Source organism: Eptesicus fuscus, chromosome 19 (genome assembly GCF_027574615.1).
Source record: "Eptesicus fuscus isolate TK198812 chromosome 19, DD_ASM_mEF_20220401, whole genome shotgun sequence".
Lineage (NCBI taxonomy): Eukaryota > Metazoa > Chordata > Mammalia > Chiroptera > Vespertilionidae > Eptesicus > Eptesicus fuscus.
In genome coordinates this window covers 27874467-27946555 of record NC_072491.1, presented here as the reverse complement: position 1 = coordinate 27946555, position 72089 = coordinate 27874467, and the positions used below count along the sequence as shown (strand labels likewise).

The following is a 72089-nucleotide window of genomic DNA, read 5'->3' as shown; positions in this document are numbered from 1 at the left end:
CAGGTATAAAAATCACTGTTCTGGTATATTTTGATAGTTGTCTCCATTTCACTCATGTCATCTTGCTAAGACACATGGAAAATGGGTAGCTTCCTGAGTGCCTTGAGATAGGGAGAAAGCAGCCAGGACATATCTGGCCTCTGATAGGCACTTGGCTTTGGGGAGCAGATGAAAGAATGAAGAGATTGTAACTTCAGAACAGTGTAAGCAAGAGAAAATAGAGGAGAGTTTCCATTTCTTGGGGAAGGGTAGAGGACTTCATCATCAACTTTGTTAACCAGTTATGAGTATGGTACAGGTTTCTGGAACTTTGGGCAATAAAAGTCCTATATAACTTATTGAAAACAGAGCTGAAGAAATTAATCACCTCTCTCAGATCTACTTGGAAGGTAAAGAAAAAAATCTAGAAGGAATCATATGACAAATATCTTTGGAGTGCTGCAGATCTGGGATGATGGTTATCTTATAGTAAGAACAAATACATTACAATATGAGAAATAAACTTTACATAAGTGGGGAAAAGTTCATTTTGAGACAATAAAAACCATTAGAAAACTATTATGTTACATCTGATAGAAAATGAACCAGCCTATGATTGATGTGATTATGACTGACATTGAGTAAGCCTATTATAAGATATTTCTCTTGGACCTCTTTTGTATGGGTGGTGTCAAAGCTTCCAGGAGGAAATTTGTGCTGGCCACATATCAAGTCATCATAGGAGCCATGGACATGAACTCTAGGCCTCTGGCTGTTAGGCAAATGCCTTCTATGTCTGGCTGCTCTTCTAATCTCAGCCATGTTTGTCTTGAATATAAAGCTTAGTGAGATGCTCTAGCCAAAATGTAATAAAACTATAGTCATTCCAGAATTTTTACAAAAATAGATGTTTTTCTCATTCCAATATTAAATTTCTTTCTGGGTTCCCACTTTCATAATTATCCATCAGATAAGTATCTCAATAAGGTTTGTTGTTAACTTGAGAAACTTAATTACAAAAATCAAAATGGAACATTAGTTCTGATTGATTTAATGTTTCAAAGCAAGAGAGCTATTGCATAGGTTCAAGGTTGTTTGGGAAGGAAGTATTTGCCAATAATAACTATCAGTGATAGACAGTAACATTGCCTCTGGTGACAAGCTTTTCAAGGTGTACCTAAATTGGAAATAATTTGCATTAATATTTTTCCTCTCTCCTATAATGGTCTGTGGTGTAAGAATATTAATGTGAAATGTTCTTGCTCAAACTGATTATTGTTAATACATTATTAGTAAGTTGGATTTTCAATTTAATCTTCAAAGAAACAAGACCAAGTTAGAATTACAGATTGTCAATCAGTATGAAACCTAATAACTTGGAAAATATGTTAATTTTTATGAGTGATAATTTCATTAACTTCTTTAAATTTATTTTGTCCCCTGAGTTTTTCTTTTTAGAATATTGACTCTTATAGTTGATATCAAAGCCATTTATTTATTTTTAAATAAAATATATATGGCTAGTCTCAGATAGTCACATCCCCCAAACTTTTTTTTTCTTTTATTTTTTAAACCTTTCCCTCCTCAGTTTTAATATATATTATTTTAAATTTTACTTTCTTATTCTCATTTCATCTTCCTTCCCTTTCCCCCTGTAATCTATGATGAAGTCAATTAAACACACACACACAACTTATTGAAGATCTTAAGGAAAAAAGCTGAGGTTCCCCCAAGGAAGAAGGAATGTTGATGCAGACTGCCTTTGGACTTGAGCTCCAACACCAACTCTTCCTTGGGTCTCCAGTTGCTGGTATCCTCTGCAGAATTTGGATTTGCCAGCCCCCACAAACACATGATTCAATTTTTTAAAATAAACCTCTGTCTCTGTAAAAAACACAACAACAACATATAAATCAAATCTTCTTCTTAGACATCTCTTTTAACAATCTGAATTCTCAAGTTAATATCTGGAATAAATCTATACAATTAGGTAACTTTATACAACCAGAGAGGGTATTGTTAATAGCCACCAATTAAAAAAAATTACGGAATTTTTATGAAATTATGTATTCAATACTGTCAACAGAGAGAAGGGTCATTGACCCTAAAGAGAAATATAATCTTAGTGTATTAGTCAAATTTTAAAAAGAGAAAAAAATTAGGCTGAAAGTCTGATGGAGTTCTTATATTTTTGAACTTCTATTGTAGTCTCTCTTTGTTAGATTTCATGCTTTACACACTGAAAGAGATTTTGAAGACCTGTTTGAGCACTAATTAAATTTTTGGGATCTATCAGTGATTCCTAAACAATATTACTAGTATTTTGGAATTTTGTAGGAAAAAAAGACACTAATTATTTTATGATACTTCACCATTAGAATGAATTGCCAAAACATTTATAAAAATTTAGAGGTTGTTTTTCTGTTTGCTGTGGCCCTATGTGTAAATTTGGTTATGCTGACCTCTGTCAACTTTATTTCTTCTAATCAAATATGACAAATATGACTTGCCTAATAAGAGAAATATTTCAAAAGTTGTAATGATATTTGAACCGTTATTTAAATCTAAAAGTGAGAATGCAGGTACCGAGTTTAATGTTCAAAACATTGTTTGGTGTCACTTAGGTAATGATCAGTATTATGTACAGATATCACAATATACCCCCACACAGAAGAATCCTTGACTTTTTAAGAACAAAGATAAGTACAAATTCAAAGGTGAAGATTCTTAAGAATCTCATTAAAATTATGACCCAGAAGAATAGATCACAAAGTTTAAAGAAGTGCTCAAGACTTATTGGTTTGAATATTTTAGTTTATGTTTGATCCTGGATTTGGACCCCTGGCACTGCATGGTTGTAGGCATGTATAACAGTTCCTTTAACTGTTCAACTCACTCAATTGTGAAACAGTCATTATGTTGTGCTGGAAAAACTGCAGGTCACAGAGACTAAAAATACCAATCCCAAGATATGCATGTCTGAATTTGTGGTGATTATGATGAATAAGTCATTTAGTTGTTTCCAGTGTTACTACTCATTGTTCCACTGGAACATACACATAATGTCTGTTAATAATGGCACATGTGACTATTGTAAATCCACATTTATTCTGATTCTGAAATTCAAAGGAAAGAATATGGCAACATTCCACCCCCCTCCAATTCTCATGGGCCAGCTGAACGTGAAGAGGAAATGAAGTCTTTCTGCAGCATGGAAAGAGAAGGAATTCTAATTCCTGTATTTTTTTTAACAGTTTTTGAATATACATTGGTATAGACATGAGCTGCCCTATGGGCTTATGTTTCTGTCAGTTCCTTTCCCATTTGAAACTCAGGCCTGACTTGAGACTTCTCTAGTAAATGATAGGAACACACGTTAAACCCAGTATTCCTACCGACTTTCAGTCAGATTTGCTGTCTGGTAACAGAATTATTTTCTTATTCCAACAGCTCATTTTCTGCACAGCAACAGAGTGATTTTTAAAAACATAAATCTGGTTACAAAATGCTCCTGGTTAAAGCCCCTAAATGTTTCCAATTAGAATTAAAAAGAAATTCTTACTCTTTTTATAAAGCCCCATGTGATCTCTCCAACATCATTTGATATTAATCTTCCCTGGATTACTCCATTCCAACCAGTTCCTTAAATACCAGAGGTTTCTTCCTGATGCAGAAACTTTACATAAGCTGGTTTTCTGCTTGAACACTGCCCCATGTCTTCATCTCAGCCTTGATCTTTGCATGAAGGTCGTCTTTGCATCCTTTAAGGTCTTAACTTGCATCATTCTCTATAATATGCCCTCTATTCTTTGTAGTATATATTGTAATTCTATATTATATATTTTCCTGTTTTAATTTTGTTTTGCCTGTGTCCAAGGCTAGATTTTAAAAATATTTCTTTCCCTCATGGATTTTATATCTGGAACATATTCAACAAGAAATGACAATAATTAAATGAATGCTTGACCAAACCACTGTAGCACAGGAGTACAGTTAAATAGCATAGGCTTGCCCGGCTGGCATGACTCAATGGTTGTACATCAACCTATGAAGCAGGAGGTCACAGTTTGAGTCCGGGTCAGGTCACATGCTCAGGTTGTGGGCTTGATCCTCAGTGTGGGGTGTGCAGGAGGCAGCCAATCGATGAATCTCTCTCATCATTGATGTTTCTATCTCTCTCTCTCCCTGTCCCTTCCTCTCTGACATCAATATATATATATGTATATATATATATATATATATATATATATATGTATATATATATATATGTATGTATATATATGTGTGTGTATATATATATACATATATATATATGTGTGTGTGTGTGTATATATATATATATATATATATATATATATATATATTTCAAAAAGCATAGGCTTCTACAAAGTGTCAAGAAGCTAGAGATTCTTCCCAAGAACTTTTTCAACCCAACCATGAGACATTTGAGAGGCAAATTATGAGTAAATGGATGTAATCATTGCTGCACAATTTTAGATATACCTATTTAATTTTAAAGATTTTCCTTTGTGATAATGTTTGTAAGTCTTAGAATTCTTCTTCTTAGTTTCTCCTTTAACTTAACCTCCGTGGGATGAGGTGTAGAGTTCACATGTCTCTCTAATGTAGGCAAGATGTGCTGCTTCAGTGTCTGTTCTACACTGTTTCATATTTACAGGGAATATGTTTAGACGATCTTTGTTACAACACATCACATTAAACCAGAGTCTAGCAACTGCTGACAACAAACTGAGCCCTGGTGTGAATTAGAAGAATTGAAACACACACACACACACACACACACACACACACACACACACACACACCCCAATACGCTGCTCTCTGTCCAGATGCAGTCCAGGTCCAGAGCAGGGGGCGGGCTGCATTTCAGCAGGTGGAGAGTGCACAGACTGCACCAACCCTCAGGGCTGTCCTGCCAGGGGTTTCTGTTTAAAGTTGGTTCACCTGCTGAGTATTACTCACAAGCTTCCCAGGTTTAGTATGTAAGTTCCAGGTTCACTGGGCCAGTGTTGACCTCAATGGATCCAATGGCTGAGGTCCCAGTTCTTTCTAATACGTCACGGTAAGCACATAGACATAAAGCAGGGAAACAGTGCTGCTTAGGTTGTTTCATTTTGAGGTGTATTTGATTTATCAGAAACTGTGGTACAGTCCCTAGGAGTCATTCAGAATGATAAGGTACTAAATTTGTACTAAGTGAAAGCAGACCTAGCAAACTGGATTGTTCAGAGCCTTCTCTGGGGCAGAGAGGAGGCATTCTATGTCTTTTTATACCCAGAGACTAGTCTGGTGCCTAGGACATAGCAGATGTTTGATGAATATTTACTAAGTGAATATAGTTGCATCCCCCAAACCTGATTTACCGCCATAACTCATTACAAATGAGTAGCGTGTAAATCCTAGTGAGCCCTCTTACTTGTCATGGGTTCCACACTTGCCACTTCAGTGAGTACTTTCTGAAATCCTCTCCACGAGGCATTGGCTACATTGGTTCTGCTACCATGGCTCATCCAAGTTGTAGCTTTCCTGAGGCTTCACACTTAGGAGTGAAAGATGGGGAACCTGCCCCCAAGTCCAATTTATTTTGTTGGGTCATTTTTCTACCTTCTGGAAGAGAGGTTCTATAAATGGTTCTATAAATACTTAATGCAAAACCTTCTCTCTTCAGCAGGTGGCGCTTCACGACTTCCAGACAACCATTTTCTTCCCTTCACCCATTTACTTCTGAATCTTCATTTTTCAAACTCCTCCTCTTCCCTCCTTCATCCCCTTCTAACTTTTCACGTTTATTTCTTGCTTCATTGACTTCATTGACATGCTGCCCATTCCCTACAACTGTAAAGGTTTCACCAGATTTCAAAGACCCATGAGTTGCCTGTCAGGTTTCCTGGCTATTTAAGACAAGCTTCCTAGGATGTATTTCCCCTGACCAACCTTTAGGGTGAAGGGGATACCTACCTGGCCTTTCACTACAGATTTCTCAAGCTTAGGTCTTTTATGCGCATGGAAGATTGGCATTCCCAGCATACAAATCATAACAGTCTTATTTTGTTCCTTCTCTAAGACCCAGGCATCATTCCATGTGTGCATCAGGCTGAGAGATTGATTAAGCCTGTGTCCCAGATCAGCCTGTCAACCTCTTGCCTAAGAGCACTTTGTGCTACCTGATACATTTATTTGTTGATGGCACCTCACTGATATTATGTAAACTTCTTGAAGACACAGAACTTGCCTTGTCTTGTTTACCCCTCTAGCATTAACTCCTAGAATAGAGTTTGGCATATAGTACATTCCCGGTAATACGTTAAATGAATTATTGTTCAGGTTCATTCAATATTCAGTCAGAAAATAGAAATGACTTTGGGTATTGTAAGTAGGAAGAAATTTAATATAGGTAATCAAATGTTTATAAAATAATTGAAAGGGTCACAGAAACAGGTTGTAGGCTTCCAGAACCACACAGAGCTGATCTTAGAGTCTTGATACCCAAAGTTGGTTGAACAAATAAGACAAACATACAAATAAAAACTCATAGACACAGCAATGTGGTGGTTACCGGAAGAAAAGGGGCTTTGCAGGGGAGTTAGAAGAGGGTACAGGGGGTCAGGTATCTAGTGATGGAAGGAGACAACTTTGGGTGGTGAGCACACAATGCAATAGACAAATGATTTATTACAGAATTGTACACTTGAAACCTATATAATTTTATTAAAGTCACCCCAAAATTAAAAAAAAAGAATAATAATAAAAGTAATGAAATACTTTGGTCTGAGGACCGGCAACATTGAATCACCTGGGAACTTGTTTGTCTCAGGTCCCAGCTCAGACTAAACTGTAATCTGATGTTAATGAACTTTCCCAGTGACTTGTGTGCTTCACATTAAAGTATGAGAACCACTGCTCCAGAGGAGCATTTCTGAGACTGCAACTAATGCCCAGTAGCCACAACTTCCCTTCACTGGGGGACCTGGAGAATGGGCACTCAAAAGTGCCATCCAGGAATAGGAAATCAGCACCAATAGACTCTAATACTGTCGCTGATGGTTGTTGTTGTTTATTGTGGTAGGAAACACATAACATAAAACTGATGATCTTGACCATTTGACCATTTCTTCCTTCCTTCCTTCCTCTCCTCTCCTCTCCTCTCCTCTCCTCTCCTCTCCTCTCCTCTCCTCTCCTCTCCTCTCCTCTCCTCTCCTCTCCTCTCCTCTCCTCTCCTCCCCTCCCCTCCCCTCCCCTCCCCTCCCCTCCCCGCCCCTCCCCTCCCCTCCCCTCCCCCCCCCTCCCCTCCCCTCCTCTCTCTCTCTCTCTCTCTCTCTCTCTCTCTCTCTCTCTCTCTCTCTCTTTCTTTCTCTCTCTCTCTTTCTCTCTCTTTCTTCTCTCTCTCTCTCTTCTTTCTCTCTCTCTCTCTCTCTCTCTCTCTCTCTCTCCTTCCTTCCTTCCTTCCTTCCTTCCTTCCTTCCTTCCTTCCTTCCTTCCTTCCTTCCTTCCTTCCTTCCTTCCTTTTCTTGGTTCAGAAAAGGACTATTTATTCCAATACTGCCAACAGTATGGGAGAGCAGCAGGTCATCCACAAAAATCTGCTCTCTTGACCATTTCTAAGTATACAATGCAGTAAGCTTAACTATATATACATTGTTGTTCAACAGAGCTTTAGAAATTTTTCATCTTGCAAAACTGAAATTTTATATCCATTGAACAACTAACTCCCTTTCATCCTTTCCTCTAGCTCCTGGAAACTACCATTCTACATTATGGTTCTAAGAATTTGACAACTTTACATACTTGATGTTAGTGAAATCATTCAGTATTTGTCTTTTTTGTGATTGGTTTATTTCAATTAGTGTAATGTAATCAAGATTTATTAATGTTGTAGCATATGACAGGATTTCCTTTTTCTTTAAGGCTGCATAATATTCCAGGATATGTATGTACCACATTTATTTTAGACATTGATCCCCTGATAGACATTTAGGTTGTTTATTTTGAAGATCCCATTTTAAATTATTTTAGTATATATCTAGAAGTAGGACTGCTAGATCATATGGTAATTCTATTTTTAACATTTTGAAAAATTCCGTACTATTTTCCATAGTAGCTACACCATTTTACATTTGTACCAACACTATACAAGGGTTCTGATTTCCTTACATTCTCTCCAACAGTTGTTATTTTCTGTTCTTTTGATAATGAACATTATATTAGATGATATCTCATTGTGATTTTTATGTAATGTATACTTCCTAGGTGATTAGTGATGTTAAGCCTCTTTTTATATTTGTGTTTTGTATATCTTCTTTGGCCTATTAAAGTCCTTTGCTGATATTTAAAACAGATTATTATTTGTTTTGTTGTTATTTCACTGTAGAGTCCTTTAATATTCTGGATATTAACCCCTTATCAGATATATGGTTTACAAATATTTTCTCCCATTCCATAAGTTGTCTTTTCACTTTGTTGCTTGTTTCCTTTGTTGTATAGAAGTTAAGTTTGATGTTAGTCCCATTTATCTATTTTTACTTTTGCTGTTATAGCCAAGAAACCATTGCTAAATGAAGCTTTTCCCCTATGTTTTCTTCTAGGGATTTTACAATTTTTGGTCTTACCTTTAGGTCTTTAATCCATGTTGAGTTAATTTTTGAATAAAGTGTGAAGTAAGGGTCCAATCTCATTCTTTTGCATGTGGATATTTAGTTTCCCCATACTGCTGCAACCTTTGTGGTAGGGGTTCAGGATCTGAAGGAGGGGCCGACGTACAAATGAAAATACTATACAAGAAATATGAATTTAGAAGGCACGGGGGTGGGGGGGGGGCAGGTGGAGACCTCTCTCTTGGAGAGGCACACTGAAACCTGTCCTTATCTGCTTTTTATTCAGTTTTAGATATACATCTTGCCCTCAGTAAAGCACGGCAAACCAGACCATCTCTAAGGTCAATAAAGATCAGTAAACATTTACTTTGAGGCTCTTAGGTCAGGAAATTGCTTCGAGCCATCACTATCTCAACACAGCCCTGCTAACGCACCAAGGTCCATCAGCCTTCCGCGTTCTTGGTGCACTATTATGACAGTATTGGGATAGCGGTGGCTTCCCGCACCATACCATTTGTTAGAGACCATCCTTTCTACATTGTGTATTCTTGGCACCCTTGTCAACAATTATTTGACCATGAATGTGAAGGTTTACTTCTGGGCTCTCTATTCTGCTCCATGGATCTATACGTAGTTCAATCTTTCTGCCAGTATCATAGTATTTTGATTAATGTATCTTTGCAATGTTGTGAAATCAGGGATTATGAAGCCTCCAGCTTTGTTTTTCTTTCTCAAGATCATTTTGAATATCCAAGGTCCTTTGAGATGGCCCATGAATTTTAGGATTTTTTCCCAATTTCTGCAAAAATTTTTTTTATAGGGATAACAATGAATCTACAAATTTCTTTAGGTAGTGTGGATATTTTAATAACATTAAGTCTTCCAACCTATGAAATAAAAATGTTTTGTGTCTCCTTTAATTTTTTTTTTTAATCAATGATTTATAGTTTTCAGTGTACAAGTCTTCTACCTCCTTCGTTAACTTTATTCCTGTTGTTAAAGTTTTGATTCTCTGCCACTGCTTTCTGACCTGTACAAAGCTGGACAATATATTTCACAATGGTGCTCAGGGAATACTAATAGATTTATGATCCTCCTAGATAGCAATGACAGCCAAAAGCTGCAGGAAGATTTCCCACTTCATTTCCACTTTCTAAATCTCATAGAACCTATTTCTAATACAGAACCTTAGCTGCAAGGAAATCTAGGAAATACATTTTTGGCTTTCTACCTTCTCTGGTAGAATGAGGGTAGAAGAACCAGTATAAAGTAGCTAGCTTAGAGTAAGCAATATTGGTGTTCCTTCTACATCCCTCTTGATCCCTTATATTGGTTCTCTGCATCCATCATCATCCCACTTCTGTGTGCTACTGCTAATGTAGAACCTTCAACTTTCTTTAGAGGATTATGCTTGAGTTTTTGGAGCCAACCATTTCCCCATTTCCAACTGTAAATTTATCTCCTGTCTGCCTGCCCATCATCAGTGGTTTATACCAATAACTGACTGGTGTGGGGCTAAAAATGCTCAGCTGAGGCTCGGACTTAGCCTGAAATCCCATCTTTTTTTTTGGACATGATAAAGGTGTTTGCTAACTATGATGGTAATCATATTAATATACAAATATTACCAAATCAACACATTGTATATCTTAAATGTATATAGTACTATATATATCAATTATATCTCAATAATAAACAGCTCAATCAGAGCAGACCATTAGAATTATGCATATACACCTACCTTCACATACATTATTTTTTCAACTAAGAGATTTGTTACATGGAATTGCCCTTACATAATGATACAATTGGAAGAGCTGGTTAAACAGTCTATGAAAGACCATTCATTGTCTTTACTTCTGATGCTGGAGCTTGGAGTCAGCAGGGCAGGAAGTCGGGAAGGGAAGGAAAATGGAAAGTGGGAGAGCAGGGATAAGCCAGAACCCATGAGGATAGACTGGAACCCAAGTCAGTCTCATACTGTCTCCAGTTTTGATATGAATGTCCTGCAGGAGGTGGCTCTGCTTTCATCCACCAGGCTCCATTGCTCCACTGGAATGCAAGCCCTACTAGAGCACGGAGCAGACACTCAGGACAGCCCATTGTCCCAGGACCATTTACTATGTTAGCTTTCCTTTTCCCAGTGAATTAAATTGCCATGTTCTCATATATACAAACACCTAGGTTTGGATTCCTGTTTTATTCCACTTACCAATTTTTCCCCTTTACTTATTTATTTGATTAAATAGCCTTATAATATGTTTTGATATTTGGTAAGCAAATTTCTCTCACTATTTTTTTTCTTAAAATATTTTTCCTTGACTATTCTTTGAGATATTCATTAGAATTATTTTAACTTTCCCCTTCCCTATCCTGCTTTCTTTTCTCCTTTACCAGTCTCCCAGGGAGTACTTCTTTAATAAATACTTGGCACATGTGCCTTGTCCTTAGGCTCTGCTTCCAAGAAATTGATCTAAGATAGTGTAGGCAAGTAGCTTAGGGTAACTAAGAATGATTTATATGTAGATTTTAAGTGCTTCCTCACCAACTGCTTTATTAAAATTGCTAATATACAATCCATACATATAGCCTCTTCCTTCAGGCATAAATTCAGTATTTCAGTTAGAAGAATGGATTGTTTTATTTGGTCAGTATATTTTGTCAATTCATGCTACCTGATTATAAGCTAGTTACTCTCTTAATACTTTAATAAAAAGATGTTTCTTCAAATTTGTTCCATTATTTCAGTTTTCTTCCTTTAAAAGAACACCCGTTTCCTTTCTCTCTCTCTCTCTCTCTCTCTCTCTCTCTTGCTCTCTCGCTCTCTCTTCCTTTCTTTCTGCCAACATTTTTCTTCTCTTGAACTTTTAAATAAGTTTTAATCAATATTGTCCCAAGTAGATCCCAGGAAAGGATCTGGGGTGTTTATCTAAGGCAGGCGTCCTCAAACTACAGCCCACGGGCCACATGCGGGTGTTTTTGCCATTTTTGTTTTTTTACTTCAAAATAAGATATGTGCAGTGTGCATAGGAATTTGTTCATAGTTTTTTTTAAACTATAGTCCGGCCCTCCAACAGTCTGAGGGACAGTGAACTGGCCCCCTGTTTAAAAAGTTTGAGGACCCCTGATCTAAGGCATCCCTTGAGATAAACTTTAACCATGCAGGTGTGGGACATTCAAGTAGTTGCTAGTGAAGAGGCTACTCTATGCAAGCAGGACCAAGGGCAGGCGTAGGGCCAAAAAGATCAGAAGCTTTACTTTAAATTTTAAGCGTATGCAAAGTAATCCAATTAACTGCCAAAAGAATTACACCACATGAAACATATGAAGTTGCAAATCACACAGCACTTTATTACTCACACAATTCCTGGTGCTGCGGGTATAGGCTTATTGGGGATCCCAGTGGTGCTGTCCTCTGGGGTCCGGCCGCTAGGCTGGTCTGGTCTGGATGCAGGGGGCCAGCATTCCTCACACAAGAGCTGGGTCGTGTCTCAATCGGAAGTTACTAGCCTTTCTTCTGTCCTCTGGCAGGAAGAGCATGAAGCGGCGTTGCTTGCTGGACTGACAAAAGGACTTGCCTTCGTGGCTGACTTGACAGGCAAGCACTGGGCTGGTCAGGATCCCCATTTTTAAAGCCTGCACCCTATTTGCAGCAGTCCAGGTGGCTATTAACGAATTACATCAATGCACACATGCTTATCTCAAACAGGACAAGGGGCTACATGTGGTTATCTAGGGAGAGTACAACACTCATTCAAGTGGTTATCTTGACAATCACTCTGAGTTGTTTACTGAAGTTCAAATTCTTATGAGGTACACAGGGCAGTGGGGAATCACACTTTAAGTTTCAAGGAAAGTTAATTTAAACATTTTAAAACCGTCTTAATATATATATTTTTAGGCATTTTTGAAGCATTTAAAAACATTTCTATATATATTACTATGACACCTGTCTGGCACCAGTGCTGCCAACTCCCTCAGGGGGTTGCGTATGGTTCATGGTTTATGGCCTCTGTAAAATGGGAGTATTCTGGGAAACAGGTTCTGCAAGGCAGGACAGGCATCACAGATAAGAATGGAGTTTATCGGCAAGAATGCAAGTTATTGGCACATATGCAGATAGCTAGCCCCCCAAATGTCTTCTTTTCCCCTGCAGGTGAAGTAGGGTAATAATGTTTTCAGGTCTTGAGGACAGCTCTCAGGTCACGTCTGGTGTCCCTCTGTCTGATTTCATGGAAAAGCAGTCAGAGGTTCCTTCCCTCTTAGGGCTCAGGAGTTGAAATATAAGTTAGGTCTTTAGCCTACCAGAGGTCCATTGTGACCATTAGTCAAGTCCCGGTCATTGTCTTCTGCTGCCTCAGGGATTAATGATTAGTAAGGGAAGGGCTAAGGTTTTGGGGGTATGAAGACCAAAGAAACAAAAGATTTCTAGAGCTAGAACTCGAAGTTAAGTTTAATCAAAGTCATAAGGAACCTTGCTTTCATTTCCATATGATGTATTGGCAGAACTGTTGCTGTTTGTAAATTAGCCATTAAAGACTGAATAAAAGTTGAAGTAACCATGACTTGTGAGAAAAACAAAACAAAACATAGAAGACATAATATTATTTGGCTCACCTTAAATCAGAAATAGTAGTATTTATGAAATTTGATGCTAAATGATAAATTGTTTTGGGGTGAGAATAATGGAATGTCTTGAAATGCTGATTTGAGGAAACTAATGCCAGCACCTAATTTCCACATTGCTTTCATTTACATGGTTTAATTTAATTTTTGAAGCCACCCCTGTTATGAGCACGCCTTTGGTTGTGTGCGGGAGCAAAATTTGCCACCCCAAAATATATCTCTTTGGAATAAGGATTCTTTTAGGCTGGTTATTTTTAAGAAACAGCAGCTACAGGAGAAGCCCTGAAAACCAAGAAGTTAACCTTTGTAGGAGCATTTGAGATCTTGCTTCTCAGCATATGCCACCAGTTTGGCTCAAATAAACTCTTGTAAACATTCTTTAAGAAAATGGTTACCTTTTAGAAAGGACATTTACATATGTAAGGGAAATCTTCATTTGTAAAAGTGTCTCCCTCTCTGAACTAAGAAGATGGGTGATCTTATCTCTAGAAACTCTTTATCAGTGGAGAAGGCAAGGATTTATGTCTGTGTTAACAACCTTGTTTACTGTTCTTTTCCTGGTAACCTCCCTTAATGGACACTCCCCACCCCAAACATCTTCTTTTGTCTTCAGTTAATAATGGTATTTACTACTAAGGTGGTGGCTTCAGTCATTTTGGCCAGTTACTCAGTTTTTCCTGGGTTCCTCCAGAGTGTTTAGGAGGTATACATGGTATTAAACTTTCCTTTGTTTCCTCCTGTTAATCCATCATTTATTCCAGGGATGTCTCAGCCAAGCCCAGAAGGGTAGAGGAGAAATGCCAATACAGTTGCAAATGACAGCAAACTCATAATGGATTAGCTTGGAAGATTTGAAAATATGTTGGCTCATTTAAACTAACAGAGTCTGGGATAATCTGAGTATGCCTGGGTCCAGATACTCAAGCAGTAGAATCTGGGCAGTTTTGCTCTTCTTAGATCTCTGTTGCCAGCATTCCCAGGCACCTTTCATCACATAGTGGCAAAGATGCCTGCATATAATTCCATTTCTTCTGCATTCTGTTAACTCCGCAACCCTCAGAAAAGAAAGCACTTTACTTATAGCTTCTGGGTGCAATTTCCTAGCTTCATCTTGTGACACCTTTGGAATCAGGGCATGGAATCAAATTTATCTGAATCTATTAGGGCAATAGTGGGGAAGGAATGGACTCAAAATATTCAACATCCACAGACACTCAATGTGTGTGTGTGTGTGTGCGCGTGTGTGTGCGCGCGCGTGTATTATAGTCAGGTTTTACTGTTACAGAGATTCGGAACAATCAAACAATGCATGAGAGGTTGGAAAGATTCACTTTAATCACCGCGGTGGGCTTAGAGAAAATGAATTCAAATTCTAAGCCCCGTTACAAGTAGAACTTCCCTTTTTATTAAAAGCCAGCCCTATGTGCACTTAGTGGTTATCTCGCAGCTGGCCTTGAAAACAACACAGTTCTATCCAATTAAAAAATGCACCTGGCATGGCATAGAGATTATGGGCATATCTAGTGTCTGGCCTACAAGGTCAGGCAGCTAAGTTTATCTTCAAAGAATTCCAAACAGTAGTTTTACAAAATAGGAGTTTTCCTTCTCATTACTATTATTTTTATTTTATAAAAGAAGATGCTTTGACATTGTTATCTGCCTAAGTTGACATTGGTAGTAAGAGGTATGGACAAAAAAAGGGGTTTCTATGGAATGTAAGCTCACTATCCTGTAATCCAATTGACGCATCCATCTTATATAAAAACTGCTGTTTGAAATTTTAACCCTGCTATTTGGCTTCTGTAAATGCTTGCTTGCTTAAATAATAAGGAAAATAAGACTACTCCCACTTCAGAGAGGCCATTACACCTTCCCTGGACAAAATTATCAGTGCTGGCACCAGGCCAGGCCTTTGGTTGAGGTCTCAAGACCCCAGCACATAGGGGCTCTTTAAGAACTTGCAAAAGGGGCCGGAAACACGCCATATTTGGGAGACAAGGTAAAAACATATAAATAGGGAAAGTTCCTCCATGTTGGGGCCCAGAATTTGAGAGACATTATCCTCTGGACCTGCGCGTAATAAAATGTAACTCCAAACTCTCTGAGCATGACTTGATTTACTCTGGTTCTCTGTAACACAATCCCTGTCTTGTTTTTTTCCCACTTCCAGGTAATCTTCCTTATTTCTCTCCTTAATTTCAAATGCTCATAAATTCCTAACTGGCAGGTCATAGTGGGTAGTTATGCCCCAGGCATGTACCTTTTCAGTAAAAGGTTTATTTTTGCCTTATGCAAGTCCTGTCCATTGTTGTTTCTGTGCATCTAGGTTAACCCACCTTAACTACCCTCAAGAGAGCTCATAACCCTGTTAACTATCCTGTAATCCAATCCCTGTCTTGTTTTCTCCCACTTCCAGGTAATCTTCCTTCTCTCCTTAATTTCAAATGCACAAAAGAAGCTGAAAAACTGTTGTTCTTGGGAGCATTTGAGATCTTGCTCTCTGGCATATGTCATCAGTTTGGCTCAAATAAAGTCTTATAAAAATTCTCTAAAGTTTGGAAGTTTCTTACATTGACAGAAGACTTTAAGAAAAACAGATGTTATTCCAGTGTTAATGAATTATAGATTTAGAGCTGAAAGTGACCTAAAACTATAATGTAAAATTTTTTCCCATGGTTCTCAAACTCTTATTTGTTGAGCTTAGGAGTTGTGCAGGTGTTCCAAAGAGGTGGGAAATCCCTCATGTTCAAGCATAGCAGATTTGTGTTTATTTGTCTTACGTTTTGGACTACACGAGAATCTGTAAGAGAAAACATTCCCTGTGTTAGAAAAGTTTCCAAACAATTGCTCTGACTCACTCTTTTATTATAAAGAAGTTTCCCAGTGTTACGATCAGCCCAAAGATGCCCGGCAATCATGGTAACTCATGTCTGCCAATGTAAACCAATAGCACAAACTGAAATGTATTCAATAGTCTTTGAGGTAAATATTCTGATCAAAGAACAGATGTGAAAGTTTGCTCATTTCTCAGTCTATGGGGGTATCTAAAGATGTTTTCAGTCTTTTCCCACCAACCTGAAGGATATCACCCACTTTATGGAAGTAATTCCAACATAGGAGCGAGTTAATATAGTAAGGATAATGATGGGGAGAAAAATCTCTTACGTTGTAAAATTTCCTCAAGTTACTCTAAAATTCTAATGATTTCTCCCCCCCCCCCCACGGTATAATTTAATGCAAAATCCTTACATTTTTGGCATCAGAGGTATAAACTCAAATTATTCAGGGGTGTGGCGTATCATGCACATGTGTTCAGCTGGCTATGCATAATTCTGAACTGGACAGTGCACACTCTATCTGCCGGGGCAGCCTCTATTCAGCTCAGCTGACTGTTGCCTTACAGCCATCATCATTTGAGAGATTTTAATTTTGAGCCTGAATTTTTAAGTATTAGAAACTCAGATTAAAAATAAATATATAATGTGTCCTTTAAAAAACATGTCCATAGTTTTAAAAAGGCCATGAGTTACCCATTTGTGATTTGTTTTACCTAATAATTGCACTACGTGCATGGGGAATAATTGTACTATTATCAACTTTCTTGAAGAAGACTGTTTTTCTTAAACATTTTGTTCAAACCCATAGAACATACAAAAACAATCACATAGGTTCTACGAAACAGATACTTCAAAAGAAAAAAAATATTCAGAGGACATAATAGCCTGAAATAGGGAGCAATATTTTTTAATTCAATTTTTATTAAAAATCTCTATTGAATGTTGTATTTGGCAAAAGCTATATACTCTTTGGTGCCTAATGCATCTTTATTTGGGTGTGTTGACCCCACCTGTTTATCAAATCATTCTCTATGGAAGAAGGAGCTTATTTCTGGAAAAAATGCGTTAGGAACAGAGAAGACATTTACTGCATTTTGTATACTCCACCCTCAACACAAAAAATAGTTCTTTCAAAATGTATTGCAGGTTTGACTAATCCACTAGTTTATATCTTTGATTCTTGTCTTGGCTAGGTCTTGTCTAAGTACTTAATGAATCATTGTTCCTTTTTATTTTCTATCACTGTCCCTTTACTACCCAAAGAGAGACTTGAACTTGTGTGTGGGAGAAAAAAAATGATTTTCCTTCTTCTAAATTCTCTGGCTGGACTAATAATCAGATTAACATAAAACAGATTAATAGGAATAAATGACTAAATTTATTATGTATGTACATAATAGAGGTTCCATAGAAGTATGAGACCCAAGCCAAGGACACATTGGTCAGTTCAGGCTTATATGCCATCTTGAGCTAAGGAAAAGGGGCTGGGAGGTTGTGGTTCAGGACATCAGAGGGCAAGAGGACAATTCACATGGAGATGGAAAGCAAATGTTTGGTAAATAAATGTTTCCCGGGACATCTTTAATAATGGGACACAGAAAAGACTTTGATCCAGTGGGCCTTGTGAGGTTCCTTCCTGTGTATCACACTTAGTTCAGATTAAACTATAGTTATCTATGATGCTATTTCCCTTCTTGCAATAAATCCTCTATCTAAATTCTTTTAGGCAGTTAGGGGAAAACTCAAAGGTTTCTCCTGACTTTTCCTTTCCTTCCCCCACCACTCCCTAGATTTCTGAACTCTCTTGGAAAATTGGAAGGACTCATGTTTCCACATAGCAACAGAGTGTGGGCTCAGGCCACCATGTCCCATTCGACTTATTCATTTCCATCCCTCTATGATCCAAGTTGGCAACCTGTAAGATCATGGTGAAGAGCAAAGTACTTTAGAGTCAGGCTGCTGGGCTTTGAGACCTGGGGTGGCCACCTGCTAATATATGACTTTGGGGAAGTTGTTCCCCTTCTCTGAGCCTCAGGTCCCTCCATCCAGCCCTGGTTACTGAGGGCTTCGTGGTCCAGGCTCCATGCTTCACCTGTCATCATTCCCATTTTTCAGATGAGAAAGCAGACACTCAAGGAGGTGAGGGACTTACTTAGCCTTGCCTCTCATAGCTACTAGGTGGCAGAGCCAGGACTTGAAACCAGGTCCAAACTCAGAGCCCATTCTCTTAACCATTGGACGTAGGCTTCTTCTGAGACAGAACCAATAGGAATACATACATATTTAAGGTATTGGCTCAAAGTTTTTCTTTTCTCAAAAATAATGAGAATCCATATCCTCAAAGGAATGTTTTAAGGTAGACAACTGCTTCTGCTCAACTCCAACAAGGCAGCAAAAGGCATGTTTGGAAAGAACTGTAAGGACAGGACAGGATTAGAAATTGGAAAATGGAGCCCATATATAGTAATATAGTAGTGTGTGTGTGTGTGTGTGTGTGTGTGTGTGTGTGTGTGTGTGTGTGTGTGATTATATATAGCCATATATATTAAGGAAGAGAAAAATAGAAGTGAAAGGAGGCTGGTTCAGTTACATTTATTCTCCTGGATTTGGATTTGAGTATATATCTCTGAAAATCATCTGTTTTCCACAGAAATGCCCTGAAGGTGAATAGGAGTAGAAGGGCTTTGTGAAGGAATCCATGTACAGGTATAAGTGATCATTTCCTTGTCAGCTCTCCAATGGAGAAAATTAGCAAGCTTGTGGACTAAGAGGAGTCCTTAGAGTTTTGACTCAAACAGAAATGAATTTGGAGTCTTACTTTGGTCCCTTCTGTGTAATTTAGGCCAATTTACTTAGCTTCTTTGCTTATCTTCTCAATTTTAATTGCCGGACTATAAAACCAGTATCAGATTAGCACTCCTCACACAGGGATAATGAGTTTCTGGCACAAAGGAGGTGCTCAATAGTTGCTGGCAATTTATGAGAATAAGAATTCCTATAAGAAGAGGAGCTTTGCCAGTATTAATAGTACCCCTTGCCAAAGATCCAACTTTGGCAACAAAGTCCTTTTTGTTGGGAAGTCACTAATTCACTCACAATCAAATCATTCATTTAGACAATATGTTAAATACCTACTGAATGCAAGAAAATGAATTATTTGTGTATTAGTGATAAAGTATATTATCTGTTCATATGTTTGAACTAGTGCAATAGATATTCAACAAATGTTGATTGAATGGATAGTAGGGATATTGAAGACCAATAATGGCCTGGTGCCTCTTTTCAGAGACATAAGCAGTAGGTAGCCCCCAATCCTAATCAGCAGGGTTGCTAATGTTAGTAGCTGTTGAATAAAAACTGGTTTGGGCTCAGGACTCTGCTTATAGAGGAAGCAGCAAATCTCAAGCTGTCTTGGAAGATGATTTTATTTGGCAGGTGGAGGCTTAAATAGGAGTTGGGGATTTATACAATAGTTTCATGCCAAAACTTGTGTGATATGAACAAATTGGTAAACCTAAAATTATAATGACTCCTTTCCTGCTGTAAACCCCAGAGGGCTTGAATCCTTAGTCTTAAATTTTGTTTGAATTAGAATTGAACATCCGGAAAGCCACGGAGGACTTGGATTCTGATGGTGACGTGCTTCTCCCTAATCCCCACACTTTCTAAGAAAAACGGTCTATCTCCTTTTAAATTCCCAGAAGCTCAAGCAGGCTATGCCCAGACTTGTCCAACTTTCATTTTCATGAATTTCATATTGACTCAAGCACCATTTCTCTCTGACAAGTGAGTTTCTCACATATATTTACTTAGACATTTTGGTTTTTCAGAAGAATTTAGGATTAAAGACTAAGTTCATTCTTTCTAGCAGAGGCCATTTCAGACTGTTAAGTCCTTGATTCCAAGAGAGTCTCATTATAAAGCTAATGAACCAATGCCTAGTATGTTTATTCTTCAACTGCTACATTTAATTTAAGGAACATGGCTGACTGCACACAGTCTTGCCAGATACAGACAAAGGGAGACTATTCATGAAGATGGTTTACTTTCCAACAGGCTCTAGTCCAGATTTCTCTCAAGTATCTTACCAGAAGATTATTTTGATTTTCCACAAACTGGACAATAAAAGTAGCAGAGGCCAATGTCTTCCTGTAGGTTTTTGTTTTTTTCTAGAGTGGGGTTGGAAAATTGTGTCCCATTAGCTGAATGTGACCCACTGCCTTTTTTTGTATGGCTAATGAACTAAAACCTTGTTGTACATTTTTATTTTTTTAATATTTTTATTGATTTTTAGAGAGAAAGGAAGGGGGAGAAAGAGAGAGAGAGAGAGAGAGAGAGAGAGAGAGAGAGAGAGAGAGAGAGAGAGAAACATCACATCGATATGAGAGTGAAACATTGATGGGCTGCCTCCTGCATGTCCCCCACAAGGGACTGAGCCCGCAACCTGGGCATGTACCCTAACCAGGAATCAAACAGGCAACTTCTTGGTGCGTGGGACAATGCCCAACCAACCACACAGGCCAGGGTTTGTGGTACAATTTTAGATAGTTGGGGGAAAAATTAAAACAAGAATGCCATTTCATGATGCCTGGGAATTATATGGAATCAAATTTCATTGTCTATAAGTAATGTTTTGTTGAGACACAGCCATGCTCATTCATTTATGATTGTATGACTGTTTTCGTGAAACAACAGCAGCATAGTGTTAAGTTTAGAAATGTTTAGGTTGTCCACCACTCTACCTGTCACTTGGAGGTGAGAAATCAGTAAAATGAACCCAAACAGACCTGCAGGATAGGGTGTAAAAGGCAGAGGAACCAGCACCTTAGAAACAAAAGCTTGAATTTAGGATTCTTCATTGTTTAGTAGTATTGACTTAGGCAAAGTGTTATGTGCTAAATCTCTGATTCTCAGTTTTCTCTATTATAAAATGAAATAGATAATTCTTCATTTTCAAAGGGTTGTTTTGAAGCTTAAATTTATATATACAACTATATGAATATAGTGATAGATAAAACTATATAGAGATAAAAATAGGTAGAGATAAATAGAAATGTCTATCTATCTATCATCTATCTATCTTTCTATCATCTCTAACTATATCTCTACCTTCTATGGCAAAGTTTGCCACATAATAAATAGGTACTCATGGAAAAGTGGTTCTCTTTTCTTTTTCTTAGAAGTTTTCAGAGAAAGGAGTTTTATATTCTTTTGTGGTAATGGCATTTTTGCTCACTTTTACATGGAGGAATCTATGCCTAGTGCCTTATGAAAATCACTGCCATGTAAATTCTCAAATGAAAACTGCAAAGCTGTTTAATAACAACCAACAGTTTTCTGTGGGGTGGAGAATCTTTATTAAATTTCTCACATTCCATGCTGATTCTTCTTTTCCTAGGATAAGCAAACAAAGTTATTTTGTCTTTCTTATGGCAGCTATTTTTCCCAATGGCAATAATTTTAACAATCTCTGGGCCTTATTCCAGTTGTCCATTCCAACCCAGTCTGCTTTGTTGAGTGATTATTAAAAACTTCTCTGAACTCAGTCTTGTTACCAGATCTAAAATCATTTTGTGTACCTTAAGGTGAAAATTCCTAGTCATCACCAAAAGGGAACCAAAACTTTACCCCAAATCTTGGGTTTCCAAGAAAGAGCAGATAAACACTGAATAGACACTGTATATACATTTCCCACTGAATATGCACACAATCTAGTGAGAAGTTTTAGTGGTGACTTTTAGAGTCAGGGTCCTGTGTATTTGAAGAATTTAATATGATAATCATGGCCAGCCAGTTGGAGCATTAAAGGGTTCTGTCGGCAGACCCAAAGTTGATGAATGTACAATAATTACACTATTTAGGCAAACTCTGCATAGAACAGAGATCCTACTTGTTAGACAAGCATTCACACATTTTAATGTTGTAGAACAAATGTTGTATTCACTTATCAAGTCTGATCTAGGTCCAAGATCTATCTCGGGCATTTGGAAGTGGAGAGATCCTTGTTCTAGTGCATATGCATGGTGAACTTCTGATTCAGATTCAAATTACATTTATTAAGCACTTGATAAAGATCTGGAATGCAATTGTTTCTTTTGTACATATTACATTATTTAGTCTTCATGCACTGTAAAATAGATACTTTTAGTTTCATTTGGATTGGGTTTTCTATTTTTGCCTTTTTTTTTTTCTTTCTCTTTTTGGTTTATATTTATCCCCTCCCTTATTGCTTTCTTTGGATTGTTTCTAATTTTTCTTCACTTATTTTCTCTCCTCTATTTTTTGGAATGTACATGTTCTATATCGGTTCTTATAGTGCTTACCCCAGCAGCTCTTTCAACAATATTTAAGAAAGCAATCAATATTTTTATTTTGTAAATAAAAAGATATTAAGACAATTTACCTCTGATCACAACCCTTCTAAATTAAGGAAATGTTTTGTCAAGTATTTTAATTCTGTCCTGTTCTTCCACATTATACATTTTAATAAGGTCATTTAAAAAAGATATATACATATATTTACCAAAATTTTTTTCTCTTTACATTTGGCATCTCAGACCTTCTACTAATTGATGGGTGGTAAATACTGTCAGTTTTTGTTGGTGTGAAAATTGTTTCACTTATCACAAAAGTAATAAATATTTATTGTAGAAGATATAGAAAACCACACAGAACAATATGTATTATCATGTACAGGCAATCCTCACTTTTCATGTTTCTGATATCCATAAATTTTAGCTATCACAGTTTAAATAATACCAGTCTCCCATCATCACAGTTCACATTTAAATTACTATGTTAAATTGACTGAATAGTTGCATAAAATACAAACTTTGCTGCTAGCTCTTCACTTCACAAATGACTTTGTAAACAACACATGCTACTTGTAGTCAGTGACCAGTCACATCACCTCTTTCAAAATCTCTCAGTGACTGCTCACATCACCTCTTCTTGTTCAGTTCATTTGCAAAGAGCAAAGCATATCATATAGTTGTGTTCCTCCTTGTTTCTCAGTGATATTCTCATGCAGCATTTTACAAAATTAGAAAACGCAAAGAGGGAATTGGGGAATTGGCCAAACAGCATGGAAGTGCAACACACACACACACACACACACACACACACACACACACACACACACACACGTTACAAGGCTGCAAGTGAAATTTGAACCTAATGGAGTGATAGAAGAAATAGTTGCCCGTGATAATGTTGATAGTGCTGTTGTTTGAAACTATATAATGCTAGAGGAGCTTCAGTGAAGATGAACTTATCAACATAAATGACAGTTGTGTGACAAAAGATATCCAAGAGGAAGTAATGCTGACAAAAGAGCACATTAAAATGCACCCTGGCCAGTGTGGCTTAGTTGGTTGAGCATCATCCCATCCATCAATAGGTCACCTGTTTGATTCCCAGTCAAGGCACATGCTCAGCTTACAGGCTCGATCCCCAGTAGGGGCATGCTAGGAATGTTTTCTCTCTCACATCAATGTTTCTTTCTCTTTCTCTCTCTCTGTCTCCCTCTCCCTTCTTCTCTCTCTGAATCAATAAAAAAATATTTTAATAAAAAACATTAAAACAACTCTTGGAGATACTTCATGACATTAAAAGAACAAATAATTTGGGAAGCTGGTCTAAACTTAGAAATGAGTATTACAATTTAGCAAGGCATAATAAAGATGTTTGGTCAATACTATTAGTTATATAGTGAGAAGAAGGCAAACACTGCTCAAACCAATCCTGATAAGTTTTTATAAACGAGTAAAATACTTTACTTCTCAATGTTTGAATGTATTTAATGACAGTGTACTAAATATCAGTTTTGCTATCTAATTTTTACTTCTCTATATATTTATAACTATCAAAATATACAAAATCTTTTTAAGATCATAAAACAATTATAATTTTGTCCATTTATTAAGATTGCTTTATAAAATTTCAGCTAGCATATTTTTATGGCTCTCCACTATTGTGCTAAGCTAGGACTGCTGGTGTGTTATCATAAATATTTATTTATAAAGAGAATATAATGATCACAATACTAAAAAAAATAACCATTGTTAGTTTTTTATAAGGATATTTTTTACTTTTTCTTGATATTTTTGCTGAGTATAGACTTCTTGGTGTAGAATCCATTTTCCTTCAACTCATTAAAATTAACATTCCACTATCTTCTAGATTCCATTGTTGCTAATGAGAAGTCAGCTGTCAATATAATAACCAGTAGATTTTAGGTAATCTGTACTCTGGCTATTTAAAAAATAACTTTTCTGTTTTAGAGTTCTCTAGTTTTATTATGTGTGTAGGAGTATGCTATGTTTGTATGTTTTATTTAATCTTATTTATCTATTTAATCTTATCCATTAACTGTTATACACACATGCACATACATACATAGATATATGTACACATTTTCTTCATCACTTTATTTTCATGATGGACATTCAAATGTCCAAGGGTAGCCATACTGCCAAAATCAGAACTTAATCTTTAAATGTTCAATTATAAATGTCTTAAGATGATAATTTATTGTTTTTTGATGTGGTTTTAAAAATTTTATATTCTCCACTCGGGTCTATTGTCTTTTGCATTCTAAGGCTGAATAAAATTTGATTTATATTCTTAATCCTCTCAATAACCACATTAACAAAAAGGAATACAGACTTAAGAGGATTGTAAACAAAGACATAAATTTATTTTAGTCCAAATATGACCACACAGATATTTTCAGAATGGTATATAGTTTGTGCTATTAGGTCATGCCAAATAAAAACAATAATGCATACCTACAGAAAAATGTATGTATAAATTCCTTGGAGTTAAAGGAGATGACTTTATGCCCTTTATGGTTCTCCACTATAAACATTCTTATATAACTGAAATTTCAAGAAACTTGTAATAACTGATGATGAGTAAACATGAGAGAAAATTTGAAATGACTTCATTATAACTTTAAGGTAGCTTTTATAGAAACTACCTTTGAAGTTAGTAGTTAAATAGACTATTTCCCCTATGAACTGCTGTATATTTCCAAAGTATAAATGAACACCAGATAAAATATAATGCAATGACATCTGCCTTATCTAAGATGACTCTCCTCTGGGCTTCAAAACTAAGCCATGTCTAGATTGCATGTTGTGGGAAAGCATGATTGTCAAGAAAATCTCAGAGTAAGACAAGTTATGTCATAGAGTAAAATGAGCATGAATTTTAAGGTCAAACAGACCTGAGTTTTAATATTCCAGGATTTGCACTTGCTAGATGTATAACACTGAATGGATTAAATAACCTTATACCTGTTACCTTACATCTCTGAATTCCACTTTCCTGATCAATTATATGAAGCTAGCATCTACCTCACAAAGTTGTTGTAATTGATTCAACTTTTAAAATGTGTGAAAAACTTGGGAAAATATGCATAAAATCATGGGCATAAAGTAAATGGTAGTTTTCTTTGTGAAATGATGGACAAGACATGATTTTACCCCATTTTGATATTTTTCAAAAGCAAAATAGCGGAGGAGAAAACTATTCTTTTCAGATGCTTTTTATTTTATATTCTTTGGCCACATTTACTTATTGTACAACATTTACTTTTTAAAACAAATAGGTCATCTTTCAATGCCAAGGAATATCTAGGGATAATCTTTGAGGTCTCTTCCAATTATCATTCTATGAGTCTATGAATCAAACATGCCATTTTAATTTTAACTCTTGCTTATGTGTCACTTAAACTAAGTGTGCTACTGAACCACAAGATATTAGAGCTGTAAAAGGCCTTTCTTTAACTTCTCCTTTTACCCATAAGTAACCCAGAAAGCTAAAGGTATGTCCAAGTAGAGTACTATTGTAGTTGAAAGCAGAATTCACTCGTATTGAGGTTTAGATGTCAGACTAGATCTGGATAACTAGAGGGCACTCAAGAAAAAAGCCATAATTGGCATTTCATCTTGGTCAATCATGCCAAGAGGCTTAATGTTTAGAGTAAAATATATATTCTCTTGTCTATCTAGGAAATGAACAGAAAAAGATAATCATTACTGTGCAGAGGATCAGAGAAGAAATAGACCTAGAATGGCTAAAAATATGCCTAACTTCTGTCAGGATATAGGGAAATACATATTAGACTTCTCTCAGGTGAGAAAAATAGGAAAAAAGAAAGAAAAAAGAAAAGAAAGAGCCAGCGAATACTATACAAATTTTATTATCCTTCCATAAACTAGGTAGTGTGTTTTTTGTAGTGATTTTGTTTTACATTACATTTTTCAATTTGAAAAATATAAGCAATGCACTATAAAAATATTGAAATATAGGAAATATAAAATATATTACATTAGTCTGTTTATTAAATATATCTATATATATAAAAGCCTAAGTTACCATCACAACTGAACGAATGACCAAACGGGCTGTGAGGGGCCACTAAGCCAGCAGGGGGGTCAGTGAGGGGCGACCAAATGACCGAGCAGCAGCCTGCATGGGGCGACCAGGCCAGCGGGGCGGGGCAGGGGGGCAATTGAGGGTGATCAGGCTGGCAGGCAGAGGTGGTTAGGGGTGATCAGGCAGGCAGGCAGGTGAGCAGTTAGAAGCCAGCGGTCCAGGATTGTGAGAGGGATGTCTGACTGCTGGTTTAGGCCTGATCGGACATCCCCCAAGGGGTCCCAGATTGGAGAGGGTGCAGGCTGGGCTGAGGAGACCCTTCCCCTCCCTCCCATGCACAAATTTCATGTACCAGGCCTCTGGTTGTAATATAAAAAAAAACAACTCCTTTCCCATAATCTCACCACCTCTAGAGATTACATATTTAATCCACCTAAAATTCCTGTTATTTTTTATCATTGGAAATTTTCCATCTACTTCATATATTTGAATTTTATTTTGGTGTAAGTAGAAGACCTTGGGTGATAAAGTTCTGCTGTAGGTTGTTTGTAGGACAGAGGGCTATTGGAGGCTAGCTCCAGCACAGCCTGCTGGTTCCAAAAAGAGTCATGTGACACAGAACATTGTGTCATGTATTGTTCTAAGTATTTTCCATTAGGTAACTTAAATCTTGTATCAGACCTGCAAGGTAGGCATTATTCTTATTTTAAAGTTGAAGATACTGATGCTGAGAAATTGAAAGTGCCTAATTTAAGTGCATATAGCTATGTGAGGAGCATACCAGCTGTCAAACTCAAGCCTGTATGAGCCTGAGGCTTGAGGTCTTCATTCTTAAAATATACAAAGACTTACTACTGATTCCCTAAGATGCCTGGTATCTTGTATACAAGAGCTTCCTGTGGGTAGCTACCAAATTTGGAAATACCCATGAATGCTTTGATGGCTAACATCAGATTCTGGGATTTTGGAAAATGGCCATTACCCACAATCTCATTTTGAGTATTACATTCAGTATTGGGGCTGCTCATTTTTGAGCAAATGTCTCAATCAGTTTGGATGCTGAGACTTCAGGACCACAGGTAGAAACTAACCTCTCATACAAAAGTAAAACCTGTCAAACCAAAAGTTGAGCTGACAGTAGTTTCCCTGGATAAGACCATCAATCAGTCCCACCAAAAGTGCTGATTATTATTAACATGTTCCTATTTTGCTAAAAAATGGAGCATCCTTCCTCTCTTTGGATCTAGAAATTTGTTTGTTAGTATTGCATCCTGGGACTATTAATGTTTAATATCACTCTTTTAACTATTTCATCATATCAGATGTTGAAAACTGGGTGAATAGATTTTTTTCAAAGCTAGAAATCTGATCATGTCTCGTGAGTATTTTTTGGTCCATTTTATAACAGTCTTAGAATTATGTCATTTTGGAGTTTCTATAAATTTGGCACATGCTAGATTATTAATTATCCATTAATTTTAGATTTCAAGTTACCAATTATCATAACTGGAAAATTGAGCGGTATCAATTTATTTATTTAAAACTTTATTTTAAAAATTCTTTATTGTTCAAAGTATTACATATGTCTCCTTTTTCCCCCATTGACCTCTCCCCACCTGCTCCCACCCACCAGCACAGGCCCTCACCCCGTACTATCTGTGTCCATTGGTTATGCTTATATGCATGCGTACAAGTTCTTTGGTTGATCTCTTACCTGTCCCCCCTCCCTTGCCTCCTCTCTGAGGTTTGATGGTCTGTTCCATGCTTCTATGTCTCTGGATTTATTAATAGTGAGCAGAAATTATCACCTGAGGGAAACATTACACAGAATTGTCCTTCCTCCCCCCCTCAACTCAGCTTTTTAGCTTATCTGCTAATGGTTGCTCTAATAGCCAGTGATTGACTGGATATTCAGATACAAAACTACTTAATGTTGACACCAGCATTTCATTTTGAAAGGTTTTTAGACTTTATAGGTTCACTCTGTATTTACAAAACTCCAGCAATGCAGGTAGAGGCTGTAAACCCATCTACCAAAAAGCGCATTCTGAGAATGGTGAGATTCAGAGAAGTTTTGCCTTTTATTTCCTCTTGCTCATTGATATGTTATAGTCACATGATATATATGTGTTTATATATGAACAAACTAATTTATATATAAATTAATTTCAAGGCACTGAACATAATTTTTAAAATAACTACATGTATTATTTTTAGCTGTTTCTACATGGTGATTTAATTCTTAGGAGAAACCACAGAAGCCTATTTAATTGTTTTATGAGCAATTTAATAAATATTAAAATGATTGATAATTGCTTTTTCCCCCTTGATATCTTGATGCTCTTGTTTAAAAGTGTGTATTTGGCTGGGCAATCTATGAGAATCCAATATATTTAATGCCCTTGTTGTGATAGATTTTTATGTTAACCATGACCAGGGCATCTGGCCACCAGTAACTAATATATAATTGTTTAATACTATTGTTTCACATTTCTTACATTATTATTAAAATAATACCCAAAAGAATCTTTTTACTTTATTAGTCACTTTTCCAGAAAGCTACTCCTTTCAGAATTTTTAATTGAAGACAAATACCACTTTATTGGGAGGTATTAAGGGTTGAGCTAATAATCTTCAAATCTGAGTCCTCTGTATTGCCAACTTAAAATACAAAAATATTCTCTTGCCTTGGCCAGTGTAACCTCAGTGGTTAGAGCGTCAGCCCATGCAGCAAAGGATCATGGTTTCCATTCTTAGTCAAGGGCACATACCTGGGTTTCAGGTTCCATCCCTGGTGCAGGAGGCAACCAATCAATGTGTCTCTCTCACATTGATGGTGTTTTCTCTCTCTCTCTCTCCTCCCACCTCTCCCTCTAGTTTCTCTCTCTCTCTGGATAAATAAATAAATACATAAATAAATAAATAAATATCCTCGTGTGTAGATTAACAATGACAAAAGAAATATTCTCATAAACCTACATTGATGAGATTAATTTTACTTGTTATTATCCTATCTAATAAAGAGGGAATATGCCAATTGATCCTCACACCATTGCAAAGATGGCAGCGCCCACAGCCAATAAGGAGGGAATATGCTAATTGACTGCCCCTCCCTCAAAGATGGCGATGCCCACAGCCAATAAAGATGGAATATGCTAATTGACTGCCATGCCCTCAAAGATGGTGGCACCCACAGCCACAAGATGGCATTGCCCAGTCCCCTCAGCCCCGCCGGGGTCTTTCCATGTGCCTGCCTCTGGAGTCCCCCAGTCCCCTCAGCCCCGCAACTGCCCAGGGCCAGCCCAAGGCGCAGGCAAGCCTCAGATGGTAGCTTCCCAGTTGCCCAGAGACACCCAAGGCTCAGGTAACCAGGGCTGGCCGAGGCTTGCACTGTCAGCAGTGGCAGCAGCAGAGGTGTGATTGGGCATCGCCTTCCCCTGATCACTGGGTCGCCTCCCACCCCTGAGGGCTCCCAGACTGTGAGAGGGGGCAGGCTGGGCTGAGGGACCCCCTGCCTCCAGTACATGAATTTTCATGCACCAGGCCTCTAATATGAATATAAGCAACATAAATCTATAAGTGCCTTATGCTTATAGCTTCTGTATATCTATAAAATCAAAATCAAATTTATAAACTCAAAGTTATAAAACCAATAAATTTCAAATTAGCAATTTAATGATAAATGATTTTGTCTTTTGGCAGCAGTGCAGACTTCCATGAATGCTTGGAGGTAACAGCAGTACCATGGGTATAGATTAAAGGTGTTAGGTACCAGGATCAGCCAACTTGGGTTTGGAGACCAGTTCCATGCCAGTGAACTTGGATGACTTTTCTGGGCTTCTCATGTTTGGAACTTTTTAAAAAATGTTTTTTTTATATAATTGTTTTTCACATTAAATTTAATCACATGCTCCAAGGTTAGCTTAATAGTTGTTTTAGGGAGATGAGAGCATAATCCTCTCTTTTTTTCTATGTAGGGACTTCTAGTATAGGAAACATTTTAGTCTCTCCAGTATTCTCTCCTTACCAAGGGAAGAACAATGATATTTGATAGGTGAGATTGGAAAAGGTCTCAGCCTCTTTAAGGTTCTATCTAATTTCTTATTTGCCTCCTCATAGAGGCATCCCCTCCTCCTGCCTTTCCCAGACAAACCTACCAGGGAAAATGAGTGGTCTGCCTTCTAGAGCTACAGACCTGGAGGTTATTTCTCCCTGTCCCTCACCACTGAAGCTTGAAGTGCTTGAGGCAAATGAGTAAAGGGCAGCATTGATTTGGGAAGAACTGATTCCACCAAGCCAAGCTCCCTTGTGAGTGGGTTATCTCAAGTCCAAACCTGATATTGCTGGGATCTGAGGAGTCCAGTAGCAGGGCCAGGTAAACTGCTTCTTCAGTGCAGATTTATCAGCTGAAATTTTACAATTTTACCTCTGTTGTCTGACATGTGTCAGCTCTTTCTGACTTTGTGTGTGTATGTGGGGAGGAGGGAGGGGAGGGAGTTATGATAGTCACTTCCAAACTCTTAGATGGTTCCTTTTCTGTTTTTATACTGAAACATGTTTATGACTCCCATTTTCCTGTAAGAGTTATCTATATTCACTCTTTGTACTTTCAAACTTAGTATTTTGTCTTTATTAATCCACTGGGAGTGTCATTACTGGAATGCAAGTTTCATGAGAGCAGAAACTGAGTGGCACATGTTCACCGCTACATCCCCAGCATGCTAGCACAGTGCTTGCCACATAGTAAATGCTCAATAAACCTTTTAATGAACAAAAGTAGTAAGTACACAGTTCTTTATATGGTACCTAAAATTCTCCATTCTATGACTATAGGTCCCTCTCCTTTCACTCACCAATTTTTCTACCAAGATGCAATCAAAGGTATGAAACTCATTGAGTTTTAAAATAATATTGTTCAAACAATGCTTTAGGCTATATTTTTAAAAGAGATAATCTTTTAGAAATAACTGTCTTCTTGGGGTTCTGGATCTGTAGAACTGACAGATAACTGCATTTCTGTGATGATGTGAGGTGATATTTTCCCACGCTGAGCAATGTCCATTCCATTGCAACATTAAGTGCAAAAATCTTCCCTGTGGACTTCCATACTTCTTTGAAGAAGTACTAATGTAATGCATTCGAAAGCCTTACTGATGATACATGTCTTTTCTTGCTTTTTGTATTCCTGTGGGCTATAAAATGAGACTTTCTAGTGAAATAATTTAAACCATATTTTTAGGATTTTTAACTGAAGCTAAACTAAATAAAATAGCACTGTTAAAAAGTCCCCAGTGTTAAAATTTCATTTTAAGTCAATTATTAAAGTTACCATTGTGAAGATATTTATACTTAGTGTGGCTCAGATTTTGTGATTAGAAAAATACTACCTGTGAAACACTTATAATTAGAGCCATATACACTAAAGTTATTATGTGCATTTCATTGTGAATACATGTTTATGGGTAATGGAGTGTTTTTAATGTTATGTGCCTCACGTTTTTTGGTTATTCATTTCTTTGACTTAGCTTTATTTCCATTTAAAGGTTTTCTGTATTACTTCGATCAATTACATTTTGCTGAAATAATGACATTTGTGTAATGGCTTATTAAACATGACATAATATTTAAGGTTGGCTTTGTCCATGGAAACCAGCCTACATGATGATAATATTTATAATCGTGTTAAAATAGAAGTCAGCTTTCAATGCAGAGGTTGCCTAGACATAGACTTTATTTATACCTAGAGAAAATAAATGAATAAATGAATGAATAAATAAATGATTAAATAAATGAATATTTTTGCACATGTTACCTCCTTCCACCTTAGATCTTAATGGTAACTGATCTCCTTAACAGATCTGGACACTTCCATTGTCTATCTTTCTAGAATACTCTTTGTTGGGTTATTGTGAGGTTATTGCTTCTGTGCTGGTGGGGGGGGGGGTTGGGGGGGAGGGAGGAGTCCTGAAGCAGATGATAGTAGTGAACAATAGGTGATGGTCCCAAAATCCTCCTGATTTGTCATTCTTGTATTTTGCTGGAAGAGATTATTTCTTCTTTTCCTGAGCAGAGTGATTTCTTTTCTTGAAAGTGCCTTTTCAAGATTTAGGAAATTTTCTTTTTCAGACCTAACATACTTAATCTTACTAGTTTGTGTGGTTTGTTTTTTTTCTTGCTATCTTAGCAGACATTAGAAGAATGGCAACATTTAGAGAGTTGGTTTGTATCTCTTCAAATCCATTAAGGCTTCCATCTGATAATTTATTTCTTGAAGAAAAAACTCCACAATAACCATATGGCCATAGAAATACCCTATGCCCCCCCTCCCCCAATAAGCATACACGCATAAACACAAAATTGCAGCTGCTACTGAAATGTCTTCTAATGTCTCAGCTATCTTCCATTTTTGTTCAGGGAAATGGCATTATTTCGTATTTAGACAATGCTAGAATACCAGTCTTCCTACAAAATGCAATTGATCACAGAAATACAGACAATGCTAAATATAAACAGGTTAATTATTGCTCTTATAATATCACTCCCTCTTTTCTCTTTTGCTGTCTTGTAACAATAAACACTTTTAAATGACCCTTCTCTATCCTTCAGTTATATAGACACAAATCTTTCTGTGCGGTTATTGCTTCTGTGCCCGTGGGAGAGGAGAACTGAGGCAGATGATAGCAGTGAACAACAGGTGATGGTCCCAAAATCTTCCTAATTTCTTTGTGGATCCATTTCTTGGGGAATGGTCAATACTAGTGATGTTGTTATACTAATCCAAGCTTTTTCACCAGTGAGTTCCTGAGCTTCTCTTTCTCTGACTTACAGGAAAATCAAATGCAGAGAGAGAAAGAACAAAAGTAAAGGGCGGTGGCCCTGGCTGGTGTGGCTCAATTGGTTGAGTGTCATCCCATGCACCGAGAAGTCACCAGTTTGATTTCTGGTCAGGGCACATGCCCTGGTTGCAGGCTTAATCCCCAGTAGGGGGTGTGCAGGAGGCAACAGATGGATGTTACTCTCTTTTATTGGTGTTTCACTCACTCTCTCTCCCTTTCTCTTTCCCTAAAATCAATAAAAACATACTTAGGAAAAGAAAAAGTAAAGGGTTGCAAAACTTTTTAAAAAATCACCCGGAAAATAGCTTTTCAAGTTCTGAATATGCCTTAAAGATATTTCATTCTGACCCTTCTTTCAGTGCTTGAATCCCCTTTACCAAAGCTCTACCTAGTGGCTCCTTGCCTTCTGATCACTTAGGACATATGGCCAATTGTTTTAGGTTTTCAGCCAATTAGTGCAGTTGAAGGAATAGGAACACCACTGGCCTTGAAGTTAGAAGACTTGAAATCCTATCCTCACAGAGCAAAGAACATTTAGATTCAGCAGGAGATCTGCGTTCTAGTTCCAGAAATGCCACCTGGCAGTTAAATGAATCAGCCAAAGCTAGTGAAGTAAGTGGTTTCATTACTCCAAATCTTGGTTTATTCACCTAGAGAATGAGATATGATAATAACCTACCATACAACTCCACAGACTTGTATGATTCAAATAAGACTGAGGTCAAAATTGTTTGCAAACTAGAAAGCATATGGCAGTATTATGGTAGAACATTCATTATATGCTCATTCAGAAAACAAACATGATAGATAGGCAGGTGGAAATTCTCAATAAAGCATTAATTTACAATCTGCAACCACTTTATGGGTCAGATAAATAACTGATTAAAAAGAAAACAAACATTTCATGTTTGAGTGAATACAATGATATGGCAATTGATAAAGTATAATATTTTCAATGAGTTTGTTCCTATATACACTTAATATTACTGGATGAGAGAAAAAGCAGGAAGGCATGAGCCTCTCTAGAAAGAGAGAGGTGCTGATCTGATGATTCACAGAATAATGTAGGTGAAGTGGTGTTTCGAGGTCAATTATTATTTGAGCCCTTTGTTATTCCTGAGAGTAAAATCAGACCCACAGTGATGCTGTACTCCTCATGTCACAGAGCTAGTTAGCGTTAAATGCAGCTCTAGAATTCAGGTCTTCGCACGGCCACGTCCTGTGCTGTCTTAGTAGTACCGGAAGTGACAAATAGGTAGCATGGTGCACTGTCATTCTCTTCACCATTTTCCCTAATTGGAAATCACTGTGACGCAGTCTCCTTTGCTGTAAGCCTGGGCATGCTTTGCAAGTATGGTCGATAATGCAACCAGGAAGCTGTGGTCAGTTGATCGGAGCTGGCAAGTAACCCCTATGCTATAATGTGGAATTTCTGCAGACATCATAGCCATATGTCACCAGTAGACAGGCCCAGCTACACTTATTTACAGTAGCTTAGTCTAGATGTGTCCAATTCAGGGTCGCTAAGGGAATACTTTTTAATGGGAAATCATGCAGTTAGTTGGCTTAGTAGCCACGGAGGAATGTATTTCTGGCCACCCACATTATGTGGGAGTCCTAAAATTGACACAGACGTTTGGACAAAGATTTGCAGCCATCAGCACTGCTAACATGGGCTCCAGGCCATCCTGGATTCCCGTAGAGTTTTTATAGAGCATGAGAATCTGGCCCATTAGGGCAATAACACAGTTAAGAGGTTGAGATCATTATGAAGGATAGTATCGGGGATTGAGGACTCCATGAATCATACCGTATAGGATTGACTGCACAAGAGAAGCCTGTAAAGGGGAAACTTGGCTGAAGAGATTGTGGGTTATCACAGGAATCTTGTATGTAGGGCTGAGAAGCCTCACCCGGGCTATTTCCCCTCAGAGGGTTCACAGGGCTTCCCTCCCATCTGTGTGTCAGTCTCCTGCCAAATCCTGTTAAGCTTCTGGGGACACCAAGTGGGGAACAGATGGGGATTCCAAAGCTAGTACTTCACTTCCCTGCACACCCTGCTCCTCATCTGTGTAGAAACTACACAATTACTTCAAAGGCAAGCCCCACCTACCAACATATTCAGTTTGGTATTAGACTCATTTCTTCTATCAAATGGGGGAACTTAAGAATTCCTCAGTAATGTATATGTTGCTCAGAAATAATCAAAACACTGTACCTCTCCAGTACCAATTTAATTTACATGACCACCTCACGTCCCTGTTACTCTCTTATTATAAATTTTTGTAAGGTATAATTTGCATACAGTGAACTGCACAGACCTTGAGAGCACAGTTAAGATGAGTTTTGATAAATGTGTACATATAACCAACACACCTGTCAAAATATGAGCATTGCCCTGGCCGGTTTTGCTCAGTGGATAGAGCGTTGGCCTGCGGACTGAAGGTCCTAGGTTTGATTCCAGTCTAGGGCATGTACTTCGATTGCATGCTTGATCCCTGGCCCTGGGGGGTATGTGCAGGAGGCAGCCAATCAATGTGTCTCTCTCATGTTGGTGTTTCTCTCCCTTTGTCTCTCCCCCTCCCTTCCACTCTCTAAAAATCAATGGAACAATATTCTTAGGTGAGGATAATAACAACAACACATTTATCATCTGTAATAGCCTCATTTCTTAAGTATGATGACTGGGTTACTTTGTTTCCACTCAAAAATAAACGTTAATACTTCACACTGGCCTTGTAAAGGAAAGACAGATGGACAATCTCTCTTTACCATTGTCAAAAGGAAAAGTCCTATGACTTGACTCTTCTTTCCACTCCTAAATCTCACATGTATTTGGTATTAACCCTTTGCACTTGCTTGCTTTTTTCTCGATTCCTTTATTCTAATACTAACTGTGTCGAGTCACACTCGACATCCGAGTGCAAAAGGTTAAATACACCGTGATAAAGAATCAAGCAGGTTATGAAGATGGCAAATAATGTATACCATGTATCAAGTCCAAAGCCTAGTCTACTGTACTCATAAATGAAGTCATTTTGTTCTTCTGTTCTTATTTTGAATAGACTATTATTTTCATTTTTATTTGATACAATTATTTATGTGAATGATAATCTAACATTTGAATAATGGTGGCAACTCTTTGACAACCTTTGGGTCTTTACATCTGTGAGATAAGCAGATGAAGGTCATTCACCAGAGCAAGGTGAACAGGACAAGAATTCAGGGCTTGGAGAAAAGAAAATGTAAATAATGGATAGCTCTCCCAGACAGAAATATTTTATATGGCTCAGTAGAATACTGCAGAAGATCAAGTAGACTTCTTTCTCCTCTTTCCTCCTCTTGTACAAGATGGTTAAAGCAGCAAATAATTCCCAGTAAAAATTCTTTAGTATTGAATCAGTTGTGAGTAAAAATATGCTAACTTGACAGTAGGAATGACCCAGAGATGTTTTGAGGTTTTGTTTTCCCTGGGGCTTGGGACAGAGCTATAGGGGTTACCATTGATCTGTGTGTTGAGACTCTCAATGTTGGGAAACACTACATACATACATTTTAAAATTTCTTAGAAGTAGCGTCCCCAAGATTCTTGATAGAGGAGATTTTTGGTGCTTTGGAGATGAGAGAAGTCTAAGGCAATCACTGATCTTGCCATCTAACCATAATATGTGATGACAAGTCACCCTGCATGTGTGCACCTACATGCACACATGTACAAATGCAGCATACATAATGTCAGAATTCCATTTTACATGTATTCCTCTATTTTGTAACTTCTTTTAATGTACTATCTAATTCTAAAAATTATCATAATACTTAAAGGTATTGTCTTTTGAGACAAGTAGAACAATTATATATCTTGACTTTATCACATATTAGTGGTGAAAACTTGGGGATGCTCACTTGCAAAATGGGAATAGGAATAACCTTATAAATGGTTTATTACAAAAATTAAATTGAATAATGGGTTTAAATTATATAGAACAGAACATGGCATGTAGTAAATGCTTAGTAAGTGGTGGCTATTTTAAAATAATTGTTTTAACTCTCTTAAGTTTTTGTTATTTGAATTCTCCCAACTATCATATCTGTGACCACTGCATATCTGTTGATTTCTCTCTAAACTACATCTATTTCTTTATAATTTGATGAATGTAGGTCTGGCCTGTACAAATAGCTTACGTATTTCTTTTGTTCTCTAAGCCATTTGACACAGTGTTAGGCATGTGGTGGACACTCAGATCTCTATTGGTTTGGTGATTGACATGCATATACCCCTTTCATTTTTCCTCTGTCCATCATAACTATCAGTATTGTCTATATGGTGCCAATTCATTATTTTGACTTTATATTCTACAATGTAAAACCAAGTTGGTTTTCCATTGTGCATCAAGGATGGGAATCTCAGGAGGCCAATATATTTATATAGATCCTTTCATCTCTGGCCCTGTACTTTCTGATTGGGTTTGTCACTAAGAAGTGAGTCCTCTGACTTCCAGCTAGCAGGGAGGTAACAGAGTCTTTGATGACGCATTCATAATCAAGAGGCAAGGTAGTTTTTTAAAAAAGCAATTGGTTGAAACTGTTTTGCATGTAGTATGAATGTGATCAGAAAACCTGAATTCTTCTGATGATTATGTCAAAAGTGATCATAATGATCATTATGATCCTAAAGACCTTAATGACCCATTGGGTCATACTATGACCCTGCTTAGGACATTAGTGAATAAGTCTAGTTTGGTTTATCAGCTCATTCCAGTTTTTTTTCCCCGCTGAGGTGCTTATGTTATTATAATAATGTATGCTTAAGTCTGTGAATAGTGTACAATGATATAAAATAGTTGGACATCAAAGAACACAAATCAATTTTTTGAGATCTATTTTTATCTATCAGTTTCATAAAATAGAGACACATTACCTAAAAGCTGTTTCTGTTTTGGAAATGAGAAAGGGTGATGCCATTTAGGGAACAGAGAAATTCACTATGAAGTTCATGTTAGTTCTTTGGGATACAGTGCAAGCTACCACATTGCATTAAATAAATATTAGTACTTTTTACATACATCATGTTGTGTACTAAATAAACTATAGCTTATTTATTATGGCTTTCAATGTAAACTCCTTTAGTGACCATTTTTTCAGGTAGAAAGATCTTTCCATGGAGCACACAAATGCAGAATCCATCAATTTCTGGTTTCACCTCATTAAGTCTGAGCAGAATAGAAATTTTTATAGTGGTCCATGTTGCCTCAGTGGGAATATCTTGAGAATAAACCTAAGCTTTTAATATAACCAATGGCAAATTTCCTTGGGGGTATAAAAGCAATGGTTGAGCAATCAATTTACTTGTTAGGTAGGGATATTGCATCACAGTTGAGTTCCTATATTAGCAGGTAACTACTCAGGTTCCTTTAGATTTGGATACTCCTTCGTTCAGTGCTCTTTGCAGAGCTCACTCAGTGATTTGGGGCTCATATGTCCTAGGTTTCAGATAACCAGATTGCATATTGGGCAACTTGACTTAAATCTAAGGGGTAGTCAATCAAGTTTCTCTTAAAAAACCAGAAGGTCTGACAAAGCATTCATGACATCATTGACTGGAGGTGAGCAGCATCTGGCTTTAGATGGAACATTAACTTTCCTGGTTGCCATTGTCATCACATTTCCCTAATATCTTACAACTGGTCTGTTTCAGATAGCTTAGTATATAGTATAGGTTTGTGTCTCAGTCCTCTGTGGTTCTCATAAAACCTGGTAAAGAACCTCTTCAGTCCATTAGACATAAGAGGGAAAAAAACAACACATGATTGACAATTTAAATACGGAATCTAGTTCTCAGAGTTGCGAGATAATAAAGTATAATCCTTTACTGAAGGTTACTTGAATGTGGTCTTTTGCCATCTGGGAAGACTGAACTTGGACTGGTAGGTGCTCAATGTATGTTTTCATTGATTTGAGCTCTGCATTTGTATTGTCCACACAACCTTCTATAGTTTTTATGTCTTTACTTCCCACTCTATCATAATAATTCTCTCCATTGAACATTCATGGTGTCTAATAATTAGTTAGCATGTTTTCTATGGATGAATAATAATAAAGACATGATTTTCCTAGGTCTTTTTTTTTTTTTTAAAAAAAAAGCTATAGCTTGGAAAACTTCAGAAAGGTTAAATTGATTTCTTGGACAAATTATGTAAAGAAGGGATTCCAAGAACACTTGCTCCTGGAGAAGTTTTATTTCTTCCAGATCATCTGGAACTCAAACAAAGTGAAACTAGCAATTTCATCCAGGTTTCAGCAGAGCTTGATTGCTGTGTTTAGCCATAATCCAGAACAATGAAGTACACAAAACTCTTTTATGACCTATTTATTCACTGGTTCAAGCCATCTGTTTGATATTATGTATCCGAATTTTGAGAAGGCAATAAAAGCCAAGCAAAATTGAGGAAATTAGTCCACCTTAAAAATATGACCTTGCCAAATTGTTGTAGAATAAAATTTAGCTACAGGTAAATTACATTTCTTGTCCATGGTGGGCATATATTCTCTGCTATTCACTGTCCTTGGTCAAAAATAGATAAGCTGCTATTGCCTAAAGTGGCCCTGAGCTATGAGCATTTAATTGGCTTCTCAGCCTTTCAGAATTGATATTGAGATCATTGACCTGTCTCAGCATAAGTAAGAAAATCATTTATTGGAGCCAAGATGTAGAAATCAAGACTATTATGTTTTGATTTAATGAAGGCACTTACTATTCTCCATGGATTCCTCTGCTCTTATTGGAATCAGGACATTACCTACTATAATGACTCATTATCATATCCATCACAAGCCAGATCTCTACCCCAGGACTGACCACCTGGCAATCCAGGGGTGCATCCTCTCTCTCTGGCTTTCTACCTAACAGAAGAATAAGCTCTGTCTCTTTGGGTTTTTAAATAAAATAAGCAGAGAGAAACCGACTTTGATTCAGAGCTCACAGATGAAACATCGCTGTGTTGCTGGTGTTGCATTGTTCATTATTCTGATTTCCTTTCCAGACTGTCTTCCCCCCACTTTTTTTTTTGGTGGTTGGATTTTGGGTACTAATTCCAGGTTCCTTCTTGGATTTTGCATCTTATCCTTTCATCATATCACAAAATGACTCTTGAAATTAAGCTTGGCTCTGTCTCTTGAATCACTTTCTCTTTTCATCTTCCACCATCATTTTCTGTTTCTTTAGTTCTGCTTGTTTAGACAGAAATTCTTAAGCCCAGTCTCTGATCTTCTCTGTTGTTCATTGGAACTTTCTTCTTGTTGTATTTGGTTCCTGATTATAGATTTCAACTCTTTCTGTTTAAAGGCCTGGATGCTATACATGTCTAACGGCTCAATTTAGGGATTCTGTCACTATTGCCATGCACCACTCAGTAGCTACTCTACATGGAAAAATCTGGAGCTGTGTTAATGGAGCTGTTGGTGTTGAATAGTAAGAAGATCCCACACCGGGGAGTAAGAGTAAAACTTTGCCACTAATTATAATTAGGTATGTGACATTAAAAATGATACTACATTTCTTTCTGTTATCTGATTTATAAATTGAAAGAGAATGACAATCACTGATTTTTCAAACTTTGTTAAGGCTGTGCTATGCTTTCTTAAAGTGAAATATTAAGGGAACATCAATAAAAAAGAATAAAGTGGAACTGCTTTGTTCAACATGGTGGCTGCTTGTCACTGCTGTCACCCCAGGAGCAATCCCTGGAATATCTCAGTGGATCTCCTTGGGGCTCATGTAATTAAAAATCTAGGCTATCTAAACGCTTCATCTCAATTCTATGAAATCTGTGGTTCCCAATTCTATGAAGTGTCTTTGTTCTTAGGAGCTTAAACATTATGAGGAAAATCAGTCAGCCAACTGCTGTCAAATAATGGTTTGGATTTTTTAAAACTGTATTTATTGATTATTTGACTCTTCTGTCAATAGACTGCAGCTTGGCATGTGTTCTCTATATAAACACAAGAAAAGATCACTGGCACTAATAAGAAAAGGTAAATAGGTTGAGTAGACAAGTGAACAAATGAATATTAATACTAAGTAGCAGTGAAACTTTTCTTGAGAGATATTTTGCTCTATGGCATATAACGATGGGATTCTGGGGGAAATATTTTTCTTTATAATAACAGCATTTCTTACATGTATATATTTTTTTAAATTTCTTTATTGATTAAGGTATTACATATGTGTCCTTACTCTCCCATTACCTCCCCATCCCCCCATATTTTTAACATACTAAATCCTAACTACAGCCCTCCAGAGACCTTAGTGCCGCTCATAGCCAAAGATAAAAGTCATGTGACAGATTGTTCTTTCATTCAGTAAAATACTGCCTTTAGAATTTTATCAAATATCAATCTTCTTTAAGAGCACCTAAGCAATTAAGACATCTTTCAAACAATGTTTGAGCACAAACTCCTTTACTGCAAATAAGTAAATGAGGTTAAAAATAAAGAGATGTTTGTGAATCAGAGTTTAAAGGGGTAAGGGGGGGGGGATGGGCCAGTAAGTTAAGAAAATCTTTCTAAAGGAAATAACTTGAAATAAAGGATGACAGAACAGAAGCCGAGAGGGAAGAAGGAAGGAAAAGGGAGGGAAAAGCAGGAGATAGCTTCAAAAATTTAGGGGCCTGAAGGAAGATGTCTATCATTGTGCATACTGTGTGACATGGAAAAAGTTGCTTTTTCTCTTTGTGCATCAGTTTCATTAATTATAAAGTAGACATAAGAATGATCTCCCTTAGAGGATTATTGAAATGTTAAATGAGATTGTGCCTGGAAATGACTTAGACTGACTGGCACATAAAAGGTGGTGAAGAAACAAATTATTTGTTTGCTGCTCTTCAACTAAAGCTTTGTAAAATGTGATCAAATTGGGCATCAAGCAGATACGTTCAGAATACAGAATATGGAAAGGACATGGAGTGAAGGGTGTGATGAAAAGGTGAGAATGATGCCACCACTGAGACACCAGCTCTTTGATCCCTACACTTGTAAACATAACAATCATACATTTTCTGCTTTTCCTCAATGTCTAGTGGCTATTTTTGAACCAACATTTCACTATAGAACTGTGGAACAAAGTTGAGAAATGATCCGTATTGCTTCTTCAGAATCCTTCTGCTCATTTAGTGCTTTCAGAAATAAATTTTGATTTGCAGGCAGGGAAATGTAGCTAATATATGAAATTTGGTCTGCATGACAAGAAATAGTAGATGATTCTATAAAGAACAGCAAATCTCAAACAAAATGTCAAAAACAAACAGTTTAAGGTGACTAAAACATTTTATTCTTTACAGTAACATTTTCTAATTTTTATATTTTGAAATTATTTTATATGCTTTATTCACACTGTCATCACAATAACCTTGTAAGGTAACAAGGGCAGATCTCAATATCCCACTTCAAGGGAAGCAACAAGCCTTGAGGAGACACACACTTGCTCAGTGTTTAATGATTAGTAAGTTACTGACTATGAATTGGAACCAATGTTCCCTGGTTTTAAATCCAGAGGTTTCCCTCATGTGTACTTGAGGAAATCCTAAATGCTCTTCCAGGCCACAAAGAGTGGGTCATGAATTGACATAATAAGGACATATCTCAGTGTTTGCTCTAAGGAGGATGAATGTGAACAAGCTCTTGATTTCATGGACGCAGTCCAAGGACAATGTTAACACTCTGTGGTGTCTTGGACGTCATTGCTCTCTTCTTCCTTGGTACTCGTTTTCTTATAGTTTTTGTGTCTGAAATGAAAGAAACAGGGATGGCAGAATTCGTTGTAAGTGTTGGATATGGTGGCAAATAGGTAACAATACAACTTATTTGTACTTCATTGGGCAGTTAAAACTGCCCTCATCATCTTCTCACAGCAACCTGTTGAAGAAGCTTGCTAAATTATTCTCATTACTGATAAGTGTTGAGAAGCTGGAAAAAAAACCACACAAACCAACAAGCAAATTGCACAGATGTACACCCAAGAACAGTGTCATGATTCCTTGCCTTGGGGTCCTATTTTTGGAGAGAAAAAAATAATGCCATCACCAGAAGAGCCTCTGGAGCCAAAACCTATGTGTTAAATTTCCAGGAATTCTCTCTTTAATTTTCACCTGAGGATATTTTTCCACTGATTTTTAGAGAGTGGAAGAGAGAGGGGGAAAGACAGAGAGAAATATCAATGGGAGAGAAGCTCATCGATTGGTTGCCTCCTGCATGAGCCCCAACCAGGGCCCTGGATGGGGAGGAGCCTGCAACCAAGGTGTGGGCCCTTGACCGGAATTGAACCCAGGACCCTTTGCTTTATCCACTGAGCCAAACCGGCTAAGGCAAATTTCCAGGAATTCTGACTGAAAATCCAGCTCTCAGCTTCTTTAAAGTTCAGACCTAGAGCTGTACAACTTTACTTCTAGCACATTCAAATGGTTATGATGAGTCACAGGGCTAATCAGGTTCAACATCAAATATTTAACTTCTAAAATCAATATTCACGATATCATCACTTATACTGGGATTTTTCAACCATGTTGAAAATTAAGTTAGTCTTTTCCAGTTTATCGCATGATTAAAAAAAACTGATTTATCAAAGAAAAACTAACAAACAAAATATGCCCTGTTTCTTACCTTCTTTCTACATCCTGTATGGTGTCTGGAAGTGGAAGGTTTAAAGTCTCTGGTAGGAAGTAGACACAGATGGCAGCCATGATGGGGCAAGTTCCATACAGAATCGTTGGCAAGTGTTCAAAATACTGCCTTGTGATTAATGCTAGACTGCTCAGAGATGAGGCCAGACCAGACATGAATACAATTCCACCCTCTGCTCTGGACCTTGAGAATAAGAAAACATTGTTTAAGTGAATCTTTGTCTTCTCTTGGAGACTTGTTAAGCCTTTCTCGACAACTTGAACACAAGGTCATCTTTCACTGGGTTCTGTTGGTTTAAAGTATGTGTATGGTATCTTATAAATAAAGACAAGATATAATAGTTATAATTTGCAAAATTGCTTTTGTTTTCTTCTTTATATATAGTGCTTCAGGGATTCTCCTTGGCCTGAAGATGAAATCTAAATGCCTTACTGCGCTCATTACCATGTTGCCAACTTTGGTGCTCATGATAGTGTGTCTCCTCTTAAATGTTAAATTTCAATTACACTGGCCTTTTGAGTTTCTAGACAACATGTGGTAGAAGTTTGTTTGTTTGTTTGTTTGTTTGTTTGTTTTAGCTAACTTCACATGCTAGCTTTTGGATCACAATTTGTATGTTTATCCAGAAAGAATGAGGCCTACTCTAACCTCTCTTGCTGATTCACCCATCCCTCATTCTTGGTCTAATGAAAAACACTGTTAATTTCCTTTAGACCAGTGGTTTTCAACCTTCCTAATGCCTCGATACAGTTCCTCATGTTGTGGTGACCCCCAATTATAAAATTATTTTCGTTGCTACTTCATAACTGTAATTTTGCTACTGTTAATGAATCGTAATGTAAATATCTGTGTTTTCCGATGGTCTTAGGCGACCCCTGTGAAAGGGTCATTCGACCCCCAAAGGGGTCGCGACCCACAGGTTGAGAACCGCTGCTTTAGACCATGTATGTAAAGGTGGTATTTCCTTATTATATTTTTTTTATTTAGTGTCACTGATTACTAATAAAATAGGTCTATGGAGGGAAGCCCTGTTTTTTTTTTTTGTGTTAATGGACTTATTGTCAAGGGCCGATATTTATGTCTAGTTCATAGAAATTTCTTAAATCTTCTTATTCTCTTCTGTTTATTCCTCTTCCTCCTCTTGCTCTCCAGTCCTCTCCATTTCTTCTTTTCCTTTTATTCTTCCTTCTCCTCATCTTTTTGTGTAGAAATGTGTTTTATTTAATGAACTATATGCCTTTTGAGAGTAGGTGCACTAAAATGTTAATTATATCACATGTATAATTATGTGCCTTTTGTACTACAGATAAATTACTTTGGAACCCTGTTTTTCTCAATGATTTTGAAATGCTTCCACTTTGGAATATTATTCCTTTATCTATGAATTTACTCAATTCTGTTAAGCGATTATCATGAGTTTCATACAGAGTCCATTAAATATTTAGTGTATTCACATTCACTTTTAAAGAAGATTAGGTAGATCTCTAACAATAAAAAAAAAAAAAGGGTAGAATCCTGGCTTGTGTTTCTCAGTAGTTAGAGCATCTGACCATGCAACAAAGCATCACGGGTTCAATTCCCACTTAAGGGCACATACCTGGGTTGCAGGTTGTGTCTGTCATACATCAACGTTTCTCTCCTTCTCTCTGTCTCCCCTCCCCCCCTCCAATCCACTCTCTCTAAAAATCAGTGGAAAAATTATCCTCCAGTGAGGAGTAACAAACAAAAAATGGGTAGAGGTTTTACATGGTGATTGAGTATAATATTGAGTCTGAAAACCAATAAAACTTGCATTGCTCTGGTTTATGATATGTTGTGAAACCTTTTTAGTGATTAGGATGTTACAATGACCAGATATAGTTTTCTAGTAATGATTCAGTTTAAATCATGTCATAGTTTAAATTCAGAGCCAAAATTCAAGAGTATTTAACTGTGTCTATGGGATTGAGCATTAACAGAAAAATTTAGCTGTGTAAGACAGAGGCACACAGGGTGGGATTGAAATAATCTAGTGAATAAGATCATAGCGTGGCAAGAAAGCTCAGTCAGTTTTTTTATGAATGTGTTTGTGGAGATAAGAGGGATTCAATGGAAAATCTCTGGGGACAAGTAGTTATGATTACTTGAAAAAGTATCAGAATTTTGAGAAAATATTCTAGACTAACTGTGGGTAACCAAAGTTTTGCCAAGGGTGGTTTTTACTTTTTTTTAACCCTTACCCAAGGATATTTTTTTCCCCATTGCTTTTTAGAGAGAATGGAAGGGAAGGAAGGAGGAGGAAGAGGAGAGAGAGAGAGCGCGAGAGAGAGAGAGAGAGAGAGAGAGAGAGAGAGAGAGCGCGAGAGAGAGCGAGCGAGCTATATGAGAGGGACAACATCAACTGGTTGCCTCTTGCATGAGCCCTGATTGGCTGAGGATCAAACCTGTAACCCAAATACATGCAGTTGACTGGGAATCAAACCCAAGACCCTTCAGTGCTCAGACATCTAACCCAGTGATTCTCAACCTGTGGGTCGCGACCCCTTTGGGGGTCAAACGACCCTTTCACAGGGGTTGCTTAAGATAAGGTGACCAGATTTTAACATTGGTAAAGCGGGACACCATTGATGGGGGGGCGGGGAGGGGTGCTCTTGATTAAAAATTTGGTCTATATGGAGCAACAAAAATTTTCATAGAACACAAAAATAGTATTGTAATATATTTTTTTAAATTTCAACGTAAGTACAATTTATAAATATACTAAATAAAAAATTATGTATAGTATTATTTTATTCTTTGGCATATTTCTCATTTGAGTGAATTTTTTTTAGTAGATTGCTGTCGTTGTTTAAAATGTCATGAATTTGCCATAACGTAAGTCGTAAGTGTCACTTTCAAGGCCGGCGCTAGACTTTTTGCTGCCACTATAAAATATAAATAATACGAGTACTGACTGCTAAATTCAAGAAAATTTATGTATTTATGAAATAAATAAATAAATTACCTAAATTATCTGAATAGCTGATTTGTAATGACATCACTTGTTTAACTAGTTTACTAGCACGCAGTACGATGTGTATCGTCTGAGAGACAGTTACAAAATGTTTTCGTCGTTGCCAATCCCCAAAAATGCCATTGTTCATTAAGTCCAAACAATGGTGGTCAAATTCTAACAACCGATCAACAATGCGAACTTTGATAAGCAGTTCTCAACAATTATTTGTTATTATTAAAGTTTAACATTATAAAATTAACAAAAATAATATAAAACTCATATCCTGGCTAAATAGCCACATGGCCGCCGAAAACCGTATATTCCCTTCCTGTTCTCCTGCCGTTCCCTAGCTTGTCATGCATTCTTTCCAAAAATCGGGACTTTTTTAAAATGCCACGGGACGTGGGTCAAATTATTAAAAATCGGAACTGACCCGCCAAAAGCGGGACGTCTGGTCACCTTAGCTTAGCATCAGAAAACACAGATATTTACATTATGATTCATAACAGTAGCAAAATTATAGTTATGAAGTAGCAACAAAAATAATTTTATAATTGGGGGTCAGCACAACATGAGGAACTATATTAAAGGGTCGCGGCAGTAGGAAGGTTGAGAACCACTGCTCTAACCACTGAACACACTGGTCAGGGCCCAAGGGTGGTTTTTAAATCACCATGGGAATTAGTTGAAGTTCCTTTGAGTACAGACTTCATTTAGACTTATTTAAGTATCTAGATAATTCTAGGAAACTCTCAATTTCAGTCTTAGTAAGGAGAGTTCAGTGGCTTACCTGAGCCCTGTGGGTATGAGTTCATGATTATAGATCATACTAATGCTGAAGTATATTGCCATCAATCCTTTTCCCAACATAGTAAGTCCAAGGCGTATGAAAGGCATGTCTGTGAGGTTAAGAGAATATCGTTAGAGAGCCTAAGTCAATATGATGAAGCATATAAATTACCTGGCATTTATAACCTCATCTACTGTTGGTTATTTGTAATGGCCCCCCTTTTAATGAGTATATGTAACATGAATAAGAATATTTCTATTGATTTTAGTAAGAGTCTAATATTTTTCATAATTGTTAAACCAGTATATATAATTATTTTGTTCAGTTCAGAATGAGGATGACAAAGTTAATGATGATTCTTACAAGAACAACATATGAGGGGTAGGAAATATGTGATATTTTTCAGTCTTTTCTACAGTTATGAGATTATAATTTTCCCCTGTTCTGAGATTGTTATATTACTCCATTTTCCAATATTATATTCTTGGAGTCAGAATTTGAACCTACTTTGAAATTCTCTCTAGAACTCCAGATAAACTGCATTTAATGAATTTGCATATAACATGAATGTAATTGAAGGGCTTCTAAGGAATGAGAATTCTGTTTGACTTTGGATAGACATAAGAGATACAAGAATTTCTCCCAGGGAACCTCAGTTAAGTGTGATGCTTCTGAAAGTACCATATATCTTTTAGTGCCATTGTATTTGCAAAGATAAGGGATTAAGAGGTGAGTGGTTTCTATACTTAATTGATAATATATTTGAGTTCTCAAACCATTGAGAAAATTAGGTTAGATTTCAAAAAAGTCCACTGACTGTAGGTTTTCCTGAATGACAAAAATGTAATGGGGACTTCTGTAAACTCAAAGATATTAACATGAAATAAATCCTTGTGTTACATGGAAAGTGTTTAAATATTTCCTCTCAATAGCCTGAAACATGAGTTTCCATTTATCTCAGTTAAAATTCAAATACTTAACCAAATTCTGAACACCAAAAGACTCACCAATCTCCCTTGCACCAGGTATATAATTTACCATTTTGTTATCAGAAAAAAAAAATTGAGAAAATACTTTCTTCCATCATTATCCTTGATCTTCAATACCAGCTCTTCCATTGTGCTCTTGATTGTACTTCTTCTTGAATTATTAAAGATTTTGATATGGTTTATAATGTCTCTGTTCCAACTGCTAAATTTCTCATCATTTAGAACATATGTAGAAAATTATATACATATATAAATTAAAATACTCTACATATCATATGCCATATGTCATACATCATATTTTGTATAGTCTATATTATATAATGTATATTATATATGTATATTATTTTCTAGTCTTAAAGAAAAAGCTCCTATACACACACACATGCATCTTGAACATGGATTCTGATCTTAATTTAAAAATAATTTTTATTGGTATTTTCTAGGAAACTCAAATATATACTCCAAACCAGGGGTCCTCAAACTACAGCCCTTGGGCCACATGCGCCGCCCCCCCCCCTCCAAGGACATTATCTGGCCCGCCGGGTGTTTTTGCCGCTGCTGCCTGTCCTGCTTAGCAGCCGACTCGTCCCGGGCCCGCAGTGTGCATGTGTGGAATGTGCGCCACACTCTCCGACTCCCCTCCTTCTCTCTGAGAGACAGTGAACTGGCCCCCTGTTTAAAAAGTTTGAGGATCCCTGCTCCGAACTATTAACTTAAATTACCTATTTCACTGCTGCTTGTGACTGTTACTGGAATCCTTTCTCATCCTTTACACATTTCAATTTGGCTAGGACCGTTTTAATTTACTCCTTTTGAACTTGCATAATTATTAATTGCATTTCCTTTTCACACTTAAGTGTGCTTCAGTTGGGATGATAAATTATATAACCCAAAGGCATCCATTCCCCTAGCCTGCTTCTCTTGTCTTTAAATTTCAGTGAATGGAATAAAAATTCTACCAACTACCAAGTGGGAAAACTAGAGCTCCTGCTTGACTGGTCCTCACATTCTCTCATATGCTGACCATTCCATATGCTGTGCTGATTTTATCTTCTCTTTTTCACATGGGATCTCTACTATGTCACTGGTGGGAAAACAAGACCAGTGTTTCCAAATAACCCAGAAAAAAATCTCCTTTTGTCATTGGCCAATACATTTAATGATGCTTTTATTTTTTTACTGTATTATTATTATTTTAAAAATATATTTATTGATTTCAGAGAGGGAGAGAGAGATAGAAACATCAATGATGAGAGAGAATCATTGATTGGCTGCCTCCTGCATGCCCCCAACTGGGGATTGAGCCTGCAACCTGGGCATGTGCCCTTGACGGGAATCGAACCTGGGACCCTTCAGTTGGCAGGCCGACGCTGTATCCACTGAGCTAAACCAGTCAGGCTAATGATGCTTTTAAACATTTCCACAAAGTAAGTTTTTCCATAGCAGAAAACATATTTTATTCATTATTTTTATCAGGAGGCCAGCCCTATCAAAAATCTGTGATGTTGAGAATAATAAATAAATGTTTGTTGAAGAGAAATAAATGTAAGATTTATGTTTGAATATATAATAGACATATTAATTAAATTAATGTTAATTATGTAATGTATCAATTCAGATATATAATTCAATTACAGTTTATAATACATCAACTTATATAAAGAAATCAATTCACCCTAGCCAGTCTGGCTCAGTGAATAGAGCATTGGCCTGTGGACCCAAGGGTCCCAGGTCCGATTCCAATCAAGGGCACATATCCAGGTTGCAGGCTCTTCCCCAGCCTGAGCCCTGGTCAGGGTTCATGCAGGAGACAAACAATCAATGTGTTTCTCTCACATCGATATTTCTCTCTGTCTTTCCCTCTCTCTCCTACTCTGACTAAAACTCTGTCAGGAGCCAAGAGTTGGTCAAAGGATTAACTCTGAGCTTACTTCAGCAAGTTACTGAAACAGAAACTCACGGAAACTAGGCCCACCTCCTCTTGCCTGAGGACAAAGCATTCTTTCCATAGTTGCCCTTCAACCGCCATATTCTTTACCTATAGTCAGCACCCTTTACGACCTTAGTCAATTATCTAAGTCCACATGACCCTTTCAGCCTCCATCTCCCCTAGACATCTCCCCTTCTAGAAACCACATATAAGGAACGCTGTAAAAATAAAATTTCGAGGCTTGATCAGAAACCCCTTTGTCTTGCCTCCATTCTTTGCGTCCCTTGTCTGTCTCTCATTCTCTTAGGTGCGCCGCCTCTGTACCCCCGTTAGAAGACCCCGCTGGCCGGGGCAAAACTCAATGGGAAAATAGCTCATTCTAAGGTGAGGATTAAAGAAAAAAAAAAGAAATTGTACTTTATATCAACTATACTTACTAGTATAATCTACAACTATATTTATGATCTAATTTATTCTATATTGTAGTCTATATTACATAATATAGTTTATATAGTATCAAATAATATTTATATATAGATATTTCTAAAATTAAATACAAATATATGTTAAACTCTGATGTTTTATTATTATTAACTTGATGTTAGCATACCTAGACCATGCCACCATGCTGCAATGAAGTTATTGTCCACACATGAATTGGATCAGTACATTAAACACAAGCAAACTTTTTAGATAACACTAGCAACATTCTCAAACATTTTTCTGGAAACTACCATTCTTACCTTTGGGCACGAATATATTGAGTAAGATACAAAATCCACCTAAGAAAAGGACAGAAGCAATTGAAGGCCGCCGTTTAAGGAACTTGATTAAAAGGAAAGAAAGACATTTTGATGGGAAGTCCACAGCTCCAAGGAGAGCCTGAGACAAGAACATATTGCTCCCTAAATTTTTTAAATCGGTCAACACTCCATAAAGGAAGAAAATTGTACAAAATCTGTAAAAGAGAATAAAAAATGAATGGACATTTTAAAAATACCTACATTTTGAATATTTATTATATTTTCATGTGGATACACATGCTTATGAAAATTATAGGTACTATAAAAGTCAAAGATACAGTGATATTATACCCCACTTCCACAAAAAGCAGAAAGATCAAATGAAGTGAGAAAGATAAATGTGTTTGTGCTAAACCACCTGTTTTGTTATTGAGGACAAAAGTTATCACAGATTTTTACTTCCTAGAGGTGGACTGTTACTCACTAAGGCTGGATAAATAGAGGCTTAAGACTTATTTTACATGGTGACCACTGACTTGCTCAACATGATTATCTATCTTTAATTTAAACATGTTGTAAATCTTCTCTAAAGATAAACAATTTATTTATTAGAAGACTAGAGGCCTGGTGCACGGATTTGTGCACCAGTGGGGTCCCTCGGCCTGGCCTGCAGGGATCGGGCAGAAACTAGCTCTCCGACATCCCATTTATCCAGTCATTTATTTATATCAGTATGGACACAGTTATTTATTTATTGGGGAGGGTTTAATCCAATATTCCTTTTTTTTTATTTTGTTGCTCAAATTATTTTAGCTTTGGCCATTAGGCACATTAAATTGGCCCCTGGTTCATTTGATAATGATATATGCCAGTCATTGTGTGTGTGTGTCTGCATTTTTTTTCAGTGCTTCCTTTTTCTGATACTACAAGTTTGTCTAGGCTCATGTATGTTCTCTGCTCCAGCCCTAGAATTAGCCATTTCTTCAAGTGACCCTGGTGTGTGTGTGTATGTGTGTGTGTTTAATATATAAGGTAATGATGTTACAAATTAAGACCTGGGCAGTAGGTACTCATGGTTACTGGAAAGTCATTGTGGGTAGGTCCTCTTATCTGACGGAGCAAGGAAATACATGCGTGTATACAAACCCAAGTCTATATACCTACCTCTAACTATTTCTGCATCTGTTTGTATCTACTGGTATATTAGTCTAAATGTAAGTTCATACGGGTATCTCCAACTAATCTAATATGAGGTGGTTCATTCTCGTCATCATCTCTTGCTTATCTGTAACGTCCTTCTCTAACAATGAGAAACCTGGCTTTCATTCTCCACAAGTCATTGACTTACTCATTCAATTCTCATAATGTTCAGAAGTTTCAGACTGGTTAACCTGTCCGCCTATGAGAAACAACTTTACTAACAGGAGTACATATTGTGCTTGTGTGCAGTTCCTTTTGTCCTTAGGCTTTCAGTTTCCACTCATTTCTGAAATTACTGAGGTCTACATCTTTTTTTCCCAGCCCCTTCTGGAGATTATGTCACGGAGTTGTGATAACACTTAGATTCTTTAGCAGTCTGCATCTATCCCAAGTTCCCCAACCTCCTAAATAGACTTCTTGAATAATTTCATGTTAATTAAAATTCTGCATGTAATGTAGTTATATAGGTTTTAAAAAATGCATGGGGTGGGGGGATATGTATCTAACACTATAGCAATACAGTTTAGAACAATTTCACGGCTCTAAAAAGCCAGTGCTTTGCCTAGTTAACCTCCCTCCTCTTCAAACACCTGACAACCACTGCTGTTTTCCTTCTCTATAGCTCTGCCAAGTTTTTGGTTATTTTAAAGTATGATGTTTGCTACGCCTTGTCATATTATGTATTTGTTACCTTATTATCTTTTTTTTTTTCATTTCTAGAAAGCATATTTAGTCAGCCAGTGTGGTTAAGTGGTTGAGAATTGACCTATGAACCAAGAGGTCACCAGTTTGATTCCTGGTCAGGGCATATGCCTAGGTTGCAGGTTTGATCCCCAGTAGGGGTTGTGCAGGGTGCTGATCAATGATTCTCTCTCATCATTGATGTTCCTCCCTCTCTCTCCCTTTCCCTCTCTGAAATCAATAAAAAATACATATTTTTTAAAAAGAAAGCATATTTAATGACAACATGGGACTTCATCTATATTGCACACTACTGGGTATACAGTGTCCAGAAAAAAAAAACAATGGAAAAATAAGGGTTACATAAAATATTTGTTGAAGATTGTATATTCAAACTACACAGCAACATTTTGAAATAAGTATCATCGCAATTTTATAATTAAAGAGGGGAAGCAATTTACCCAATATCACATAGGTAGTGAGTATTTTAGCAAGAAGGTGAGCATAGTCCTGTGACTTAAAATACAGTACTGGGATCCCCTACAGTGGTCGGCAAACTGCGGCTCTTTGGCCCCTTGAGTTTTTAGCAAAGGCCATCTTAGGAGTACCCTAATTAAGTTATTAACAATGTACCTACCTATAAACTATAGTTTTAAACTATAGTTTAAGTTTAAAAAATTTGGCTCTCAAAAGAAATTTCAGTCATTGTACTGTTGATATTTGGCTCTGTTGACTAATGAGTTTGCTGACCACTGCACTAGGTAGAAGGTGTTCTTGAGGTTGTTATCTAAAAGTCACAAAATGAAGAGAAAAGACAAACCTCAGGAAATACAGCAGGAAGATTGTCTTGCACACGATGGGACTTTCCATGACCTTTATTTTCTTGGAACTACGTTTGAGCAAAGTGAGTTCTTCTCTCATTGCAGATTGTAAAACCTTCAAAGTGAAAGGAATTTGAAACATATTGAAAAGAATTAATGGTTAAAGAAAAAAAGGGGGAATCGCAGGAAGCCTTCATGATATAGTTTATATTCTCCTCCACATCCTATCTAATAAAAGAGTAATATGCAAACTGACCATCACTCCAACACACAAGATGGCTGTCCCCATGTGAACACAAGATGGCTGTCACAAGATGGCCAGCAGGGGAGGGACCAGGTCTGCAAGGGAGGGCAGTTGTGGGCAATCAGGCCAGCAGGAGAGGGCAGTTAGGGGTGACCAGGCTGGCAGAGGAGGGAAGTTGGGGCAACTGGGCCTGCAGGGAAGGGTAGTTGGGAGGATCCCAGGCCTTCAGGGGAGAGCAGTTGGGGAGGACCAGGCCTGCAGGGGAGGGCAGTTAGGTGTGACCAGGCCTGCAGGGGAGGGCAATTAGGCATCAATCAGGCTGGCAGGGGAGTGGTTAGGGGTGATCAGGCTGGCAGGCAGAAGCCTTTAGGGGCAATCAGGAAGGCAGGCAGGTGAGCAGTTGGGAGCCAGCAGTCCTGGATTGTGAGAGAGATGTCCGACTGCCCGTTTAGGCCTGATCCTAGTAAACGGGCAGTCGGACATCCCTCGAGGGGTTCTAGATTGGAGAGGGTGCAGGCTGGGCTGAAGGACAAACTCTCCCCCCCCCCCCCCCCCCCGTTGACAAATTTTGTGCACCGGGCTTCTAGTTATTTTATAATCCTACATGAGAACAAAAGAAATATAATTTCTTTGCTAAAGAAATGTGTTCTTACACTTGAAATTGTGCATTGCTCTCTTATACATTATAAATTATTTTGAACTTTTTATGTCACTTAAAAATGTACAAATCCTATGTGAAAGTTAAGCAGTTATTAATATTCTGCTCTAAGGGGGTAGGAGTAAGACTGAATGAGGTTAAGTTACAAAGCATGTTGAACCTTCTACAACTTTAAATAGCTCCTGTTAATATCATTTTATCACTGTGTGTTACAGTATTTTATGTATTTGTGAGTCGTTCAGCAGAACTAGTCATAAGTGTATATTCCAGGGCTATTTCTTCATGAATTAGGAATACTTCCAAGTGTTAGTTCATTGATGCAGTTGTAATCTTTTTTTTTTTTTTTTTTTTTTTTTGCAGGGGGGCAGGGGGTCTGACTTATTTATTTTTGTTTATTGATTAAGATTGATTAAGGTATTACAAATGTGTTCTTATTCCCCTATTGTACCTCCATCCCCCTAATCCTGCCCTCACCCTCACCCTCACCCCCTGTTGTCTGCGTCCATCACTTATGCTTATATGCATGCATACAAGTCCTTTGGTTGATCTCTTCCCCTTACCCCCACCCTCCCCTACCTTCCCCCTGAGGTTTGAGCATCTGATCGATGCTTCTCTGTCTCTAGATCTGTTTTTGTTCATTGGTTTATATTGTTCATTTAATCTACAAATGAGTGAGATCATGTGATATTTATCTTTCTCTGACAGACTTATTTCACTAAGCATAATGCTCTCCAGCTCCATTCACGCTGTTCCAAATGGTAGGAGTTCATTCCTTCCTTTTTACAGCAGCATAGTATTGTGTAGATGTGCCAAAGTTTTTTAATCCACTCATCTAATGATGGGCATTTAGGCTGATTCCAAATCTTAGCTATTGTAAATTGTGCCACTATGAACATAGGGGTGCATATGTTCGTTCTGATTGGTGTTTCTAGTTTTTTGGAATGTATTCCTAGAAGTGGGATCACTGGGTCAAATGGGAGTTCCATTTGTAGTTTTTGAGGAAACTCCATACTGTTCTCCACAGTGGCTGCACCAGTCTGCATTCCCACCAGCAGTGCACAAGGGTTCCTTTTGCTCCGCATCCTCACCAGCACTTGTCGTTTGTTGATTTGTTGATGATAGCCATTCTGACAGGTGTGAGATGGTACTTCATTGTCATTTTGATTTGCATCTCTTGGATGATTAGTGACTTTGAGTGTGTTTTCATATGTCTCTTGGCCTTCCTTTTGTCTTCTTTCAAAAAGTATCTATTTAGGTCTGTTGCCCATTTTTTGATTGGGTTGTTTGTCTTCCTTTTGTTAAGTTGTATGAGTTCCCTGTAAATGTTGGAGATTAAACCCTTATCAGAGATAACATTGGCAAATATGTTCTCCCATGCAGTGGATTTTCTTGTTGTTTTGTTAATGGTTTCTTTTGCTCTGTGGAAGCTTTTTATTTTTATGTAGTCCCATTTGTTTTATCTTTAGTTTCTATAGCCCTAAGAGCTATGTCAGTGAAGATATTGCTTCAGCATACATCTGAGATTTTGCTGCCTGTGGATTCCTCTAATATTATATGGTTTCCCATCTTACGTTTAAGTCCTTTATCCATTTTGAGTTTATTTTTGTGTATGGTGTAAGTTGGTGGTCTGTTTCATTTTTTTGCATGTGTCTGACCAAATTTCCCAGCACCATTTATTGAAGAGACTGTCTTGACTCCATTGTATGTACTTGCCTCCTTTGTCAAATATTAATTGAGCATAGTGTTTGGGTCGATTTCTGGTTTCTCTATTCTATTCCATTGATCTATATGTCTGCTCTTGTGCCAGTACCATGCAGTTTTGAGAACAGTGGCTTTGTAATACATCTTGATATCTGGTATTGAGATCCGTCCTGCTTTGTTCTTCTTTCTCAGGATTGCTGCAGCTATTTGGGGTCTTTTTTTATTCTAGATGAATTTTTGGAGTGTTCTTTCTAGATCTGTGAAATATGTTCTTAGTATTTTAATGGGAGTGCATTGAATCGATATATTGCTTTGGGTCATATAGACATTTTAATTATGTTAATTCTAGCAATCCATGAACTCGGTATGTTCTTCCATCTGTTTATGTCTTCCTCTATCTCTTTTTTCAACGTCCTGTAGTTTTTTGAGTAGAGGTCTCTTACCTCATTAGTTAAGTTTATGCCTAGGTATCTTAATTTTTTGTGTGTGTGCATTGGTAAATGGGATTGTTTTTTTTTAATCTCTCTTTCTGTAAGTTCAGTATTGCTGTATAAAAATGCCATAGATTTCTTGGCATTAATTTTGAATCCTGCTACATTGCCAAATTCATTTATTAAATCTAATAATTTTTTATGGAGTCTTTAGGGTTTTCTATGTACAATATCATGTCATCTGCAGATAATGACAGTTTTACTTCTTCTTTTCCAATTTGGATGCCTTTTATTTCTTCTTGTCTGATTGCTTTGGCTAGCACTTCCAGTGCTATGTGGAACAGGAGTGGTGAAAGTGGGCATCCCTGTCTTGTTCCTGTTCTTAAGGGAAATGGTTTTAATTTTTGCCCATTGAGCATGATATTGGCTGTAGGTTTGTCATATATGTCTTTTATTATGTTGAGGTATGATCCTTCTATTACCACTTTGCTGAGCGTTTTTATCAGAAAACGGTGTTGGACTTTGTCAAATGCCTGTTCTGCATCAATTGATGATGTGAGTTTTTTCCTCTCAGTTTGTTTATGTGTTGTATCATGTTTATTGATTTGCAGATATTGTACCATCTTTGCACTCCTGGGATAAATCCTACTTGGTCATGGTGTATGATCTTTCTGATGTACTGCTGGATCCGATTTGCTAGCATTTTGTTGAGGATTTTGGCATCTATGTTCATGAGGGATATTGGCCTATCATTCTCTTTCATTGTGTTGTCTTTATCTGGTTTTGGGATTAGGGTAATGTTGGCTTGGAAGTGTGCCTTTCTCTTGAATATTTTGGAATAGTCTGAGAAGGATTGGTTTTAGTTCTTCTTTGAATGTTTGGTAAAACTTCCCTATGAAGCCATCTGGTCTAGGGCTTTTCGATTCTGGAAGGTTTTTTTTATTACTGTTTCAATTTCATCAGTAGTTATTGTCCTATTCAGGTTTTTTATTCTTCCTGATTGAGTTTTGGAAGCTTGTATTTTTCTAGGAATGTGTCCATTTCATCGAGGTTGTCTAGTTTGTTGGAGTAGAGTTGTTCATACTCTCTCTCTCTCTTTCTCTCTCTCTCTCTCTCTCTCTCTCTCTCTCTCTTTTTTTTTTTTTTACAATCCTTTGTATATCAGTGGTGTCTGTTGTTACTTCACTTCTTTCATTTCTGATTTTATTTGGGTCCTCTCTCTTTGTTTATTGGTGAGCCTGGCTAGAGGTTCATCAATCTTGTTTATCCTTTCAAAGAACCAGCTTTTAATTTTATTGATCTTTTGTATTGTTTTTTTAATCTCTATGTTGTTTATTTCTGCTCTGATCTTTATTATTTCCTTCCTTCTGGATACTGTGGGCTTTTCTTGTTGCTCTCTTTATAATTCTTTAAGTTGCAATGTTAGATAATTTATTACCAGTTTTTTGTTTGTTTTTTGTGTTTTTTTTTTTGAGGTAGGCCTGTAAAGCTATGAACTTCCGTCTTAGGACTGCTTTCATTATGTCTCATAGATTTTGGATTGTTGTGTTTTCATTGTCATTTGTTTCCAGGATGCTTTTTACTTCTTCTTTGATCTCTTTGGTAACCCAATCATTTTTTAATAGCATGCTATGTAGCCTCCAAGTGTTTGATCTTTTTTCATTGTTTTTATTGTAGTTGATTTCTAATTTTATGCCATTGTGATCTGAGAAGATGCTTGTTATGATTTTTATCCTCTTGAATTTAAAGAGACTTTGCCTGTGTCCTAATAGGTGGTCTATCTTTAAAAATGTCCCATGTGCACTGGAGAAGAATGTATATTTTGTAGCTTCGGGTGAAATATTCTGAAGATGTCAATTAAGTCCATCTGATCTAGTGAGTCATTTAGGATTGCTGTTCCTTTGCTGATTTTTGGTTTAGAGGATTTATCCAATGATGTCAGTGGGGTATTAAAGTCCCCTACTATGACTGTATTGCTATCGATCTCTCCCTTGACATCTCCCAAAAGTTGTTTTATGTATTTGGGTGCTCCTGTATTGGGTGCATATATGTTTACCAGAGTTATATCTTTTTGTTGAATTTCTCCCTTTAATATTATGTAGTGGCCTTCCTTATCTCTTGTTATGACCTTTACTTTGAGGTCTATTATATCAGATATAAGTATCACAATCCTAGCTTTTTTTCTCATTTTCATTTGTCTGAAAAAAAATTTTCCATCCCTTCACTCTCAGTCTGTGTAGATCCTTTGTTCTGAGGTGGGTCTCTTGCAGACAGCAAATATATGGGTCATGTTTTCTTATCCATTCAGCTAGCCTATGTCTTTTGACTGGCGCATTTAATCCATTTACATTTAATATTATTATTGATAAGTACTTGTTTGTCATCATTTTTATTCTTAATGTTTGTGTTTCTTCTTGCCTTCCTGTTTCTTCTTTTTATAGCAGACCCTGTAGTATTTCTTGCATTGCTGGCTTGGTGGTAATAAACTCTCTTAGGCCTTTTTTGTCTGTGAAGCTCCTGATTCCACCTTCAATTTTGAATGATAGCCTTGCTGGGTATAGTATTCTTGGATTCAGTCCCTTGCTTTGTATCACTTTGTATATTTCATTCCATTCCCTTCTGGTCTAATGTGTTTCCATTGAGAAAGCAGTTGATATTCTCATAGGAGATCCCTTGTAAGTAACTTTCTGTCTCTCTCTGGCAGCTTTTAAGATTCTTACTTTGCCATTGGTGATTGCCAGTTTAATTATCATGTGTCTTGGTGTCAGTCTTTTGGGGCTTATCTTGTTTGGGACTCTATGTGCTTCTTGAACTTTCATAGCTTTTTTTCTTGCCAATATCAGGGAGGTTTTCAGTCATTATTTCTTCAAACAGGTTTTCTATTCCTTGCTTCTCTTCCTCTCTTTCTGGTACCCCTATTATGCGAATGTTATTTTGTTTTGTGTTGTCCCAAAGCTCCCTTAGGCTCCTCTTGCTTTTTAAATTTTCTTTCCAGTTGCTGCTGTGTTTGGGTGTTTTTTCCTACCTTGTCTTCTAATTTGCTGATGCAGTCCTCAGCCTTTTCTAGTCTATTCTTTCAGCCTTCCATTGTGTTCCTTATTACAGCTATGTTGTTCTTCATTTTCTCTTGGTTCCTTTTCATGTTGGTGACATTCTCATTCAGTTCCTTATAATTCTCCTTGAGTTGCTTGTATTTGTCATCCAGCTGTTTGAGCATCCTTATAACCATTACTCTGAGTTCTTTCTCTGACATGTTACTTGCCTCAATTTCATTTAACTCTCTTTCTGGTGATTCCTCTTTTTCTTTCCTTTGGGGATTGCTTTTCTGTCTTACCTTGTTTTGCTGTAATGTTTTAATTGTAGATCTGATTACTTTGCTACCCAGGTTTTTTTGGGAATAGTGCTACTGTTGTGATCTCTCAGGTCTCCTGGGCTTAGTAATCTAGCGTAGCTCCCTACTTAAGCTATTTGGTGTAGGCCTGTGAGCTGGAAAGGCACAACTGCAGTGTCTAGAAGTCAGTAGCCATAGAGGGGGGGTGTCCCAATTTTTGCTGTCTTGTGCCCTTGGTTGAAATCATGTGTGACTGGTAGGGACTCACAGTGGCACCCAGGAGCCATCTGTTGGGGTGGTGGGGCTCAAGAGTCCTGTGCTTTGGAGAGACATGACTGTGGTGTCCAGAGCTCTGTAGCTGTGAGGTGGGAAGACTCAGGTTTTACTTCTGCCTCCGTGGTTGGATACACACATCCCCAGTGGTGGCTCACAGGGGCACCCATATTGTGTTTGCTAGCAGTGTGTACTGACACACTCTGAAGGGCCCTGATGCCAAAGCCACATGATCGAGGTGTCTGTGGACAGATATCCTGGGAGAGGGAATTCAGAGTTTCTACAGCCCAGCAGTGCGCCCCTGTTTGTATAAGTGTGCACCCAGTGGGGGCTCACAGCAGCATGTAAGAGCTGCCCATGGAGTGGTGGGCTTGGGAGGCCTGCACGCTGGAAAAACGCAAAACTGTAGTGTCCAGAGTTCCTGCAGCTGTGGTGTGGGAAGACTTGGTTTTTAGCTGTTGCATCTGTGGTTGGATACACGCACTACCAGTGGTGGCTCACAGGGGAACCCACTGTGCATTTGCCAACGTGGTGCACTGATGCACTGTGAAGGGCCCTGGCACTGAAGCTGTGCAATTGAGGTGTCTGTGGGCAGGTATCCAGGAAGAATGAATTCAGAATTTCTACTGCTGGGGGAGTGAGTTCCTGTTTGTCCAAGATTGCACTTAGTGGGGGCTCACAGGAGCTCCCAAGAGCACCCTGTGGATCCATGGGCTCAGGGGGCCTGTGCATTTAGAAACACATGACTGGCAGTGTGTTTGCTGGCACAGAGCTCTGTTGCACTCTGAGGGGTCCTGGCGCTGAAGTTGTGCAGCTGGGTGTCTGTGGGCAGTTATTCAGTAGGAGGGAATTCAGAATGTCTACTGAGGGGCAGTGCACCCTTGTCTGTACAAAATGGCCCCCAATGGGGGTTCACAGCATCATCCAAGAGCTGCCGGTGGGATGGTGTGCCCAGGAGGTCTGCGCTCTATAAACATGGGACTGTGGTGTCGGAGGTCTGCCGCTGGAGAGGGGGGGAGGTTGCATTTACTGCTGCAGGAGCGGTGCCCCTTTAGAGGTGGAGGTCCCAGGGTTCGCGGGTCTGCGGGTGGGATAGCTGGATTTTGGCTGGAGTGGCTGTCGGGTTGTGGGCAGTGTCCAAGGCCTGTCTGGGTAGTGGTGCTGATGAGTTCCTAGAAGAGGTTGCTCTCCCCTTCACGATGGTGTGGGCTCTGTTTCCTAGTCTCACAGTCCAGGTAGTCCCTGCAGTGGTGGTAGTCTCTCCCTGTCCAAGAGAGCCTGGTCTGCCATCCCCTGCTGCTCCTGCTGGATTTAACTGCCCATCACTCACTCATACACAGACACCACACACATCTACACACTCTCCTTTCATCCCCTCACTCACTTACATCCTCTCCCTCATCTTCATCCTGCTAGCCGCCATCTTTCAGGTCTCTCTAACCTATTTTTCCATAAATATCCTGAAAATGTCATAGAGGAGAAGGAAGAAAACAATGGACTTCTTCAAGATTTTACTTTTTGTGCTATAATAACTTTATGTGTTGGAATCAAGTCCAATTGTAAAAACAACAACACGTATTCCTTGTCATGAAGAATGCCTGTGGCTTACCCATTTGAGTTATACTCTGCATTTAATGTATTCACTATGATAGTGAAATATAGTCTATTACTATTTAGAATCATATTATTCAATCATCATAGCCTGCTAGACTTGTAATCAGTTATTCAGTTATAAATCCATGTTGAAAAATTATTAATGGAGCTTTTCCTTTAGTAAAGTTTCTTTAGTACCTTTGCCATTGGGCTAGGTTTTTCTAATTTGTCCCTTTAAATCAAAACCATGGTTCACAAAGACATTTGAGAGGATAGGTCCTCTAAAATCTAATAGGGAATAATGAAAGGTATTGGGGGTAATACCGCTTCTATCATCTAATTTCTAAGGGAGCTTTTCTGAACTCATGAATAACTTCCATGCTTTCATTGTTCATAAGTCCATATTGCATTATCTTCTTATCACATACAAACAATATCCTATCAGCCAGGCTACCTCCAGTAGTGACTTTTTTTTGTTGCTCTTTTCTGAGAGGATTAATTGCTTGGTCAAAAAAAAGCTCAATATTTTTGTCTATATTTACATTCATTTTTGGTTATTGTGGTTTGTTTGTTTTTGCTTTCACTGTGGTGGTACAGTTTATTTATATTGAGTTTTCCTTGATAAAGAAAAAAACTCAAGACATTCCTATTTTTTTTTCCTTACCTCAATATTTAGAGTCTCTTCATCTTTCTTCCCATTTGTATGGGCTACTTTCTTCATTACTTTGAGTGCTTTTTCCAGCTTGCCAGATATAATCAACCAACGGGCAGACTCTGATGTCCACCTTTATGAAGTAAGGCAGAGACATTGAAATGGGAGAGGAGGTCAATCCAAAATAAGATAAGACTTCAAAGAGACCTAGATTCCATTCAGTTGTGGTGGGATTCATGAGAACATGATGCCTCTCCAATTTGGAAGGAACTCAGGTTATTTTCCTTTTTCAGCATTTAACTTAATTTATTTTTTTAATTTTATCTTTGATATTTTATATTTATATTACTTTTATATTTAAAAACAGCATTTCTGATTTTTGAATTTTTTAGTTTTAAAAAAAGAGACAGACATCTCTGATGCCCCATAAGCTATTGTACCCCCCCCTTTTTTTTTCAAATCACAGGAACTACTGCCAGCTTCAGACAGTAAAGATCCCCCTACCTCAACCTTAATGGGGTTCCATCATGTCTCTTGCAAGCTTTAATTTCTCCATATTATTGTCATTAATTCGAGTTTTGTTTTTCTCTAACAAACATACTCCCTTTTAATTATTTCCTTGACAGTGATAGTCATGTGTGTGTGAACCTAAGAAAATTTATATTTTTTAATTGCTTACATTAATTAATTTAATGTATTCCTTGAACTTCTAAGATTTATCTATTGAGTCCCTTGCTGCATTTATTTTCTTATTCCCATAAGGAGATGCAGAGTGACCAGAGTCCATATTTATTTAAAAGCTTTCATGCCCAGTCTTCACAAGGGAAACAAACAAAAGTCTACATACCACACGGATAGGAAAAAGACAAAGTAAGGCACAGAAATGGACAATTGTAGCATGCGCCAGTCTCGGAAGACATAAGCCAGTCCAGCCAGTACCGTTTGTCCAGCGCTTAGAACCAGAGACCTTATTGTTATGATCATGGGTGTGACATTAGATGGCAGCCATTCTATAACTTAAAGAAAATGCATTGACATAAATCTTATAAAGTGTGCTAGAAACATGACAAAATTAGGTAAGAGAAGACAAAAAATGTCAAACTTACGGAGTGTAAGAGTAGAGGAGTATATGGTTCCCATTGACATTGACAAAAGAAATCGAATTGCACAGTAAATTGGGAAGGTTGGGGCAAAAATGGAACAAGTGCCCAGTAGTGCAGACAACAGGGAAGAAGCCAACAATGCAGGTTTCCGGCCAAATCTAAGAGGAAATGAGTAGAATGAACAAACAATCTAAAAAAATACAAGTCTATATACTATTGTATAATTGTAAGAATTATTCTGAGAATTTCCAGCTTGGAAGATGACAGCTCTTTTGTGTTTGTTTGTTTTTTTCATGATAGGTATCCCATTGTATGGAGAAATTCTAATAAATAGACCCCTTTCCCGAAAGAATAAGTTCTGTGTGATCAGAATAGTTTTTACACATCATAGAAATGTCAATATGAATGGAAAATAATAGCTTTTGGTGATGGTTCATTGAACTGACTCTTCTCAAATAAATCTAATTCATAAAGTTTCCCCAAACTTCTGAATAACTTTATCAGGTTATCATAATATCTCCTTCACCATCCTCCATAAACCCTCTATTTTTTTTACTTATAAGGGTTTCTATGTATATTCATTTATCATGTTCTGACTAACTAGTTAATATGTTTGCACAGTGTTTTTCTAAATATTTCTATTATGTCTAAAAAATACCAATAACTCAAGTATGTTTTGCTGTATAAATGAACTATCTAAATTCCTTAACATGGTGGAGATAAAAATCATTTCAAAATCTTGATTTTTGTACAAAATTTTGCTCTACACACTTTATCCAACTAATTTATTTTCTACTCTATTTGCAGTGAATCTCCCTCTAAAACCTCTTTGTTATTTTCAGCATTACACCATTAATTTTACTTCTTGAATTATTACCTAAAAGTAATCATCATAATCTTCGTGATATTGTAGCAGGTGATACTGGTGCCTTGCCAATCACGTTATTACTCAATGTTCTCATACCTTTAAATGTCTTCTGAGGCCAAGCAGCTGTTTCCAACACCAAAGAGCTTTCGCTGACCACAGCGATGAAGTTATTTGGCACAGGGGAGATTCTAAGGGCCAGGATATGCTGTATACCATCTTCTTTACTTTATAGGTGGCACTACTCTGAGGCATGCTAACCATTTCCCAGAAGACCACAAAGGGGTTGATCCTCAGGTTCCCATTTGGTAACCTGCTTAGTAATACAGCAGGTCCTCGGGTGACGTCAGAGACCCGTTCCTATGGCACGACGTAACTTGATTTTCGCCGTAAGTTGGAACCCACCTACATAAGCACCTGCGTCCCTCACATGGAGCCCATACACAGCAGTAATGAAGTGAAACAGTAACAAAAATTTAAAAGAAAGATAACAATTCCTGACCTTTACTTGTGGTAAATAAATAATAAAAATACATAAAGCACATATGTACATTCGTCTAAATGACGGCGTGTTTTTTTTTATATATATAAATAAATGGGAGATGGTCATTTAACCATGAAACGACATGTCGAGTCCGATGTAACCCGAGGACTGCCTGTATTATGCCACTTTCCTTCCTCTCCCCACTTACCTCTTCATGCCTCCTTGGATTCCATCCAAAATAAAACCTTGCACGCAAATCATCCTAGAATTTGATTCAAAAACAACCCAAACTAAATCTGAAGCCTTCCCTTTCAAATGATGAAGGACTCATTCAACACCGTTGGCATTTAGCCTGTATCCAGGCTGCAACTATGTAGAATATCTACTTCCTTCATAAAGCTGCTTTTGTCACTTTCTAGGTCTTCAGCCTTAAATGTAATCTTAGAGAATATATGCATTATATATCTTGGGTCACTTATGAAACAAAATATGAGACTTACTTGTCAGAAATATAACCACCTAGAGGAGATCCCAACATGTATCCTGCCATATATATGGACTGTGACCATAATTTGAGTGACTTTGATTTACATACTAAATTCCACTGAAAAAAAGAGAATGAGATAGATCAAATGTCACAAACAATATGAAACTGATCGTGCAAGTTATAAAATTATTTAGTATGAGATAAAAATCATTTTGATGATCTGTACTTGAAAAATGGGAGGTGTATGCTTAAAATATAAAGTTGCAAAGTACTTTATAATATAGTATAAGTGCATTTCATAAATGCTCATTTTGTTGTAAGTGCTACGAGGAGCTAATACATGCTTTGTTAAAGATTTGAGAAACTATGGAGGGCAAAGAGATATGGAAAACATACTTCTGAGATTAATGGAGATGATTATAAAAGTGAAATATTAAAGTGGTATGTTAATGGAGGAACTAAAATAATCTGAAAGGACAGGAATTGTTTTTGTGGAAAAGTGTAATCTAAAACTTGATGCCAGTATGAAAGGGATGGAAAGATTGTGGGGAAAGGGTGAGCATCGTAAGTGTTCATTAGGTAAAAAGGATTCAATTCTATTTTATGCCATTGGATTTCATTCCATTCACGAGAGTTGCCAGCAATTACAGGGATAATTTCAGGAGAGCAAATAACTGTAAGATGATATTAAAATGGAGAGATCTTATATTTCAGATCATTCAAATTATCTACTGGAATACAGATAATGACTAAGACAAATAATTTGATATGTTTAAGTACTATAGCATAATTGGATTTCTATTTATGAAAAGAAATTTTGTGGTAGTGTTTAAAACATATCAGAGGAGAATAAATATGTAGGGGAGTAAAAATAAAAGGCTATTAAAATGATGGGGATACAGTTGTTTGTGATTTGACTGGTTTGATAGCATTAGAAGTGGAAATATCAATTTAGACACTCATATAAGTTTTATAATAAGATGATTAAAATTTTGATTAAAAAGATGAAGGGAAGAAAAAATTAATTATGGCCCCAGATATGTGATCTGAATAAGTAATATTTAAAATTTACATTTCTGAGATGTACAACATTGAGTAGTAAATTCTAGAGGGAAAATACATTAGATCAAGGTGTTTTTGAGGCATTCAAATGGATATTTACAATAGATTATTTCATATTTCAAGAAGTTTCACTTATTTTTTATACTAGAAATCTGAAATTTTGAATGAAAAGATGAAAGAAATAATGAGTAGATCCAAGGTGGCAGTGGAGAAGATGGAAGCCACACACATCTCCTCCTAGGACCAAATCAGAATTATAACTAAATTTTAGAACAATCATCTGAATAGTCAACTGAATGCTAGCTTAATAGAAGGCTTAAAACCAAGGATTTAAAGAAGACGCATCAAGACTGATAGGGAAGGTGAAGACACAAAATGACTGCCAAATTTGGGAGACAAAGAAAGATGTTCTAAATGAAAGAACAGGAGAAATCCCCGGAAAAAGAACTAAATGAAATGGAGGCAAACCGTCTACTAGCTACAGAGTTCAAAACAATGGTTATAAGAATGCTCAAGGAACTTAGGATAAGAATGAATAAATTCAGTAAGGACATAAACAAAGAGATAGCAGGCATAAAAGTGGACATAAAAATCATAAAAAAAGAACCAGTCAAAAATGAAGAATACAATAGCTGAAATGAATACTACGCTAGAAGAAATCAATAGCATATGACATGAAGCAGATGATTGAATCAGTGATTTGGAAGATAAGGGAACAGAAAATGCCCAGTCAGAGTAGTGAAATAAATAAGGAAGGAAGGAAAGAAGGAAGGAAGGAAGGAAGGAAGGAAGGAAGGAAGGAAGGTAAGGAAAGAGAAAAAGAAAGGTAGGAAGAAAGGAAGGAAGTTAGTTCAAAGCACCTCTGAGACAGCATCAAGTGTAACAACTTCTGCATCACAGGGGTTCCAGAAAGAGTGGAGAGGGAGCATGGGATTGAGAACATATGAGGAAAATAATAATTGAATACTTGCCTAATATGGTGAAGGAAAAAGACACACAAGTACATGAAGCACAGAGTCCAAAACAAGGTAAACCCAAAGAGGCCCACACCAGGACATACCATAATTAAAATGGAAAAGATTAAAGACACAGAGAATATGTAAAACAGCAAGAGAAAGATAGTTACCTGAAAGGAGCTCATATAAGACTGCCAACTGATTTCTCAGCAGAAACATTCAAAGGGATAGGCATAAAATATTCAAAGCAATGAAAAGCAAGGACCTACAACCAAGAGTACTCTGTACAGAAAGGCTATCATTTAAAATTGAAGGAGAATTATAGAGTTTCCCAGACAAGAAAAAGCTAAAGGAGTTTATTACGAGTAAACCAGTAATATGAAACAAAACAAAAACATAAAGGGACTTCTTTAAGAAGAAAGAAGAAGAGGTTATAGGAGGATAAACAGTGATGAAAGGAGACTTGACTTCTGGTGGTGAGCACACAATACAATATACAGATGATGTATTATAGAATTGTATACATGAGACCTATATATTTTTATTAACCAGTATAAAGGCAAAAACAAACAAACTTGCAATACTGGACTATTTATCAGGGGCACTGACCTCTTTTCCTTTACATTCTCAAATTAAAAAATGACAACAGCCAACACAACAATAGCTGTACAGTGTGAATGAATCAAAATTATACCTATTTTTTGTCAGATCAGCAAAAATATATTTCTTGGTATGTAAATTTTAGTAATTATTTTGTGTGCACTATTAGATGCAAAAAGGTTGGAAATTGCTGGATCTCAACAAATGCAGCCACTATGGTGGTTAATAAAAAAATTAAAAATGGACCTGCTTTATTAACCCAGCAACTCCCAATTCTGGAAATATATCCAAAGAAACTTAAAACACTAATCCAAAAGAACATACGCATCCATGTATTCCTTGCAGTGTTATTTACAATAGCCAAGATAAGGAATCAACTCAAGATCCCATCGATGGACAAGTGGATAAAAAAGTGGAATTATTACTTGACTATTAAAAAGAATGAAATCTTACCATTTATGACAGTTTGGATGGAATTGTAAGGTATTACACTTAAGTGAAATAAGTCAGTCAGAAAGACAAATACCATATTTTTACTTATATGTAGAATCTAAATAACAAAATAAATGAACAAGCAAAATTAAAATAGACTCATAGATACTGAGAGCAGACTGATGGTTGCTTGAGGGAAGGTGGTTAGTGAGACTGGGAAAAATGAAGGGATTAAGAAGTACAAATTTGGAGTTACAAAATATTCTTGGCAGTATAAGGTACAGCATAGGGAAAATAGTCAATAATATTGTAATAACTATGTATGGTGCCAGGTGGGTACTAGAAATACTTGGAGGAAAACTGTGTGAAGCATATGATTGTCTAACCACTATTCTGTACACATGAATCTAATATAAAATAATATGAATATAAATGTCATTGGAAAATAAATTAAAAATCAAACAAAAAGGAAATAATAAAAAGAAACAGTATTCTAATGAAAAATACTTTGTCAAGTGTAGATGCACTAAATCAATAGAATTTCCCAAGGAATGGAGGTAAATTGTAGGCTCAGTAACATTAATGGATAAAGTTTAAATTTGGCAACATATTTTAACAACGGCATTGATAAACCAGAACCGTGGGAAAAAGTAGAATTTATGATGAACAAATAATCTTTTATATCCTCTGAAAATCTTAGGAAAGTAAAATTTCTTTATGAACTCTTCTTAATTTCCATAACACTTGTCAGCATTCAGTTATCTTGACAAAAATAATGTGTTTTTTTTTTAATTTTGAATCTGCATGTTATACCAAGTTAGATATAATTAATGAAAACCACTTATTAATTGTTTTCAAAGGGACAGTTTATACTGCCTACCTGAGATTTAGTTGCCTATTCATAAAATGTGAAGCATAGCTAATCCAAAGGATTAATGTAAAATTTACTAAATATTTCCCTCTGTTGAACTCTTTAATAACATAATGAGCTCTCAAATCTTTTGCATGGTTTTAAATTGAATAATTTTGACATCCTTAATAGGTAATGTATTATTTTTTGCTTTGGAAATGTTAATTTATCTGCTTAAGATCACATGGCCAGTAAATGCCAAAGTGGGGACTTAAACATTGGTATGCCTGCCTCCAAAAATGACTCTTCTCTACTATGATAGACTAAAAAACTAATACAGTCCCTGAGTGATAACACTTTAGTACATGTTCCTCTTTTCTGATCCTTTACATATTTAAGTATTTTTGTTATCTGGGTGACATATCTTAAGCCTAAATGCACCATAAAAAATGTAATATCTCTCTATATAAAAGCCTAAGCGACCAAATGACTGGTCAACTGGTGGCTATGATGTGTACTGACCACCAGGGGGCAGACATTTAATGCAGGAGTTGGCGCCTGGTGGTCAGTGTGCTCCCACAACTGGAGCACCACTCAGCTGACCACTGGGCGCGAGCCTCTTCATGCCTCCACGGCAGCACTACCAAGTGGCCGTGGCAGTGGCAGGCTCAGTGGTGCCGGGATAAGCAGGAGTAGTATGGTGCCTGGCCTGGGCTCCGGCTCCTCCCTGGCCTTCCGCCTGATTCCCACAAGCTCCTTGGCCTGCGGGGATCAGGCCAAAACCAGCAGTCTGACATCCCCTGAGGGGGTCCTGGATTGCGAGAAGGTGCAGGCCAGGCTGAGGGACCCCACTGGTGCACTGGGCCTCTAGTAGTCTTATAAATGGAAAATTACTGATTGGTGACTTTTTGCATTATTTCATACCTGGGTTACAATAGTGGAGGTAAATATACTTTGGTCATAGATCCAACCATCCAAGCATGCTTCTGTCTCCAGCTCAGTAGTATTTATGGCCAAATCACTGGAGTGTAAAAGTTGCCACTGGGGTTGACGGAACCGACGACATTGCTCCTGCTCATTGTTTCCTCCCATCGGGATGGAAATTCTCAGGAGATCCTCCGTGGTTAGGTTCTCAGGAAGCTTACTTTCAGATGTGATGTTGTCAAGGAGATGGATATAGCAACGGTGAGCAGGAATGGCCCCAGAAAAGTTTTCCACTAAGTTGTGAGTGGTCAAAAGTATAGTTAATGATATAATTGAAAAGACAAGAATAATTTGGTATCTTCCAAAATTTCCCATATGTTGAAGAAGTCCTGAGAAACCCATGGTCTGGGATGGAAGCAGCAATGTGAGAAATAAAGTTTTTCTGAAATGTTTTGACATTGCTAAATATTTCTAGTTTATTGACAGAAAAATCTCGTTAAATAATTATTTATAAAAGTATGACTAGAAACAGTTAGTTATAATGGACAAAGTGACACTAGCTTTTCTTACTTTCCTATAAAATATTGTGTGTTGACTTTCTATTTTCAGTAATGCTGAGCCAGATTATACATAATATAATACCATCATTTGGAAAAATTAAAATAGTTATACAATAAGAAAGTGATATAGATAACAAATAGATTCGGGTACAGATCTAAAAGCTTTGTAGAAAAACAAGCTTTTGAGGAATTATTAGGGCGAAAATTAAAGAAAAATTTAATGTAAATAAGGTTCAAAGTTACATTTATTTTGTGGGCATGCTGATATAGTAAGAAAAATATTAAATTTGTTTGAACACATATACAGAAATAAGACTCAGAACTAGAACAATGCTATGGCTCTAACATAAGGCCCCATCCACAATAACTATGACTGTAAAAGTAACATCTTCAGGATAAGAGGTAACTTGAAGTGTTTTTTCCCCCTTTATATTGTAATTATCACTTGGTTCAATCACCTAGGTCATAATATGTTATGTATGAATCTTAAATGATGGTTTCAGAATAAGGACTTTTCTACAGAAAATAATTAGAAACAAAAATAACTTTTTTGAAGAAGCTGTTTATCATAACTACCACATTATTGTAGGTAGCATTGTACTAGTATACCAGTAGGGAAATGACCGTCATTCTCAGCATAACCATTATTGCTTGTCTCATTTTCGGTTCTTATAAGTGTATTTCTAGTAGCACATGATCTCACTCATCTAGGGGAAATGATGAACAACATAGACTGATGAACATGAACAGACCCGGAGACAGGGAATCATTGATCAGACTGTCAGACCTCAGAGGAAAGGTAGGGGAG

At 37.2% G+C, this 72089-nt stretch overlaps 2 protein-coding genes and 1 long non-coding RNA gene across 4 annotated transcripts; all 3 read right to left on the bottom strand.

The window, feature by feature from the left end:
- Positions 1-1583: 1583 nt before the first annotated feature.
- Positions 1584-12000, bottom strand: LOC129147226 (uncharacterized). The gene is made up of 3 exons (XR_008554574.1): positions 11952-12000; positions 8607-8736; positions 1584-1863 (listed from the first exon to the last, which is right to left on the bottom strand). It is a non-coding gene; the product is annotated as an uncharacterized LOC129147226 (long non-coding RNA).
- Positions 12001-42634: 30634 nt separating this feature from the next.
- On the bottom strand, positions 42635-51402 carry LOC129147228 (solute carrier family 22 member 22-like). Its single transcript, XM_054708559.1, has 4 exons — positions 51374-51402; positions 47712-47820; positions 43927-44130; positions 42635-43052 (listed from the first exon to the last, which is right to left on the bottom strand). Exons 2-4 carry the CDS (start codon positions 47816-47818, stop codon positions 42980-42982), a joined length of 384 nt encoding a protein of 127 aa, XP_054564534.1. The 5' UTR covers positions 47819-47820; positions 51374-51402; the 3' UTR covers positions 42635-42979.
- A 138-nt stretch (positions 51403-51540) lies between these two features.
- LOC103287717 (solute carrier family 22 member 12-like) lies at positions 51541-70913 on the bottom strand. Of its 2 annotated transcripts, XM_054708557.1 has the most exons (5): positions 70722-70913; positions 65911-66014; positions 64065-64219; positions 54075-54190; positions 51541-51588 (listed from the first exon to the last, which is right to left on the bottom strand). In XM_054708557.1, the coding sequence occupies exons 1-4, from the start codon at positions 70887-70889 to the stop codon at positions 54144-54146; spliced, it is 474 nt and encodes a 157-aa protein (XP_054564532.1). In that variant the 5' UTR covers positions 70890-70913; the 3' UTR covers positions 51541-51588; positions 54075-54143. The 2 variants fall into 2 exon arrangements, with proteins under 2 accessions (XP_054564532.1, XP_054564531.1); XM_054708556.1 differs by lacking the exons at positions 51541-51588; positions 54075-54190 and adding an exon at positions 63734-63974.
- Between the last annotated feature and the right edge of the window lie 1176 nt (positions 70914-72089).

Coding starts and splice junctions, on each gene's coding strand:
- LOC129147228 (XM_054708559.1), bottom strand. CDS start 47,818: ATGCCTTTCATACGCCTTGGACTTACTATGTTGGGAAAAGGATTGATG. Junction 44,131..47,711: donor CTCATACCCACAGGGCTCAG/GTAAGCCACTGA, acceptor CTTATTCTCAAG/GTCCAGAGCAGAGGGTGGAA. Junction 43,053..43,926: donor ATACAGGATGTAGAAAGAAG/GTAAGAAACAGG, acceptor CTTTCATTTCAG/ACACAAAAACTATAAGAAAA.
- LOC103287717 (XM_054708556.1), bottom strand. CDS start 70,889: ATGGGAGGAAACAATGAGCAGGAGCAATGTCGTCGGTTCCGTCAACCC. Junction 64,220..65,910: donor GGTGGTTATATTTCTGACAA/GTAAGTCTCATA, acceptor ATTTCCTCTTAG/ATTTGGCCGGAAACCTGCAT. Junction 63,975..64,064: donor CTCCTCTACTCTTACACTCC/GTAAGTTTGACA, acceptor ATTTTCTTTAAG/TTATAGAATGGCTGCCATCT.